Source organism: Mercenaria mercenaria, chromosome 11 (assembly GCF_021730395.1).
Source record: "Mercenaria mercenaria strain notata chromosome 11, MADL_Memer_1, whole genome shotgun sequence".
NCBI classification, from domain to species: Eukaryota; Metazoa; Mollusca; class Bivalvia; order Venerida; family Veneridae; genus Mercenaria; species Mercenaria mercenaria.
Window position 1 is genome coordinate 40,252,650 of NC_069371.1, and position 72,089 is coordinate 40,324,738.

The following is a 72,089-nucleotide window of genomic DNA, read 5'->3' on the forward strand; positions in this document are numbered from 1 at the left end:
GTAAAACAGTGTATAACTGACTTTCACAAAAATATTTAATCGACTTTTAAAGCTTACATGCCTTCCGAGTCCGGCAAAAAAATAGCTAACTTTTTCCGGTTTTTAGAAATTCGGGTCGTTTTTTTAGGGAATTAATTTTTATTTTAGCTAAAAACTTTAAAAAATACATTTTTAAATGTTTCAACTTACCCGTGTTGTTTAATAAAACAAGTTTGCCGTCAGCTGTGAGTGTTTTCTTTTATTCCTTTGGGGTAAATTTTTTAAAATTTCCCTTTTCACTTTTTTGAAGCGGAAAAAAAATGACCTTACGGAAATTTTTGAAAACGACTCATCTGAGAGAGTCGTTTGGGAAATGTGTTTTATTTCCATGGTAAAATTAAAACCCCTAGTGCTTTCCCCCGTTTAAACTAATACTTTAGTTTTTTTTTTTCCCCAATTTTGTTCACGTTCTTATCTAATTACTTATTGATTAGGCAAATTAATACTTGGGTTCAGGCTTTTTAAAGACGTTTCTCTTTCCCGTTTGAAAAAGAAGTTTTTTCTGCGAAACCCCTGTAAACTTTCCAGGGGGTTTTGAATGGCGACAATAATTCGGTATTACAGTTTCGATTCTTTTTTACGATACTTTTTTTTAAAAATCTTTTTCTTTTCGCTTTTTTTTATACTCGTTTTTCCATTTATTTTTTAAGTCTTTTTTGCATTTTCGTTTGTTTTTTTTTTGGGTTTTTTTTTATCTATTCAAAAATGAAAATAGTTTTGAAAAAAAAAAACAGATGAATTTTGTAACTCCTGCCCGTTCTTTTTCAATTCTTTTCAATTGGGGGGTTTTTTAAATATCTGAATCATTTTAGAAGAAAATTTTTTTTTGTTATTACTTCTTTTATTCTTTTTATTTTTATTGTTCATTTGTTTGCGTTTTTATTTTTTTTTTATACGCTTTTTCATCTAAAAATTGGGTTTTTAAAATAGTCACACTTATAATGTTTTTTAGAAAAAGACTGTAAAATTTTTTTGCCACAAAAGAACAAAATTTTTGTTATTAGACAAAGGAAAAAAAACCGGTTTTGGTAAATAAATAGTTTTGGGTGTTTAGTTCCCATAAAAGTTTTGGGTGTTGTTCTTTCGTCTAAAAAAGTTAAAAAACTTTGACTGCAAGGTGTTTTAAATTTTTAAATATTTAAAAGTACAAATTTTTCATGCTTTTAAATTTTTTCTTTAAATATCCTTTCGTAAAATATAGATTAAATTATATGCATTCAGTAAAGGGTATATTACATGTAAATTACATATTTAAACTTCGTATAGTGTATGCAAACATATACATTGTAATTAACAAGTTTAAAGTATTTACAGTTTTTGATTAGGTTTAAAATGCACCGTATAAATGTTTTGGGCACTGAAAATTTTGTACTCCCCACAAAAAAAATGGATTTTTGTTTTAACACCGCTGTTCTGCTGCTGTAGTCTGATGCAAAAATTTTAAAAATAGAGTTTTGTTAGTAAATTAAATGTAAATACATTTGATGCCATTTGATGAGAATTTTTTCATCAGAACCCTAATTTATGGAGTAAAATGGTATGTTAAACGGTTTAAACAATCAAAATTTTAGTTTTTTTTGTTAAACTTTTAAGTGTTCAGCGCGGTTTTTTTTTTCTACTAAAATGCTTTTTAAACGAAGTAAAAGTCGCGTTGTTTTAAGTTTACGGAATTTTTAAAGATAAAAATAAAAAGGTTAATTTATCTAAAAAAACTCTGTATAATTTTTCCCTGTTAAAAATCTACAGTTGGTTTAAAACAACCTTGTCATTTGTTTACGTAAATGAAAATGGATAATATACTTTTGTTTTTTAAATTTTGTCCTGTAACAAGTTTCGGATTGGGGTTTAACGTTTTTTTCAGAGATAATACAAAAACTTTTAAAAAAACAAATCAGTCCCCTTGTAGTGAAGCAAGATTTTTTTTTTTTGGGGATAAAATTTCTAGAAAGGAGGTAAAAAATTTACGTGTCATGTTTTAATTTTTTCGGTTTTTGGGAAAATTTCATCATTTGTATTTTTTTTTAAAAAGCCTCTTGAAAAACTTTTTAGGTTTTCAGGACCTTACAAAATTTTCAAATTAAAAGTTAGATAGCATCATTTTTAAAATATAAAAATGTTGAAAAATTTCAATATGTTAAGCTAGTGTTAATTAATAGAATAAAAAATTTTACGTTGTTCATTTGAAACCCAATACCGAGTTCTGACGTTGTAGAAAAATTTTTGAAAAAAAGAATATGAATAAAAATATGCCTAGCTTTGTGAATTTTTTTTGTTAGATTTCCTATTGCGATATTACGGGCAAAGCAATTTATTTTTTTAAACCCAATTCCCAGGGGCCCGAAAGCAGAGCAGGTAAACAATGATAGTATGTTTCCCTTTTTACACACATTACAAACGAAACAAATATATACGAATTTGAAAATTTTTTTCTCCCCAGATTTCGTATTTTCTCTGAATGCAAAAAAAGTAAAGGAAAAATTTTACGAGGGTTAAAGTTACCCTGTTTTTTAGGGTTGGTTTTTCGCTTTAAATTGGTCTGCGGGCCAAAATACGGCGCTAGAGCTAAAACATCGGGTTAAACCCATTGATTGCTGATTATAAATTATTACGTTCTGTAGATTGATGGTCGATAAGTTAAAATCGTCGTTGTGAGCATTTATAGGGCTCTGAGCTATAACATCGGTTACTTTAAAAATATTTTGGTCTGCTGAGCATGCCGGCTCTAAAACAAAAACCATTCGTAAGTTTAAAATAGTGGGTTTCCCCTTAGCACTTTTTTTATTTGTTTTTTAACACTTTTAAATTTTTTCTTTTAGACATGTTTTATAAATTAAACCCACGTTTTACCCTTTATCCGTTGCAAGAATTTTGTTCCGTTGCAGGATTCATTTTTTTTTTCCGAATATGACGTTACGTAATGAAAAACGGACTCCCAAAGTACGACCTCCCCTTTATAAGGTTGTTGGCACTTTCTTAAAAAAATTTTTTATTGGTACTTTTTGCCCCATGAACCAAAAGATGTTAATTTTTTTTTGGGGGAGTGGGGTGGGTTTTGTTTTTTTCAATGAAAAATTGTTAGTTTTCTGTTTTAAAGGGTGGTGTGTGACATCGGTTCTACAAACCCCAAAAACACCCTTTCTCAGTGGATACAGAAACAGGGTTTTGTGGAAGAATTATTTGACGGAATCAATTTTGTTTATGAAACGCCTCTTGGTGATAAGTTTGATTAGCAACGGTTACACTGCATTGTGCAGGAAACAAAGCAACTTTAAGGAAAAGTTTCCTATTTAGGGTTTAGTTAGCTTTAATTAAATTTAAAGAAAATGATCATCCTTTTTATTTTTTTTTTTATTGACAGTAATTTTTCAAAATATTTAAATATGATAATGGAGAAAAAAAAACTTAATGGCTATGGACCAGCTGGCCCGACCAGCCTGCGAACCGCATTTCACAGTATATGTATCTTTTCAATCCCAGGTAAGTGTGGATGTTGTTTGGTCCCCGTTGTATTGATTTCCGTTGCTATGATACGGGGGTTTATTGGGGCCCTCAGATTCCTTTTGTGAGGCATACGATGAGAAAAGCCAGATACAGGTAAAATGTTTTGGGGTGCAATGGGACTAAGTCGAACAAGTGGGAAAGCCATGTTGTGTGTTCTTAATTTTTTAGAAATTCTTTGTTGGAATTGAAGAGACAAAACAAGAGAAGAGTGAAACCAGTTGCATCCTGATATATCGTCGGAAAACTTTTCCATCTTATTCAGATCTTCATCAAATCGATTAAATTATAGCAATTATATTGAAACATTTTTTCAAGGGTATTTCTATTTTTGAAAAATTATTCTTTTCTCTGGTATGTAAAACGTAACTGTCAATACCTTTATGTACTCATCCGGGGGGGAATAATGCCGGATTTTTAGAACTGACATAAATTAAATATGTAGGATACATTTACAAAAGAATGTGCTTGATGTTCGCGACTTTTTTGTTGTTTTGCCCCCATTCAGTACGTTTGAGTTAGAATTTTTAAAGGGAAGAAACGAGAAACCCCAAGTATCTTTAAAACCTTTCTGCAAAAACCCTTTTAAATGAATTGTCAATTTAATTTAAAATTTCCCATTAACTTTAAAAGGGTGCTTACCAAAAACATCGTGAATAGCGAACGTATGACCTTATAGCTGCACGGAAGTGCAGGTGACTGATTTACCCGGGTCCCAAAGGTAAAACCAAATCTTTCCCGGGGTGGAAAGGGGTTTTTAAACAAATTTTGTTATTTTTTTTGGTCTGAGAAAAGTTTTGGAAATTGGTTTAGCAAGCTTTGCAAATAATGATCATTTTTTATCATCAAAGAGTACTTTTTTGTTCCCTTTTTTTGTTAATCAAACACTTTTAAAAGTAAGTTCGGCCAAAAATGAATTTATATAAATTATTTTTTAAAGTAGGCGTGCAAAATTTTTTAGACAGGGGATATCTTCAGACAAACCTTTCTTGGTGTCCCAGGGTAGGATTTACCCCTGTTGTCTCTGACTCAGGTAAAAAAATTTCGAATTCCAATTATTGACAAGAAACCCTTTTTCAGAATTTACGCATGTTATAACCTTTTCCCGATTTTTTTATTTATCATATTTTAAAAAATTTTGTGCAAAAATCGGATTGCTTTAAAAGGGAAAAACGAATAAACAAATTTTTTTTTAAAACTAAATGTATACAAAAAAAAATGCCAGAAAAAAAAAAATGCTGGAATATTGTTAAAACCTCTAAATTTCAAAGACCGGTCATACTTGTTGGTGCGCACCTCCGTTGAACCGGGCCTGGAATTTTCCCCGGATTGAAACAAACACCCGTTACTGGGGATATAAAAAAAAGGGCTAAATGTGTGATAGTTTAAAACTGGAATTTCGGGCCCCTGGGTTTTAACGATGTTAGAAAAATTCTCTGGGTCGAATCGAGCCCCCAGAGCAAGTCTTTTAAAATAACCCTGAGTATCTATTTTGATACGTGCAGAAAAAATCGTTTTTTAATTAAAAATGAACGTATTTTAAAATTGAGAGATATCCCCAACTGGCCCACCGTTTTCCCTTACTCATTATTGTGAGCAGAGGAACTTCATCTTTTAAATACTTCTGGGGTTTTTCCTGGAAAATCATTTTTTTTCACTAGCCTAAATTTTTGTCTGCGGAAACTAAATGTGTTTTTTGTGTCTTTTGTTAGATGGGTTAAAATTTAAACACTCAACAATTATTGTATTTTTTTTGTGGTGCTTGTTGTATTCCCCTCCCTGTCTTTTTTCTTTTTGCATGTTTTGATTTTTAAGAACAATGGGATTGCTTTTAAATTTTTATTTTCCAGGCGATTTTGTTAGCTTTTCATTTTTTTCAAGGACAACAAGTGTTATTGAGAAGGTCCCCAATTCCTTGGGTAAACTGTAGTGTTCGCGGTCGGAGTCAATACTCTTTATATCATAAACTTTAAAAAAAGTTACATCAGGTTTAAAAATTTGAAAAACCCCAAAATGACGCCTTTCTTCAATATCGGGTATTCAATTTTTCCCCGAAAGTACTAATAAAAACACTGAAAAATGCAATTATTATATGGCTGCTTTTTAAAAATCGTAAGGGATGTCATGTTGTTGCTTTATGAATTTTGTAAACAAATGAAAAAATATCAAGTTAAACGACTGATTTCAATTTTAAATATTGTAAACTGGTTTTTTCTTGGCCTTTTTTGAAAAATAAATGTTTTTTCAATTTATGATTCACGGGGGAACAATGATCAAAATAATAAAAACCAAAATAAATATATGAATAATAGGGAAATAAATTGAGAAACTTTTCCCAAAAAACAAAAATTTTAAGCCCATCATATGACAACATAAATGTTTCCAAAAGTACTTTGTTTCGGCAAATCACCTTCGATTATCGGGAACACTTAAAGAAACTGAAACTTTTTTTTTTCCTTGTGTTTGTTTTTTCAGGATTTCTTTTTTTCTTTTTCAAGTTATGAAATTTTAAAAATTTTCATTAAAATGTTTTAGGCTATGTTTAAAATTCATTTCTTTTGGTGGAAAAATCTATTCGTTTTCTTAAAAAATGTCTTTGGTTTGGAGTCTTTTGATATGTGTTCCCAGCAGTGGATTACACGGGTTTAAAAAATTTTGAAAAATTCGGCGTTTACAAGGGTTTTTTTGTCAACTTTTTCCTTTTGCTTCGTATGTAATAAAAAATTTAAAAAAGAACTTTATCAAGTTGTTGTTCAGTTGTAAAAATTGGATGGTTCCCTGAACCAAATCCGTGTGTGTGTTGGTTTTTTCGTTTTTTTAACTTTTTTAGTCTTAACGACGGTGTCTACTTTAGCAGTGGCAAAATGCCAAAATTTATCTCATGGAATATCACCCCGTTACACGTGGATGATTCCCCCAGTCACATTTTAAAACCGGGTGACCGTCCTAGCACTTTCCCCTTATGGAGCGCCAGCGAAGAAGCTGCTGTCCCTTTTTTTTCTTTTGGTATGCGCGGGGGGGGTGGACTCACGCCTCCCCACTCTAGCGGACGTTTTGCTGGCCCCGAGGGGGTTTGCCCGGGTTTTTAAAGACATTTATTAAAATGTTGGCACCAAAAAAACAAGCATATTGAAATTTAGATGTTAATCGCTTCGTTTGGTTGTTTGTTTTAAAACCTGATTTTTATATTAAAAGAGCTTTACAAATTTTAAATTTTTGTGTCATGCTCATCCTTTTAGGTTGAGTAATTTTCTTTCACCTTGGTCTAGCGAAATTTTAATTTTACAAATGCAACGCGAGGTTGTATTAAAAACGCAAAAAAATATTTGCAAAAGCAATAATTTTATATTTAACGTTGAAACTTTTCGGGTGTCAGTCGTCGATACGATATCCCCCAAAGCTTGACCTTTAAATATAACTTCGCTGTTGACAAGAACTTACGTGGCGTCGGGATGGGGAAACCCGGAGTGGGTGAAATATACAACCCCGCAAGGTGATATTTGGCTGTGAAAAAAGTGGGGCATCCGGATACAAAAAATTTTAAATTTTGTTGAAAATATGTCGTAAATATTTAACATTAAATTTGAAAAAACAGATGATATTATGCAAAAGGGGATTTTTTGGGTTTTTTTATTTTTACCCTTTAGTAAAACAAACTTGATTGATTAAATCACCTTTCGTTGTATAACCAGAAAAATATAGTTTTAAAAATGGCTGATATGCAATTTTCTTCTTTTCTGTTTCCCGTGCTGAAAATCATTTTTGATAATTTTAATTTGAGAAATTAAAAAAAATGTAAAATATGTTTTCAGGTCATGAAAAAACTGTTTTTTGTTTTTTAATGTGAAAAAACATATTTATCTATTTTGTTGAAAAAAAAGGTCTGTTTTTTTTACAAGCAAAATCTATTTTAAAAGTAATTACATACTTAAATGGTAGTTCTTTTATAAGGAAACACAGTATTGTGCTTAAAGGAGACTAATTTTTTAAAAGTTTTGATATTTCGCGGTGCTATAAAATGAAAAAAAAGTCGAGTTTTAAACGGTAAAGAAAAAAAATATATTTCCCAAACGGCCGAGGATTTTTATTGTTCGTAAAAAAACAAAAAAACTCGTTTTTTTCTAGATAAATCAATTTGGGAATTTAGTTTTCGATTAACCAAAATTTTTTTTTCAAAAGTTAGAAAAAATTTTTTTAACTATTTTGTACGACCGTGCTGCAGTGGATCGGATGACTTTCATTGCACGGAGTGGTTTTCCAGAAAAAAACCCGAAAATTTTTGCTTCATTTTTGTAGGTTTTTTGCGGTCATGTGAATGAAAAAAAGGAATTCGAACTGGGGTAAAAATTTAAAGGTTTTTCTTTTGAGGGTAATGTTATAAACGAAATGAAAAAAAAATTTGTAATGTATTCTTTTTTTCAGTGAGGTAAAACTATAAAATGCCCCCTTTTTAAAAAAAAGAAAATACCGATGAAAAATATAGTTAAGGAGTTGACCTATTCCGTTTTTTTTCATTTTATTGCAAAAAAAAACGGGTTAAAGAAAATTTTTTGGGATGAGCCCCACTTTTTTAAACTAACACTGTAAAAAAACTTTTAAATTTGGTAACAGACAAATAAATTTACCAAAGTTTTTATAGCTTCTAAAGACACAAATGCTATAACTTAGATATACATTCCAATTTAGAACATGTCTACATTCCAATTTAGAACATGCATAGAGTTTATAACTCCTCATGTCAGAAGTGAGAGCAGTGTAAATTTTTATATAAAAACCCCCAAAACTTCAAATGCCCTTCTATGAACGTCATATCGCAAGAGGAAAAAATAATACTTTCCTTAAATTTTTTTTGAAAAAAAAAAAAAAAAAAGATTTTTTTTTATTTATTATTTTTTTTTTTTTTTTTTTTTTAAAAATTTTATAGATTGAAAAAAGTTTTTTGGGCTACCTTTATAAAAAAAAGTTCAAACTTAGTCCTGCGTTGCGCGAGGTTGCAGATATATCTTAAGATGTTGTTTTTTTTGTTGTTGTTGTTTTTCATACTATAAGATTCCTTCGCTGGTGGTAGGTGCAGATCGGAATATCCGGCTCGAGGGGAAAATGTTTTGGCGGTAAGGGTTAAAACCCCCCAAAATTTAGATTCAAAATTCTTTCGCTGGTGGTAGGTTTGATTTGGGTATCCGGCCCGGGGTTTCTGTTTTTGGGGGAACGGGCTCACCGAGTACACCGAGTTCCCTTAAACAGTTATCGAGAGCCGGATTTCCCACTGCACTACCCATGATTAAATCTTTTCATGCGTAAACAGGAAAGTAATTTTTCGTTAAAGACTAAAAAAAATGTAAAAGTTAGGTTTTGTTTTTCATCGCAGGGAAAGTTATGTTTTTTTTCTGTAAAAGGGGTTTTTTTTAATTGGAAAAAATTTTATGGAACAAGGGAAATTGTCGGTATTTGATTTTTTTTTTCCTTTTTTGTAAAATATTTTTATTCCAAAAATTTTTTTTTCGATTTGTTAAAACACGTTTGCGCACCAAATTTTAAATTTTCCTAATGCATTTTTTTTAAATGGTTTTGTGTAGCCGGGAGATTGATCATTTTAGGGCGTGCGGAAGTCCCAAAACTTAATAAAAAAAAATGTAATCCCATGCTTTAAGTATAAAAAAATAAAAATTCCCAAAAAGTATTACGAAGGAGGGCCCTTTTCAAAAAAGAAAAAAACCATTCTTGTATGAATGAACAATGCAAACAAAAACCGCTGTTTTTTTAATGATTGGTATAATTAAGAATAAAGTTACAATACATACTACTACATACATCGGTAGAGTTTTTTTTTTTTTTTTTTTTTTTTTTTTTCAGGCTGTTCCTACGGCTGTTTCTTGTTTTTTTTAAAAAAAAAACGATACATTCTATTGTATTTTTTTCGCAAAATTATTAAATCCTCACTTTTTTTCGTTTTGACTTTTTAGTAAGAAATTTAATTCAGTGTGTAGAATGTTTTAAAAAGTAAAACATCAGGTAACGAAGAAAAGTTAAAAGAGAGATCTAATTAAAAAAAATTTTTATATACAAATCATGTGTTTAAATTTCCAGCGGTGGAAAGATAGGGATCCAAAAATGATTTTGTTGCTCTTGCGGACAAAAGTGAGTGAAATTAAAAAATTTTCCAGTATCTTAAGTGTGGATGAAATGGAGGCAAGGTTTTTTATCATTTCTGTATAGTTCGTGTCTTGGACTGGCGTTAACTTTATTTTTCCCAAAAATGGGGAAGAAAATAACGAGACGAATCGTGTCCTTTCAGTGAAAAAAGTTTTGTAAAGGATTTAAAAGAACATTAGGGGAAAGGGGGTAAGAATATTTCATCCCCCCATAAAATTTTTTTTTAATAAAAACCACTTTGCGTCAAAAAAAGTTTTTTGATTGGCTTTGTGCGGAAGCTAAAATGCTTTTCCCGCACGAGAACTTGTAGCTTCAATTTTTTTTTATGGATTATGAAAGGATAAAAGACACATTGGAAAGGGGGTAAGAAATTTCATCCCTCATAAACTTTTTTTTTAAAATTTAAAAAACCCCTTTTCGTCAAAAGTTTTGTTTTGGCTTTGTGCAGGTATGATAAACTGCTTAATTAAAACCAGAAACATTTGTAGTTTTAAATTTTTTTTTTTGGTTATGGGTTTTTTTGTTGATTTTTATTAGTTTTTGTTCGCAAATCATTGCTGGTAATTTTTTATAAAAAAAACCCTTTTTTGGACCAAAAAAAACAATATCTCATGGCGTTTTAAGTTTGGGTTTGGTGGCTGCAAGTTCAATTAAAAATTTTCTAAGAGAAAATTGATTTTTGAAAATAGTACAAAAAAGTACTTTTTTTGTAATATTTTTAATGGTTTTTTAATATATATTTTGAAAGTTAAATCCCAAAAGGTTGTCAAAAATTCAAAAGTTTTGGGAAATGATTTGACGAAAAGTTTGCCGTTGAAACATCATGTGTTTTTTGGATTTCATTTTCGTCAAATTTAATTTTTTTAAGTTTTTCAAAAATCACAGTGCCTTTTTTTAGGTTTATTTTCTAAGTATATTTAAAAAAAGACTTTTAAATTGTTGGCGCCCAAAAATTTTTTTCAAAATTTAACATTTTGAAGAATCTGTGTTCCATTAATAATAAATACAGTAGTTAAAACTTCATGATTCCTAATCTCATAATGTCCAAATTTTTAAAATTTTTCCTTGTCCCTTTGCGTGTCAGTCTAGAAACCCCCTCACGGGGGTTTAATCCCCTGTTATTTTTTTAGTTGGAATACTGAGGATCAAAACTACGAGAAAACGAAGTCTGCTTCAAATTTATTGTTAAACGCATCTTTTTTTCTTTCTGTTTTTGATTCAAATACCGGGTGGTCGCCAGCTTCCAACCCCAAAAGTTCTGCAGTCAACAAGGAGACTTGATAAAAGGTAAGTAATGTACTTCTTTTTTCTTGAAAAGTTTATGCATTTTTTAAGTAAAAGGGTAAATGCCCAAAGATTGCCTGACGTTTGAAAATTAAGTACGGTCTGATTTTTTTAATGGACGATCCACAGAGGTTTAAAGTGAATTTTAATAAACAAAATTACCTTTATGTATGGCTGCATTTGAACAATATAACTTAAAATTGCTTTTATTTTAAACATCATAAAATATATTTCTTTATTCCTTATCTCGGCTTTAAGTCGTTGGGTTTTGTTAAAAGTCACAAATACGCCCCTCAAACACACGATGAAAAAAGTACTTATTTCGATAGTTAAAAGTTTTTTTTTTTGTACCCCGACAACAAAGTTTTAAGGGGGGATATAGGTTTCAGGTTGTCGTCCGCCCGAATTTTTTCCAATTGTATTTTGTTTTTTTTTTTTTAAAAAAAAGCGGTTGACTTGAACCAAATGTTTTTATAAGCAACTAAAACAAATGGATTTTACACTGATGTTAAATGACTTAGATATTGGCACACCATTCTAAATCATTAAGCAGCATTCTGAGGACTGTTTTTTGTACTTCAGATATTTGTGTTTTCTGTAAACGCAAAAAAAAAAAAAGATGGAAAATTTTCAACGGGTTTAAAGTTCCCGTTGTTTGGTGGGTATTTTGACTAAACGGTCTGCTGGGAAAAATATGGTGCTAGGCTATGTCATTTGGTTTTTAAAAGTTTTAAAAAAATGTTTAATCTCTGAATTCGTTGTTTAAAAATAAATTTTTAACTCGGTGTTTTTCCCATTTTTCCGGATTTTAAAAGTAAAGGGGGACCTTTTTTCGGAAGCTTGTTTTCTCCCTTGCACAATTCCTTCCCCTTTTGTTTTTTAGAAAAATTTTGCCTTTTACACTCCTTTTTGCCTTTTGAACGTTCTTCGCTTTCCCGCCTTAAATTTCGTTTTGGGTTTTGTTGTTTTCCGTGCGAATTTTTATAAAAAAGAAAAACGGCAAATTGCTGAAGGGGTTTTTGTTTGTTAAACTGTGTTTGTTCTGTTTGTTTAAAAATTTACTTTTCTTGTGTAAGACGACAACATTGAACTTGACTTTTTATGAACCCCAGAGTCATATGATGGAATTCAAGGGGGTCTTTTCTTCATTTTTTCTTTCAAATTTAAAGGTGGTTATCGACGTCAGTTTTTCCAAAAAAAAAAGTCGCTCAAATGGTTTAAAACAAACGTTGGTTTTTTTGGAAAAGAATTTTCTTGTGGGAATTTAATTTTTATTGAAAAAGGCTTTTAACCGAAGGATCAAAAAAAACTAGTAATGGATCATGTTGGTCAAGGAAACGGGGGGCCCTTAGGGGAAATTTTCCCCGTATGGTATCTGTTTTGTTTTTAGTCACATTGTAACTTTTAAGATTTAATTATCGTAACAATTTCCACAAAGGGGTTTTGTATTTTTTAATAAACTAAAAGTGATTTCCTTACTTATTTAACTTTTTTTTCTGAATTTCTGATACAAGTACAATAAAAAAGATACCTTTTATTTTTTTTGTTAATTCAAGTGTCTAAATCAAAAACGCAACAAATGCATTAAAACAGTTAATTTATATATAGTCAATTTAAAATTAGTAATAACTTATAGAAGTTTTTTTTCTAAAAAAAAGATAGCGTGGATGTCGTTGGTCGCCGACTGTAAAAATAAAAATTGCCGACTATGGGGATTATCCAAAGCCTCCGTTCCCCTTTGTAATGTCATATGATCAGCAAAAACGAGCCAGGGAGAAAGTATCGCTGGTTGCATAGCGGCAGGTGAAAAGGTAGGTAAGTAAAAAAATTTTAAACTAAAAGTCATCAATTGTCAGTTTACCTTTCTTCAGCAGTGGAAGTGCCCCTGAAGAAAATGCACGTAAAATTAAACCTTTTCTGCTTTCTATAAAAATATGGGCTTAACGGGAAATTTTACTAACCAAAACAACTATTTCTCACCGAAAGCAAAAACGGTAAATGCGAAAATATGTACGAAAAGTGGTCATTTTCTTCTCGTGACCGTACTTGTATAAATATTTCAAACAGGGGACACGTGGCTTTTCTTTTAGTCTTTTGCATGGGTTATTGTGGTATGGCGATTTTTAAAAAATTTTTAGGGTTTGGTAGACCGTGTCTTGACCCGTCTGCTCGTCAAGTAAAAGGGTTAATTTTCAATGTTTTGTTGTGGAATGTAGGTCGATAAAACATGTAAAAAATTCATATTTTAATTCATTTAAACTAAGATCATGTAAAACATTGCTAAATCATGTTTTTTTTTGCAAAACAAAAATTTTTATTTTGCGGGGAATCTGATTTGCACATGGGGGTTTAAAAATTGAGCAAACGTGTTTTTTAAAATTTTTAGACGCTTTTACATGTACCCGCAAACCCGCAAAAAAAAATACTTACTGTCTGAACCAAGCGCTTTTATAGAGCGGTCTAAAATGTTTTATTGCGTTGCCTGTCTCTTTTTTTAAAACCCAAGGACACTTTTACGTTTTTGTAATGATGTACATGTTTTTCTTGTAAACGAGATGAAAGAAAGGCGGAGCGAAATTCGCGAAACAGTTGCCTGTTCCCTGAACTTTGCTGTCATTTAACCTCGCTTTCTGTTTCCTTTTTTTTTCCTTTTTTTTCACCATCAAAGTCAAGACATAAAAAAAATTTAATGAAATTTTAGGTATACGGAAAAAAAATTTTTTCTTTGGAAAAATTTTTTTCAGACAAAAACTCGTCTCGGGTTTTCCATGGTATGGAATTGTATGTTGTGTGTCACTGACCCGTTTGTTTTGTTCTTCTTTAAGAAAAATTCACTGTCATTTAGTCATGCGCTGAGTAACCATTTTAACTTTCATTTGGGCTAAAAAAAATTTACTTTATTTTTACATTGGGCTACATATACATATTATGTATTTCCACATTGTTTTAAATTTTTTTCTTATTTTTTTATCCTATTGTAAAATAATATGTTTGTTGTAATTTAAGTTTTGAATGTGAAATAATTTTTTATAGTAAAACCTACGTTTTATTTTTGTTTAAGGAAATAATTGTGTCCTGAAGAAAGACGGTGTAAAATGCACCGAGGATTTGGCCCCTCAGCTTGCTTTCGTCTTTATACAGCTAGAGAAAATCAAGTTTGGACGTATACTTGAAAATAACTATGAACCGTTCTTCAAATTTTTTTGGTATAGTCTAATTGCTTTCCCCCCTTTCATAAAAAAAAAAAAATTTCGTTACGTTTATATTTTGAGCATCTTTGGAAAAAAAAATTTTTTGTTTTAAGTTTTTTGTTATATGTTCTATAGAAAATCAATTGCTAAAAGTTTTATATTAAGTCAAAACGGTACTAGTATGATCCTGTTATTTGGGATCTTACTTTTCTTGGAAATAAGATAGTTTTTCCCTACGTTATTTTTTTCATTAAAAAAAAAAAACATTAACAAACTGGAATTTTTCAAAAATAAACATTGTTTTTAATTTCGAAAAAAGTTGACAAAAAAAACTGTAACCCCGGGGGTAGAGGGGTAGACGGTGTAGCTTTTCCCTTACGTCTGAAAAGGTCAATCAAACCGAACCGAAATTTTTGTGTGTCGTGTTGACGCCCTGTGAAGTTTCACTTTTTCTTTATTTTTTTGGTGGCTGAGGAATTACAAGACAAAGGTCAAAGATTTTTCCATAGCAGACATGAAAACTTTTTTATCCCCGAAAAAAAAACTTTTTCCAAAAAAAAACACAAGTTTTTTATGTCAGTTTTTTCCCGTGATTTTATTTTTTTTTCTTTAACATAGGGGGTTATATTGTAAAACAAAAACCCATTTAACGGTAAAATGATTTTAGCAATATTTATTTTAAAGATTTTGAGTCACCCCTCTTTAAAATTAGTTTGTTTACCAGCGTAAGGCCATAAAATTTGCAAAAAGCTGCTGTACACAAACTTTAATGGTAAGTCATTTAAGTGGTATTTCTTTTGGGTTTTGACAGGTTTTAAAAAACCTTATTAAACGTGATCTGTGGCTAATAAAAAAATTTTTCGGACCTTACTGTGTAGTAAGAATTTTTAGCTTTGTCTGCTTTCGACTTTATGTCCTATTTAAAGGATGCCTTTTTTTTGAAAATCGATAGCCTTTTTATTTTCGATTGTCTTTAATTAAAATATTTGAAATACTGGGTGCAAACCCCTTTTCCCAAATGGGCGACGAATTTATACTGTGGTAAAAATTTTCTTTATGTTAAAAGTTTTTCACTCATGTGCCGGTAATGGGTACATACGTTTCGAAAAAAAGGGGTTTTTCGAAAAATTAGTGATAAAAAAAAATTTCCTGATTTATAAACATATGTCCCAGTCTAAATACATTTTTTTTTTATTTTCGGGAAAATTTTAGGTATTTACTCGATGAGTATGTGACCGCAAAATTTGTCTTTAAAATAAAGTTTTCTGTTTACCGAACTTACGGGAGTTGGTTGTGGGCGCCGATTGTGTAAAAATTAGGTCATACTGAAGAATGTGGCTGTGATCGAATGTGGGGGGTGCCTTCCCGATTACAAAAATGTGAATTACCTCTCTAAAATGTGCCAAAATTCGAAAAAATTCTAAAAATTTTGTTTAATTAAATTTTTGTTTACATTATAAATCCAAAACAACATGTTTTGTGTTTTTTTTTAGTTAAATGCATTAATCGGACATTGTTTTTTTGGGGGACTTTTGTAATCGTGTGACAAGTTGTATAAAATTTGTTACGAGAGGTAAGTGAAGATATCAAAAAAATTCTAAATTTTGTTGATTCTGTTAAATATTGAAAACATTTGTAATTTTTTAATGAAAGTTGGGGAATGTGATATGAAATTCATGTTTTTTAAAGGGTTTGGCTAAAATAAGGGGCTGGGTTTACATTTAAGCAAGTGGCCCCTTTTTTGTTTTTGTCAAAGATTGGTGCCCTCCCAGTGTCACATGACAATCGGCTATAGTCAAGGATATAAATTACAGTTTAAAAATTAATAAAACCCTATTTGAAAAATATTTTATTATGAACAAACTAGGTTGGGGCTTTTTTTAACTCTAAACAAGTTAAGTTTCTTTCCGTTATCGTTTTTTTTTTGGACAAGAGCAGTGTTTTCAATTCTTTTAGATACTCCCCTGCGAACCTTTGATTTCTTAAATGTTATATTTGAGTACTGTTTGGACTTTTTATCCGAAATCTGTTTTCCTTGTTCAATTGAAACAGGCCAGATTTTGACACTTGTAAAACCCCAAAACCCTCATGTTTTTTTTAAAAAAGGGTATTTTTAACCATTTCAAAAACATTTTACTTTTTTGAGGCAATAGAATTTTCCTTTGTCTACAATACGGGCTTTGAAATAAATTTTAGCAATTTTAGATCTTGACTTATCTAATCATTTTTGGGATATGCCCAAATGTCTTTTTGGCATACAAAGAAGGGGTATAGTAGAAATTTTTTTTTTTACCCGTTGGGGGGCAATGGGTTACTTTTTGAATTTTGTGCTTCTGGGATCCCATTAAATTTTTTTAAATTCCAAACAAAAAGTCTTTTTAAAAGCCATTTGCGGCTGTAAAAAATTTTTCCGTATTTGGGCTCAGTGTTGTTCAAATTTTTTTGTGTTTTGGATTTGGTTTTTTTAGACTGCAAGCAAGTAAATAGGTAATGGACTTTTTTCGTTTTATTTGAGTGCTTTTTTTGTTTTTAAGAATTTCTTTTTGAGAAATTCGTTGTTGTTTAATTTTCCGGGTTTTCATATTTAACTTTTTAATTTTATTTTTAGCTAAAAATATAAAATCACTTTTTTTAAAATGAGTTGAAACACAAACAAATATTTTCCGTTAATACGACTTCCAAATTCTGCTCATGTTTGTAACCGGGATGGGGTATGGGGGGGGCTAAACCCCAAATGTTGCAATAATTGGGGTAAAACCCTTTTTTCTTTTTTAACATTAAATTTTAAAGAATGCGTCTTATCCCGAATGGTTTGGTTTACTATGCTGCTTGTTGGTTTTTATTGAAATGTTTATAAAAAGTAAAAAAATGATGACATAAACACAAACGTGAACGAAAAATTCCAAAAAATATAAAGAAAAATCCCCAGCTGCAAAATCGTTTATTTTTGATAAAAAGGGATCTGTTTGTTCTTTTTAGATTTATAAATGAATATTTTAGCATCTCAAATACCTCACCATGCACAACTTCTTTATAATGTCTGAGTATTACGTTTGCAAAAACGAAGGTTTTTATAGAAGATTTCAGCCCGTTCCACTGCCGGTGAACTTACCTTGTTTTTATGTAAGTTTATCCATAATGGTCATCGGTATCCCCTTTTGTGGCGCTCCCAGGAATTTTTTGTTAGTGGGGGGGAATTTTTACTTAAAGTGGAAAACCAAAGGTGCCCAACACGACGTAAAATGGAAATGTCACGGCTCTGTTTGTTTTAGCCTATTTTTTAAAGGGCGATGTGGAAAAAAAATCTACCCCTCCAAGCCCTCTAGCCCGGGTTAAAATAACTTTTACAAGTAAAAGTAGCCCAAAAAAAAATTTAAAAAACCCCGGGGTATTCATACGGGGGTACATTTAACCTCAATATACACAGAATTCCCTGAAAAGCGGCGTTATTTCCCAGTTAAAAAAATGGATTTGCCATAAAAAGAAAAAAAGTGGGCGAAATTAACAAATGTGATTTAGGAGGGGATTGAGGTTATGGGGCCTGCATATCACGAAAAAGCAAAAAGACAAATTAAAAAAGAGGCACATAGCCTGGGGGAATAAAATACCCAAGCTTTTAAAACCGGTATTGGAACCCCCAGCCGAAAAAAATTAAAACTAAAATAAACAGTACACTTACATAAATAAAGTGTATGATAGATTGAAAGCGCTCCAATTCAAAGGGTTCCCTGGGTTTTTTTGGCGTGCTAGGTGTAAAGATATTAACGGAACTTTTATCCTAAGTCAGTAATTTTTAGTTGGAGAAAAAGGGGGGCGGAACTCACGCCCTGGTTTTCGTAGTCGACGTGTTACCATTTAACCTGGTTCGCTCTTTATTTTATCTGGAGGGATTTGAAAATAACAAGGGGAATAACTGAGTCTTTGAACAGTTTACGTTTGTTATCATTTAAAAATAAATGGTTTTTAAACGTTTTTAAACGCTAAACGGTTGCCCGACCATTGAATGCAAATTCGAGCTCTAGGTCCGGTCCCCGGAGCCGTAGCCAGTATCTTAAATGTATTTGATCAGTATGTCACGGTAGGTGTAATAATCTAGTATCATTATACCTAAATTTTAAGTATCGGGTATCCATATCAGATTGGGTAAGGTCGCTGATTTCGAATCATTGCCGCTCACTGCTGTGGGTTCGAAACCTCTCTTGGGGTATAAAATTATTTCATGTAAGGAAACCATTCAGCTGGCTTGTGGAAGGTCGGTGGTTCTAACCAGGTGCCCGACCGCGATAAAGTAATGCACGGAGGGACACCTTGGGTCTTTCTCCGCCATCAGAGCTGGAAGGTCACCACATGGCCTAAAATGAGAGGTTAAACCCGGCAGAAACAAAACAAAAATATTCCAGTTGATATGTTCCTAAAGATGATAATAGTTAAGGGTAGATTTCTTGGAAGCACAGAGCACCTCAAACACAGCCTCAGAGCCCTAAAGCCCTAAAGGACACATGTGCCCCAACAATATTCCCACCACAAGTCGAACCGCAGGCCTTCAGAATGCGTATTTCTAATAAGTATCACAAATCAACGCCAAAGGAAAGTATGGAATCTAATACTAGAATACTGTAAATATTATAGTAAATACTTTTCTCATAATACTTGTAGATAAACTGATTATCATGGGGTATATACATTTTACAATTCTGAGACCGTGCATGACAGTTTTTACTCGCCAAGTATTATATCATAATTTCACATTATTGCATAATAAAATGTTTTTAAAGAACACCTAAAGTCTTGTATTACTAATATAAATATTTTCTCAGTGGATAAATGACCTCAGTCACAAGGATGGGTCATTTTCAATTTTAAGGCGTAAGAAACTTTCTTTGTTTGCTTTCAGTTTAGCGCCGTTTTTCAACAGCATTTCAGTTATGTAACGGCCAGCAGTTACCATAACCAGTTTTCCTTGATTTTAATTTAGTTCTCATCAAATCACTGCCAACTTCCCCTCATGAATCAGAGGAGGAGGACGAGTGATTTCGGACACAATGTTTTTAAAAATCACCACAGAGAACTTACGCCTCGCCCAGTGATCGAACTCCTGAATCCGAGATCCGTAGTTTTACGACCTATCTGTTGAGCTAAGCGGGCGGACTAAAATACCTTGGTAATAGGTAGGTGACTGGACAACGTCTTGGAAATATCAACATTTGTATTAATGTACAATACGTATCATAATAGTCGGACCTAGCTAGTCAGAAACAAGGATAGGTTAAAGGGAGATAAATCTACTGCCCATATCGATATGACGCTCATACAAGGCTGCTCGAGTTATGCGTTAATCCCTCATCGTAAACATCGCCAATCGATACTTTGATGACACAGTGCATCAACGTAGCGAATTTGTACACTCAAAACAAAAAGTTGAGTCAGTTCTTTCAGGTATAAATATAATACAGAATAGATAGGATTCATCATATAGTCCAGTTGACAAATTATTCAACCCTGGATAAAAGCTAGATGTTTTTGTCAAATGTAAGCATTATTTGTCAAGTCAAACAACTGTAAAGATGATGAAAGATTATACCACAAAATTAACACTGGTAAAATAATTTACAACATGTTATCATGTATCTGTTATCCGTCATTGAAGGTTAAGAAGTCGGTAAATTACCTCGCTTTGTATTAAAACAACAACGATCTACGATAATGAATATCGCCAGAAGTTAGTTAACTTGGTTTAATGGAAGTACATGTATCAACATTTGTATTAATGTAAAATACGTATCATAACAGTCGGACCTAAGTAGTCAGGAACAAGGATAGGTAAAAGGGAGAACAAAATACTGATGTCTGTGTAAACTATGTCTATCATATTATCTATAATAAACTATTTTCCATTCGTCAAAACCGCTCAGTTTCACACTGTATATGCATTACATTCAATCCTTAGGGTATATCTGTGGTAAATAAGGTCTAAGAATAGAATTGTGACTTTCCTGTCAATCTAGGAAATACTTGATGTGACATTCACCAGAAGAAAGTTATATTGACTTCGACTATCGCCTTCTTCCGGTGAATTTCACATCATATCAAATGACTCAAGAGTCAATAATTGTATGGTATGCAATGATACCATATACCTATGGGTCGTTACATGAGAAAACCTTATATGTTAAACAAATCAAAATAAAGACAACAAAATAATTATGAGGAACTTACCTACCTTTTAATTCTGAAAATTTGAAGTTATTATCTTCACTATATCAAGAGCTATAATGCTTTTTAAGTAAGCCACCGAAGGCATTTTGAGACTTAACGTTTTGAAAGCAGTATGGCGTCGTCGTGTATGGCTTTTTTTTGTTTAAGTCATTAATCCGACAAATTATGCATATCACTTACTAAACATCATACATTTGAATATTTAGGAACAGTTGTATTTTTTTTTTTGGAGGGTGGGGGATAGCGTTGCACCGACACAATTATATATCATATGGTGACCTTCCAGCTTTAATGGTGGAGGAAGACCCCAGGTGCCCCTCCGTGCATTTAAATGATTTTACTGAAGAATAACTTAACCGTATATGTTTGGTTTTATCACGGACCTTTTATCTATACATCTTTATTTTCATGATGCATGGGTGCTTTGGAATTTTCGTTGCCATAACAAAACAGATATTTACTTGTAAAATATGAGAGAATTTGATTTGCCTTAGATAACTGTAAAACAATATACTTGTTTCTAGTTTCTGCATGAAAATAAGAAAAACAATGATTTTCCAGAATTTTAATTTACCTATTATGCAATATTTATATCATGTCGCTAATACAAGTTTTCTCATGGAACGGCCCGTATATATGATATAACATGCAACAATGCAAAATGTCTGGATGTGTATTTGCTTGTCTGACGACTATCGTTAATTGCTTTTAATTATTAATTGATTTATAAGATCTTTTTAATACAATATCAATCTTCAGTTAGTGAATACATATGGTACATCGTCTTCTTATGGAAATTGTTTATGCTATGTCATTTTAACATCAAGTGACGGACTGGACGAAAGAAATGACGTAAAACACTTGTTCCCTAAGTGTAGTCTTGACTCTCGAGCTAGGTATCTCCGTGTAGCATGCGATCTATTGCATGGTTATTATGGTTTGTGTTTGTGACAAGTTATTGAAATATCAGTCCTGCATCTTGACCTTGACCATTGACATACTTGTCTTGGTTTTGAGCGTGACACATCACCTCTTTATGGAAATTATTTGCGACAAGTTATATCGAAAATTCTTGATTGGTTACAGAGTTAATGAGCAGAGACAAAACTTGTACTGTTAACTTTTGACCTCCAAATGTGATCTTGATACTGAGTGTTTCATGCGAAATATTCTTTCAAAAAAAGTAATAGCAGGCTCGGTTTGACCGAGTCCGTTCACGAGAGGAAATTAAATGCATAATACCCCTCAATCTCCGTAGCAGCAACAGCTTATTTCTGTGAAATCAATAATATTCGTTGGGGACTAATTTTCATGGATTTCGTGGTTGAGTCAATCTACGAAATTTATTTCCAACGAACATGTAAAATTCCAATTCATTTTATGTTCGAAAGTTGAAATCAACGAATTCATATCCCCACGAAATTGCCGTTTTGACCAAAACCACGAAATTTCATGACCGCGAAATTAAATGATTTTACAGTATATAATAAGCGGAATGTTATTATACATGAACATTTAGTACACTCCATGATCCAAAGAAACAAACCATTACAGCAGAATTGAATCCAAATAACGGGGGTCTTCTTACAATCGCCGCGTGGCACTTTAAGAAATTGTTTTAAATTTGTGAGTTTATAAATATAAGAAGATCATTTGGAAGCATTGAACGCAACCAAGCAAAATAGCACACTCGGTTTCATGAGAGTTAATATTATGTGCAACACTCCTTGGCACCTACTTAAGCGATTCTTTATTAAAAAATAAGTTGAATGAACTGCGTTGATTCTGAAAGGATGCAAAACAATAATCGCACCGAGCCTAAGAACGGGGCAAAACCATGTTAGAATTAGTTTTATCACACCAAAATTTATCTAAATTTCCACTGGTCTAACCACAGTCACATGACTATATATATGTAAAGTGATAATGGCTCAGGATGGAGCCTTATTCACATATTATTGACTTCAACTAAAAAACAATAAGACTTCGAACATAGCTCAAAATCATAACACTGGAAAATAATAACCGCTACTAATTTCAAAAGTAGCTTCGAGTTTCTAGATTGAACAATAAATCAATGTTGCCTTTAAGTTTCGGTCCTCGGTCGGTATGATTTATCAGGCAGATAAGTCCTATACGACTCGTAAATACTGTTTATCTCATCTGACGATTTCTGATCACATGAAGATCAATAGAACGTGATTACACCGGTATTCTTATAAACAAAGTTAGATGAACAACTGTATATAAATCAGCTAAACACCAGCCAGTTGTATCTAGTTTCCATAAACGCGCTATCAAGGGGGCCTCCGCGGCCGAGTGGTTATGACTTCAAATCACTTGCTCCTCATCGATATGGGTTCGAGCCTCACTCGGGGCATTGAATTATTCATGTGAGGAAGCCATCCAAAAGGCTTACGGAAGGTCGGTGGTTCTACCCAAATGTCCCCTCATGATGAAAATTTGAAATAATGCAAGGAGGGGCACCTGAAGTCTTCCTCCAACATCAAAGCTGGAAAGTCGCCACATGACCTATAATTGTTTCGGTCCGACGTTAAACCCAACAAAATAAATAAACGCGATATCCAATCAGTAAACTCGTAATGTTTAGATAAAACTGTTTATTGACCTTCAAAAATTATTATCTTATGAACAACCTAACTTAGATATTAACTATACTGATCTTTTCTTAAGTGTAGTCCTAAAATAAAACACATACTGTATGATAATGACCTGAACAAGGTGATATTCACCTATCAGCATGCAATAACTGTTTAATACTGGCCTCATCAAAAGACAAATATATATATTACTAAATTCAAAAACTCCATATTTAAAGTCATTTTCACCATTCTAAACATTGTCATATTAATCGTGCTGAGGCGTCTTATTATATATAACTTTAAACCCTGTAGTCTGATGGCTTTTTTTAACAAAATCGGTTTAATAATATACAGTTATTGACTTATGTTGACAGGTCCGTATAAAACATATTGACCGAAACATAAGTCTATAATTGTTATATTATATGCCCTTCTCAAATGCACTCATTTGACTGGCCCATATTTCATACATATAAAAAGTGATATCGACCAGAATATTACCTTTATTGGTCACAATTAACTACTGAGTCACAAATTATCAACAAAATATAGCAACAAAAAACTTTGACAGAATTTCTCCTTTTCACATTTATAGTTTCTGACATTTAATCTACTCATTCGTGACAATCACAAGAGTCATTATCACTTTTGCGGGTCAATATCACTTTTTGCGGACCCGCGCGTGCACACCTTTCGACCAATCAAATTAGCGCATTTGAGAAGTATATATAATATAATGAAATATTGACTTCATATTTCTTATCATATGACTATTGACTCCTAAAATACGAACCATTGACCACTTATCCAGTTGGATTCGAAGATAATCTAGGAAAATTTATCATTTCATTGTTCTGCCAACTTGTTCGTTGCATAAACACTTTAAGAAATGGAGGCTGCGTATATGTAAACGTCTGTGAATTTGTTTAAATATTTGATACGAATTAGTAAATTCACAACAAGAGGGCCATGATGGCCCTATATCGCTCACCTGTTATCATTGCACTTGAGGACAAGAAGGTCCTCAGTAAAAATATTTAAGTCCAAAGGACAGGAACAACAAAGGGAAGAAATTTAAACAAAAAGAAAAAACAATTCTTACAAGGTACAGATATGTCAAAATGCACCTAAAAATTGGAGGTACCATCCATGTTGTACCACAGAAAAGTGGTCTCGGTTTTTCCCTACGGCCAATAATAAAAAGTTACTAAAAATAAGCTATTTATAGTAACGTAAAAGGGAAGTAATTAAAAAAAAATATTGTAAGTGAACAAAAGAAGGCTCTGCCAAATAAATCTGTTGACATAAACGAAATTTCAGATCAGTTTCTTCATTAGTTACGGAGATATACCCATTTTAATTTGAAATAAAGGGAGGTAATTTGACATAAAATCAGTCCATAGTTATCTACCCTGATTGTCTCAGTCCAACGAATGACAATAATGAAATTTCAAATAAGTCCTATAAGTACTTACTGATATAAATCCATTTTGATTACAATCAAGGGAGGTAATCAGATATAAAATAACTCTGGAACCTACGATTGGATCTGATTTGTCATGGAATCTAAGATTTATTGTTGTTGAAAATATTTTGGAAGTTTGTATCAAATAAAACCATAAATGAAGTCTCTATATGGCTGCAAAAGCAAAAAAATAGCCAATTTTGGACCTTTAAGGGGCCATAACTCTGGAACCCATGATGGAATTTGGCCAGTTCAAGAAAGGAACCAAGACCTTGTGGTGATACAAGTTGTGTGCAAGTTTGGTTAAAATCAAATCATAAATGAAGCTGCTATTGTGCAGACAAGGTCAAAATGGCCAATTTTTGCCCTTTCAGGGGCCATAACTCTGGAACCCATTATGGGATCTAGCCGGTTCAAGAAAGGAACTGAGATCTTATGGTGACACAAGTTTTGTGCAAGTTTGATTAAATTCAAATCATAAATGAAGCTGCTATTGTGCAGACAAGGTCAAAATAGCTAATTTTGACCATTTCAGGGGCCATAACTTTAGAACCCATAAAGGAATCTCACCAGTTCAAGAAAGGAACCAAGATCTTATGGTGATACAAGTTGTGTGCAAATTTGGTTAAAATAAAATCATAAATGAAGCTGCTATTGTGCAGACAAGGTCAAAATATCTAATTCTGGCCCTTTCAGATCTTATGGTGATACAAGTTGTGTGCAAGTTTGGTTAAAATAAAATCATAAACGAAACCACTATCGTGCAGACAAGAAATTGTTGACGCACGGACGGACGCACGGACGCACAGACGACGGACGACGGACGAAGGGTGATCACAAAAGCTCACCTTGTCACTATGTGACAGGTGAGCTAAAAAGGTGTACTAACAAATCCTCATAAGCAACGATTAACCAGCAGCTGTTTCCTTTAAGGTTCTGTGGAAATGCAGATTTGTCGACTTGAGAGAAATATTGATCTCGAGCTACACACTCGGCTATTAAACCACTTTTTTCAGGACCATAAATACAATTATTGCATTTGAGTGTCGTCGATATAAGGATTCATCGACCTGAAAAAAGTCATATCTAACGAGCCTTATAGGCAATAATTATTAATTATAACATGTATCTAATTGAACAACTGGAACGTTACATATAGCAATTTTTGCAGCGCTCGGGAAGTTTTTCTACTGTTATGGGCTTACATTGTTTACGACGTCACATTTTATGACGTCATTGCTGCTGGTCAATTTCCACCTTCGAGCCAATATTTATAGGTTATTACCTTTGTATCGGGAAATATACACGAGTTCTTCAGCGGAAATAGTGCGCGACTTTAGGAGCGCAATATTCTTCCGATGAAGAACGAGTCAAATTTCCCGATGCAAAGATAATAACCTTTTTATTACATACGCATCTACACGTATAAATATAATGTAAATATCATAAATTTGCTCAATAGCCTGAATAGGATTGACAATACTGAACTAAATAGAAGAAAAGATAGTGCAACAACACACACTGAGTTACGTCACGCGCCCGATATGTAATTCAGGCTTCAGTGTATGGAAAAATATTGACGTTTCCGGTACCAGTGTAACTTAACGAGGAATTGAAACGAGTATGTAATAAGACTTTTTATTATAAATCTCCTGACTGTGTTTAAGCCAGCAGAAATAACCATCTGTAAAGATTTAATATTTTAACACTTCATTCTTACAAAACAGAAAAACACAAGTACGTCCTGTAACTCTCTACAAAAAAGTGTTTTTCTAAATCACAAGTGACAAACATGAACAATTAAAATAGTAAAAAGTAAGAAGGAATTAATCTATCAAATATATATCAAATTTGTTATGCTCGAATTTCATATTAAGAATTGCTCTACAGTGTCTATAAAAGCATAAAATTAACAATACATTAATTGAAATAATAACCACAATCACAGATTTGAACTATACTTTCAGAGAACATACATGTATCTGACTGCTAAAATCATAGTCCCCACGAGAGGTCATGTGACTTTGCTTTGATTTGGACAGAAAACCATGTCTAATCCCCGAATTCCTTAAATGCCACTCTAGCATCAATACGCGGAATGATACATGGCCTGTATTGAGGACGGCCGCCAAACTTGATCTTGACGCAATTGAAAAGCAGTGATTTATTAGTCAAGAAACTCAAAAATTGAAGTTAATATGGACTACGTTTATAAAACAAAAAAGAATTGATGAGCAGATAAGCTTTATCAGAAAATGTAATTTATGTAATAAATTTAGATAGTATTTATAAGGCATAGTATGTTATTATTTTCAATAATTCTTTACTGGTGTTGACTTTATACAAGTATCAATAAAATAAAATAGTTAACTGCAGATCACTACAAATATAAAATTTATGAAAATATAAGTGGTACATGAAAAATGTTATTTACGCTGCCAACTTGAGTAGACAAATATTACACAGATTTTTGCATATGTGCAAGCAATTCTATAATAGTCATACAAATATAGCTAGTATTGAATTAAGATGAAACAAATTTAAGTGCTATTTACCCATAATATTTTGGAAAAGCGGAATTAAGAAAAAGTTTCCAGAGCCATGTATTATTGTGCTCCGACTGCTGTCCCTGAAACTAAACCTACATCTGTTTTTATTTTGTACATCGTGGACATAAATGTATATTTTAAAAAATACATAAGTAAAATGGCACCATTAGAGGAGGAAATACACCCGAAATACCGCTTTGTAAGAACACACCACGGGTAAAGTTTCTAAAATGACAAGATAACTTAAAATAAGTGAGAGACCAATATACGTTGCTGTTGTGACTACCCAAATTTGATGGTGGGATCACCAAATAATCCCAGTAGCCTTGCCCTTTATCAATAGACTATATGAAACTAAATTATTAAACAAAAACTAGAAGGGATATTGATGCCTTTAGAAAAATATGTTAAGTACATTTACACTTTAAAGTGATCATACGATATAAAGTTTCCTGTGAATGCCGTTAAATTGTGAAAAAAAAATGCGGACAACGTTCGCATAACGGACAGACTAACCGATTGGCCTATCGGCACACCAACCATAAGATGAATCCTATATACCCTCGCGAGTAAAACAAATAAATTTTTATGACCAATTACTATACAGTGTCTATGTAAACATGTAAACATAAAACAAACATGACTGTGTACGTGCGTGCGTGCGTGCGTGCGTGCGTGCGTGCGCGTGCAGAAAGTACTCTGTGTTAGGTTTAAAGTACACACTAATAAATGTATAAGTAAACCTAAACTCTGCATATGGATTAAGTTAATGACACTCGAATTCAAAGACACTGTATAAAATGTTTCCGATTTTAATACATGTATAAGCGCGCACACTCTCATTTCTATTTATTGTTACCCGTGGTACAAACATAAAAATGACTTGAATGTCGAATGTACTATGGCTTCTATATTCAAAGTAAAAATGAGCAAAGTACGTACGCTCCAATGATGGCATGTCGGAGGCATAATTTTTAGTCTGTGAAATATGTTGTGAATTTGATTATTGACCTTAATGATCATAGGCAATCGTTTGTAGATAGTAGGACCAATATAGATCAAGATTTGGTAGGAATCCATTTCAGTCTCAGGATCAGTTTGACCATTACCTTTGATACATTGGCCTATAAATCAAAAGGGGTCATTTAGGGACCACATGAAATAACCAAGTGTTGTTTGTCGGAAATGGGACCAAGCCTTATTAAATGGGATCAGAAATCGTTTTTCATTCTCGAAGTCATTGTGAGTCTTTGGCTAACAGGCCACCAAAAATAGGGGCCGCCTCCTGAAAGTATGAATCTTTAAGGCAATATGCCGAAATGCTTTTAGCAACTGACCACTTGCAATGTAGTTTGCCATTAACGGGACAAAGTTTGCTTTAAGTCTGTGAGATCGTGACTATTAAATACTGACAGAAAAAGTCATGGAAATCATTAAGTGACAAACAATAATCTTATGAAATTTGATAAATTATTGAAAACCAAATGTCCTACAGACGAATCGAGCGACAGACAAACCAACTGTCTGACATGAGCGAAACAGGAAAATCGGATGGCTTAATCTTCAGTGTCAAATGCCGTATGTCGAGTTAACTTTAAAAAGAAAAAGAACTATTTCGATATTTAAAGAAGTGTTACAAAAATGATAAAAGACATTGTGTCTCAAATCATTCGTTCTCCACCTCTGGTAATTCATGTGGGGAAGTTGGCAGTTACCTGCGGAGAACAGATTTGTACTGGTACAGAATCCAGGAACACTGGTTAGGTTAACCGCCAGCCGTTACATGAAAAACCATTTATTAAACAAAATCAAAATTCACATTTTAGTGTTAAATTTCCTATATCAAGCTCCCTTGTGGAAAAACTTTTATTGCCGAGTCGCTTTCCCAGAACCCAACCCAAAGTGTTACACTTGTACTTAGCATAAAGAACTGAAACAAAATACAAATTAGATGGACTATTTTAAGTTCTTATCCTAAACAAATATACTAGTAGTCTGTCATTCATTAGTAGTTTTTTTCTTTTTTTTTTTTTTTTTTTTTTTTTCTTTGTTTTTTTTTTCTGGTAAACAGTTAATATCCCCACAACGTATGTGATTGTTATGATGGTAAATATGGTTAGGGATTGCCTCATATTGACGAGGTATGTTACTGTTTTGATTAATTTGGGACAGGAATTTACCAGGCATCTCTTCCATTGATTCCTTCATCTGTAGCATCTGGTCGCGATTTTTGTTTGCGTGTCATTCACCTTCTACTCTAAACTTGTCATTGATCGATCAATATTTGTCTGGAGTTTCATTATAATATCATACTCAATTGATTTTCGTTTATTTCTGTCTTTAGATTTAATAATTTCTGGTCAACTTTTATATGTAACTCTTCTTTTATCTCTTTTGCCTGTTTTGCACCTTCTTGTGAAAGAGCTTGATCCATATAATCGAAACTTCCGTTTAGGTCTTTTGTACGATATGACTGTGGTGTCACACTTTCTGTCGCTGTGGCAACGGACCAGCCTACTGGAATAGTAATATTAGTGCTACCTAGCACAAAAGTACTCCGTCTAAAAAAGATTATCTAGTCAGTAGCCAGACTACTGTAAAATATATCATACAAATGCACCCCTACACCCCTCAACTAAACGACGACCACCACCAACCTGAGCCTCCGCCGGCTTAAATGAAACTACAAAACACTTGAAGGACTTCATGATCCTAAAGGAGTGTGTGTATTAGTGTTAGGGTTTAACGTCTTTTTCAACAATTTTTCAGTCATATAAACGACGGTGTCTACTTGTAGCAGTGAGCACAATGCCCAACTTTATAGTGCTGCCACACTGGAATATCACGCCGTAGACACGTGACATGATACCCCACACAGTCACATTATACTGACACCGGGCTGACCAGTCCTAGCACTACCCTCGTAATGCTGAGTTCCAAGCGAGGAAGCTACTAGTATCATTTTTTACGTCTTCGGTATGACGCGGCCGAGGATCGAACCCACGACCTCCCGCACTCGAAGCGGACGCTCTACCACTAGGCTACCGAGGCGGTATCCCAGGAACCGGAAAATATAACTACACTGATCTCACATTTCAGTTTATTATTGAAAATGATGTTTTTTATAGTATAACTTTCTCCTTCCTCTACATAAACAACAGTACATTCGAAATTCATCGTGCAACGAAAGAAATCAAGGTGTTAAATCTGTCCTATACAAGATCTTTGTCATAGTTATATAGACAGAATATAAAAAAGTCGAGATATACTGTGATAATTACGGAAATTCGGTGAGAAAAGAATGAGAAAAAATAGACACTAACACAGTGTACAAACTACCCGTGTGATGTTTTAAAGGCTTCTGTGAAATCGTCTGACGTCATTCTTTCACCACCATCAGCGGAGTGGTTAAGTTGTAAAGCACATGCACATGAGACAGTAATGGTACAGTATCGAGGTTAACTATTGGTTTTAATCAGAACATATAAAGACCATGCAACCACTTTCCAGTGCGTGGTATCTTAATTTCTGTGCAAATCATTCATTTTCTATGTTACAAATCTATTGACCTCGAAAGTACACATAAACAATCGATGTGATTCCGATAAAGTTAACTCTTGTATGCCTTAAATTTTATTTAAATTTGATAACTATATCAAATCCGATTTTTTGTATATATGTTTGCGTGTATGCAAAGTACCAAGAATTGCCAGCGAGGGCTTCATAGCCAGATGCCACCTGACATGCCATCTCGCCGCAGCTCGTATCAGATTGTCTGCAAGGAAAGGAAAAATCCAGAGCTTTATCTAGTAATGAAACAAAGGCGAGGCGGACAAGTCACTGGGTGTAATATCTTATAATGATTACTTTACACAAAAGGTTTTCTAATTAGGAAATGCTTTCAAAGTTTACATTCTAAGTTCCAAGAATAGAAAAACACATATATTCTGTTTTAAACACGCTTTACTTTTGCATTGAAGTAAACAGATAATACAGTAATGAAAATAATAGCAGATAAACGTCAATATAAGACATCAGATATAAAATAATAAGCATCATTTTAACAATTACAAAACGATTACTAATTCAGACTATTCATCTCAAAACTCAGAGGATGTTCCCCATTTCAAACCTGGTAAAATAATATTTTCTAATCCCAGTTAATATGCTTGATATAATTAATTACCTATCCGAATATGTGGATAAATCTACACTTTATGGGCGTTTCAATTATGAGCAGAAAAGGGGAAAGGTATATCACATACTTATCGAATAGCATCCGAAGCAAACTAGATATTGCGGGGTCAGAACAAATAATTTATTTGTAGCATTGGACTTACAAGAATTAAGAAATTTAAAATGCACTCTTATTTCTGTTCATTGTTAATGAAGCTGTGATATTATAACTGCATAAAATTTGGACATTGCATATCTCTAGTAGACCCGTAATGACACTCGGAAATCTCCTAATTACGTATCATGGATGTACATAGTTTTAATAAAACGCGGAAAATGCCGAAATTACATATGTAATTTACCGATTGTCGTAGCAGGTCCACTACGTTAAGTGTCTTAAAAGTACAATTGCAAAATTAGTCAATAATATAACACAACTAACTATTCACCAATAAACAAAAATAACAAATATACAATTATTGACTCTTGAGCCATTAAATATGATGTGATATTCACCGGAAGATTGCAATTAAAGATGCATATTGCTCTCCTCTGGTGAATATCACATCATGTCATCCAATGACTCAAGAGTAAATAACTTTTATTATATGAAATAAGTAACAAATATTTAATGTTTGGAAGTAACAATACATAACGTCCATTCTATTTTAAGAAAGTAATGTTTAATGCGGAAAACACACTAACCATTTAATATGAAACATAGTTTGAAATATGATGCGCGGTTTCGGCCAATGAAATTTAGGTTATTTTAAGATAATGGTATTTATTGCTTGATCCAGTTTACACGTAACAGGATGTTTCGTGAGTTACAGGTTTATTTATGTGAGATCCAGAAATATAGTACACTCCGTGTAAAAGTCCCAAATAGTGGCAGTGGGATCTTTTTTTAACTTTTAAACAACCACTAACAATGTTGCTTTTATGGCCAACGATGCAATTTCAAATTGTACAAGTCGGTCAAAAATTTTCAACTTGGAAAAACAGTTTTACAAAATGTTTCTTTGGAAGTATTGTTTTCATGTTTTCATGCTAACCACTATATATCCACGACAGAAATAAAACTGATTTTTTTTAAATAATGTCTAAATGGCTTAAGTTTATGAATGGAAAAACAAAAATGTAGACACGTTTTTGCTTTATTCAGATAAAAGAAACAGGGACAAGGATCTACTAGGATTAGCCGCGTTCTTAGCATGCAGTTTCCCGTAACAAGAGGTCATTTATGATTGCAATTCTCATGTGAATGAACAGCAATCGGATGGTAAAAAGTATCATTGCATAGGATTTTTAACGATGGCTGATAGTTTCTGTCAGATCGTTTTTTATCTACTATGGTATACAAAGGTAAACTGATAACATGAAAATAACAATATGGCGGAGTGAAGTCTAACGGCTCAAAGTATTTGCAATACGCAATTGATAGTAATTATTCTTTCCAAATTTTAGGTAATTATAAGTGCGTTTATTCATGAAGCAAAGGTTACTTATAGACTGTAGAAATGATGAATAGGAATCAAAATGGATTTAAATCTAATAACATTTTTATGTACATATACCAATAAATACGACAACATTACTTTTAAAAAATATATTAGCAGATATAAAGATGTGAACTTTAAAGATATTTATCCTTCACGTTCAGAAATTCTGTTGTATTAATGAAATATCATAGAAGTTTACCTAATGTATGTTTAGGTTATATATCATAATGACATTCTAGAGAAAATGAGTTTGCCGAACAGGAGCAGAGCGCTTAATTCATTAGCATATCAATAAGTGATCTACAACCGACTTATAGTTAAACCGCCCCGTTCCATGGCACTGCCTGGTTCAGTCAACAACATCTCCGTCTTATGTAAGCTAAACCTCACAGGGGTTACCTTAATTCAGTAGATATTTTTCTGATAATTGGCTATTTTGTACATATTTGTGACTTTTTATAACATTCTATTCAAAAATCTGATTCTGTTTTATTTTGCAAAGGTGACTTTGAAAACAAAATGTTAAGTCTTTCAGGATGAAATTTGAATTTGAATTTCCCTTGGTGATGTGGCCAAGGGCTGATAAATTCACTGTTTGTAAACAAAATCATATGAATGCGCTGACGACTCGCTTATTGAGTAGTTTGTTACATTCTTATTTAATAAAAATATAGTATGCAGGTTTAGCTCAAAATAATCTTACTATTATATTTAAACCTTATAATACTCAAGAAACTAATAAGAAATAAAACAAGACAAAGTAATAACCACTGTCGGCGCACTTTGACAGGGATGCAAAATTACAGAGAATAAATCTCTCGCTGGTAAACCAGCGAACATTCCTCTTTTTAAAGAACAGGAAAGTGATGAAAATAGAAAATTGGGATGTAAATAGCAGCAATAAACCGAATGGATTTAGTGCACTTCTCAAAATTGTTGTCCTGGTCAATGCTGTATTAAAATCGTGGAGATAATACAAAGATTCAAAAATTCAGAAAGGTAAAACTTGAACTTGCATTAAAAAGAAGAAAAAGGCAATATCTTTCTTTTTGCTACACTTGGTCCGTTCTTTACATAGGGAGATTATTTATTGTGTGCAGTCCTTCATTTTGGCAGTTGCTCCGTCTCCCTGAATTTTGGAGATCCACAGTAGGAGGTCCTACTCATTAATTTTGTACCATTAATTTTGATGAAGCTGATCTTTTTTTTTTAGTTAAGAAAATAAGTTGGTCACTTTTTTGAAAACGACAAAAAGATACCTCAAAACAATAATAAAAGAAGAGTTATTGTGCCTGCACATTGTGCGTCCTTACATGGTCCTCTGTAACCGTGTTTGTATTTAAATAATCCCTATCAAAACGTCTTAAATGAATTAAATAAAGGGAGACAATTCAGAAAGTAAGCAAATCGGGGTTGTATTTTTGTACTCTACACTATCTCTTAATGGTTTCCATCTAAGTGTATAATTTGAATAAAAATCTACCAGCACTTATGAGTTATGCAGCAGACAAGTAAATTAAATAAAGGGAGACGATAAAAGATATTCAGAGAAAGCACAGAAAAAGCCATACGTCTACCTTGCTTACTAAACCTAAGCAAAATTGAGTTATAGTCGACTTTGTAAATTTTAGCATGCTTACTTTTGGAGTTATGGTTCTTATACACTGCACTTCCTCTCAACATTCTCAGGCATTCTTTGAAGGTATAACTAATTCCTGTTTAAAGGTGTTTGTGTTGTTTCGCTCCAGACAGAAGTGATATGAGTATAACAAATAAATTCAGGAAAGGCAAAACGTAATCTTTTACATTTCACTTTTCACTGTATCACCCATCGCCCTTTTAAGAATCGGTTTGACTTGAGTGGCAGCTATCGTGTAAAATAGCAGGTGAAATACATCGCCCTCCTCATGATTTATAATAGTTAAAAATTCTTACATATCCATATTTCAATCCGTTGGGGACTTTACGTAATATGAGATATACAGCGTCACTGGGTTTTAGTACTACACATTACACCATTATTTATTATGTAAATGAAACATATACTTTACGTGATCATCAGAGGGAAAAGAACGATGTTAAGTCCAGTGTTTGGATTGTACTGATGATAGAATTGTTTGTGACTGTCAATAACATTCACGCTCACTGGCAGTAGAAACTATCTATTATGTTTTTTAAAGTATCCAATTTCACCGCTGGTGACGAAATATCATCGAGTGCCTTTACCAATACGTCCAACGTTGCCCTATCTCTATCTTTCGCATCCCATTCTAAAAGCATTTCATATATTCGATCTTTCGTGTTCTGATTGTCCATCTCAATATGGCTTATCCTAACTTCGCTTATCTCCAATTGTCGGGCAAGCATTTTCCACTCGCTTCCTATACAGTCACACGATAGTTTAACATATTCTTTTTCGGACAATTTGCGTTGGGGTATTTTTCTTTTAGTTGATAGTGTTTCTTCCTCTTGGAAGAACCATTGCTGAAATATTTGTTCAATGCGTATACCTTCATGAAATACATTATCTGGACAGGACACCGAATTAGCAGACAGTAGTTTCAGATCATCAAGGTAGTAAATTTCCTTGCTGCCCGTATACTCATGAGTTTTATGGAAGCATCTTATACCCGTCTGAAACGGATTTGTTCCAAGATCATCTCCGTTCGTTTGCAATTTTCCAAATTCAGTCCCTATTACATATTCTACAAACCGGCGAAAATAATCCGGCTTGTCTCCGAATACATTTTCTCCGAGACTTAAATGAGCCATAGACAGTTCTATCATTTTTCTTTGTCGTAGTATGATCCCGGCATATGAAAGATCAAGTTTGAAAGCACATGCGTTCTCAAACAGCAAACTTCTATCAGAACTTTTCACGATCGGCCACGTTCCAATAGATGACGCCAGAACTCTCTGGAAAATTGTGGGCACTATAGCTTCGTTTTCAAACGCGTACACAACAGAGACAGTTGTACATGTCCGTTCTTTTAGGAATGTCACAATCTCACCATCATCTGCTTTTCTTAGAAAACTTGGAACTATATAATAGCCAAGAGGAACTAGTGAGTCCGACTCCATATCAAACATCTGAGCCTCTGCAATGATCCTTAGTTTTTGTAAAAATAACAAGAGAACATCCTTAAATTTGCGGAAACGATTTTCTGTTCCATTGCCCCATACATACTGTATAAGTTCTGGTCGAAGAATCGCATCTGTTGTAAGCTGCTGCCATAAAGGTCGCAATGTGCCGTCAGTTATACAAAATTCTCTTGACGTGATTATACATTTAAAGGAATCTACAATGTACGGAGGATTCAGTACGACAAATTGTGCCAGCTTGCTATCATCAAAGTAAAGGATTGTCCCCTTCGTATGATGAAATTCCAAAAAGAACTTTAGATGTTCCTCTTTGTTGATTGGATATTTTAAAGATCCATCTATTTCTTGTAGCCGTTTGAGATGTATTATGTTTTCATCTCGTATCTCTGTTAGTGCCTTCTCAAGCGGTATCCATCTTGCTGGTATGTTTTGGATGTTTGCCCTCCCGATGTCAAAAATAGTTTCACGGAGAGGTTGTATCGCTTTGTCTGTTAGATCCGTTCCCGACATTTCAAAGGTTTTAGGGTGCAAATGCATTCGTAAAGTACTTCCATCAAACAATCGTCTGACAGCTTCAAAATATTCTTGTGCCTCTTTCTTGACATCTTTGAGTTTATCTGTATGTGTACCAACTAGTACAATTTGCGGTTGTTTCCCATCTTTACTCGACACAAAAGAGTGCACGGAATTCACCCAAAATTCAATGTAATCCTTCATGGATTTTGTGGCTGATTTTGCACAATCTGGGTGTTCATCATCTTTTACAAGGTGGTCCAAAGGCTTGCTTAAGTCAAAAACTAAAAGGTACACAGCATGTCTTGAATGGAACAGTTGGTGTGTAGCATAGAAAACAAACTGTCCACCAAAGTCCCACAAATGTATAGTTTCTTTTACATTTTCATTTTCTTCCATAGCAAGTAAAACTTTTTTTAATGGGAAAGGATCTCCAGAATGCCCATTCATTTCCTTCTGCTGATGTATTCTATGGTCTTGGATTGGTTCCATCGCATCCACTGTCTCTGGCTTGTCGGATCTGAATACTTCTGGACTTTGTGCCTGGCTTTCAATTGCCTTGTCGGATCTGAATACTTCTGGACTTTGTACCTGGCTTTCAGTTGCCTGTGTACTTTCTGCTTTACATTCATCAAAATCTACCTCACCAATTACGTCATCTTCAATATCTAAATCATTTTGATCGGAATTAGAATGTGACATCATCACCTTGGCAATTCTTTTAATCTTTTCATCTTCATCGTTTTCTGTGTTTTGTTTCTGCCATATTCCATTGGCTGTGTTAGCACATTTATGAATATCTATTCCATTTGTGCTTTCGATGTCTTCGATTGATTGTCCCTGTAGCCGCCTTACTAATGTAGTTTTCCCCTGATTGTAGCAGCCGATTACCATAACTCGTATCGATTGGTCGGTTTCCATGCCATATTTAATAGCATCCTCAAAAAGTTTTCTTCTACGTGGATCATCATCGGCTGTGAAAAGAATAAGGTTTTTAATACTTACAGCTTATGGGGGAGTTCATTATGCTAAGAGGCGTGCGTGGTGTTGCATATTTCATTATCCTTTTTAAACAGATGCAAACAAACTGGGTCTCCTAATGTTTTTATATTGGTGTTAAATGTTTCCAAAGGACCCTCTTATAGACCTAGTTTATGCACTCTGTACATTGTCTCATTAACTCCTACCTATATGCCAAGATTGAAGTCAATAACTATAATGGTTATTACGTTATGATCAGAACACGAAACTAGAGGACAAATTTTACAAATCAGCTCCATTTGTGCCCTTGACCATAGACCTACCGACCAAGTTCATGTGCTGCAAATTTTCTCATCGCAAATTACCGGTATGACAAGTTTAATGTCAAAACCTTTAAATAGTTATTAAGTTATGCTCCGGACACGAAATATGAGGGTCAAATGTGAGCTTTGAGTTCCATGTTTCACCTTTGACCTACCGACCTAGTTTATGTACTCTACACATTGTCTCATCGTCTACCAATAAGGCATATATATAGTCAGTTCATTGAATGTTTATTGAGTTATGCTCCAGACATGTAACTTGATGGACGCACGGACAGACGCAGGCGCCATCACATAATATGTGCGCTTTATTCAAACGCTAGGTCTGATAGAGTCTATGAAGTGAAATCTTCATTATTAGGAAACCACCACGGGCGGTCTTTACTCTCTCTCTCTCTCTCTCTCTCTGTATATATATATATATATATATATATATATATATATATTAAAGAGAATTTATACGAACTAAATCACCACCACAATACACCAGACCAATTACGGCAAAGTGCCTAGCAGTACAAACGAACACGCACATGCCGCAGCAAGTCCACTAACCCAATAAGATTAGTTTCGATGCTGCTTTATATACGAGCCCGAATTGTACTACACGTTCGTACTGGTTCAACATTTGCATATATATACTCAAATCTCTGTTTTCATGTCTCACAAATCAGTAACGACAGTTTAGTATTTTTAACTGATTGGGACCAGAGAAGCTATATTTTCTCTTCCTGAAAATTAACTGGATCTCGAGGATACATTGAATATATAGAGATAGTTTTGCATTTAGAGATATAATTATATCCACAACAGCTGACTTTCCCATACGTGAGATCCGCATATATATATCTCATCAAGAGGAAATTTCTACCCATAAGCACTATCCCAGCCCACACCCTAACAGCCAGCAATTGTTATGTAACTGACGCTCTTTCTAATAATAATACTGACTTCAACGTACATTAAAGGTGGTTGATCAAACTTTAGTCAATTTATGGACTTGTTCAAAACTCATTGATCATTTAAACTTATTTTTTCATCAAAATATTAGTACACGTCAGATTATCACTAGGAGTTTTTTGGGGTTTTTTTAATTTGATTTTCCTGTCCTTGTTGACCAACAAAGGTAGCTATGTTTTAGCATATAAATCAAATAAACATATTTGCCTATGGAAATATATCAATATAAGAACTATTGTATTAAGAGTTGTCAACGATTTGCATTGACAAGTACATATTTTGCCACACTTAATTAGAAATGCAACATAATAGAATTATTATTACCTTTTATGTCTATCTCGGTTGCATAACCAAGAAAACCGAAAATAGATGAATTCTGATTCTGCACGCTATTTTAAAACTTGCGTTTTGTTTCATGTAGTTGATAATTATATTGCAATACATTGTATTTATTAAATGCAAATGTAAAATTGGAAATTATATTGAAATCAGCAGATTCTAAAGTAGATCACTATTAAGATATTTTTATATTGACGGAAGGTAATTCAAAAATTTCACAAAAAGTAATAAAACATACAGTCTCTAACAGAATATGTGAAAACTAAAAAAAATGTCATAAAATGTTGCCCAAATGTAACGACACAATCCTAATGTTTCATTTAACAAATAATCAAGGCCTTCGAGTGGTTTATCGTCTGATTTACCACGGTTCAGAGTTCAGATGCGTAGGAATTGAACCACGAGGGCGTCAGCCCGATTGGTTTTAAAAATACTGAAGCATCTGAACGATGAACCGTGGTAAATAAGACGATAAATTACAAGAAGGCCTTGATTGTTTTCATTCTGGCATGCCCATTGTTATATTTTAATAAATTTTATGTTGGACTTCATTTACCCGAGGGGTAATGTATCGGACGTCATGTGGCAATTTGACGTCATATTTTGACGTTACAATGCTATCTTTCCGGTCCGCGCGTCAACCGTTGTTTATCGCAGAACATACACAGCTTGATTTCCTTCTTTGTTTAACTGGAAATCATGTTAGAATGCTGTATTGTAGGATATATTCGGACGTTATTTGTCAATCATCTGTTGCTAGATCTGTAAAATGTCTATGATATATATCAAATCAGATATCAGATTTTTAAATATATTATATCAATTTAATCATAACGTTGAAGGTTTCAAGTCATCAAACCATACACTAAATTTAACGATTTTACGCCCATCATTTTAAACTTTGCACTGAGGTGTATCCATTAAAAATATTACGATAAGTAGTACATATAGCCGCTTGATACAGTTGTTTTATTTTAAGAAAACATTGTGTGATGTTCATTGTAATCTCTTTATAATATAAGCGAGATTTCAACAGAACTTGTCTATACAAAAATGTTCTTGTAGTCTTGTTTGAATAAAACACCTAAAATTTGAAGAAGTAGATTTTTTTCTTTTCTTGACAAGTATGTGGCTATAGAAACTGCTTAAACATAAATAAAATTTCATTCATAGAAAATTGTATTGTTTATCATATTTTAGAAGTCCGATGCCAAATGTTACTAGGGTAAAAAAAACGAAAGATCGCAGGTATTTAAATGCCATTAGTTTAACCCTGTTAGATTTTGATTATCTATATAAATTTTTAAACCCAGGATTGTATACCGTCCCTTCTTTCAGATTTATTGCATATACTGGTTGGGATCCATTTTCCGGACAGGACCAGTTTCCGGACACATATAATATCCGCTTTATTTTGTTGTTATTCATGTAATTGTTTCATCTATATCATTTAGATGTTTGTTATTCATGTCTACAACAAACCACTATATTATAAGGCTGTATAATGTTTTGGGTTTTTGAGGATAACCCACCTGCGTTTACAAAACAACTTTCTGTCTTAACGGGACATAAAGATAGCACTGCGCATGCGCAGTAGTTCACACTTGCTGAGGTATTAAGTGGAAAAGAAATAATTAAACTACATAATGGTTGTCTGCTGTTAACATGTACTACTTTTAATTTCACGGTCAAAGTTACGTAAGATGCAGGGCTGTCGATTTTTGCACTAATTTTACTAATATCTATATCTGTTGGAATTATCAAGAATTCATGTTAGACGAAATTCGATTTTTTTATAGTCGACCTCGGTTTGCTTTCGTAGCTGCTATTGAACGTCGGGTTATGTTTCGTGTGCAATTTTGAAGAGATGAATGATAAAGGAATGTGTAGAAATAGTTTAATTACTTATTTTGATTACAAATTAACAGCAAAACACCGTCAAAATATTTGTCCGGCTACTGGTTTACCTGACGGGGAAAATAACTTCATTTACTGACCCCATTTGAGGCCCCATTGAACCCATATTTTACGTCACAAGGCGATGCTGATTATAACACCGGGTGCGGAAGGAGCTGATATTTGTGCAGTGTGGGCTTCATTTATGTCAAATAATTTTTTAGGGAATAATGGAGACGAAATATGAAAATGTGTCCGGAAAATGGTTCCCAACCAGTATGCCTAAGCACGTTTACGTATTTAGTATTGAAGAAAAGGAATATTTAGTTATATACATTTTAATCGTATATGTGCATTTTGATAAGCAATAGAGATAAGATATATAGAATCGTAAGATCTCATTATACTGACAAAGAAGTTTACACAGAACCTAGACTGAAAGATCTGTAGTTATTACCTCAATTTGGACAGTAACTGCATTCAAAGTCAATAAACTCCTAGTCCAAATTGATAAAAGCAATGAAAAGAATAGATATCTGTGATAAAAGTCTTAGTTTTGATTTAAATTGTTTTCTTCGAAAAGTGTTTTTCCTATAAGTTTAACAGATCTAGCCTGACTGAGCTTTACATTTCAATATCAATGCCGTAAGGATTAGATTAATACAGATATATAGGACATGCAACGTAGTCTTACATTGATAGCAAGCGACACTCATTAAGATGGAGTATCTATCAACTAAAAGCGACAGGTAAGCTATTTGTTAGTTTTCCATTACTGCTTATTGCACAGACAGCATTTTATCAAATACTCCGCCGTACTCGAAATCTTCCGTCTTTTTCATTGCTTTTTAACAATACTCTTATTGTAATATGGACCCGAATCAAAAATAGGCGATGAAACTTCATTTTAAAGGACTTTTATATATCAGTAAACACGAATAGTCATGTTCCTTTAAGAATTAATCTTAAGATACTCTTTAACTGTTTGCAAAAATCAATGGTTGCATCATATTGTTCGCGGAGTATATCAATCCGAATCAATAATATCACTGATATGATTTCGCGTAATTACTTAACAATAAAATATGTGCATACTGATATTTCTGTTGCGGATCAAATAAAATCGTCCGAACAGAATATTTCATCATTCAGTCTAGGAACCGTGTTAAACTTTTCTGTCTTTACTCAGTATGCTAACCGAGACTGAAATATATATGGCTATTAGCTTAATTTGAACAGTAATCGCATTCAAAATCGATAAAATCCTGGCCCAAAATAATAAAACTTCTTGACTCAGTTTTGTTATATTTTCTGGTCCTTTTGGATTATGGAGTACACACAATTATACTGAAATAGAATTCCGTTCAAACCGGTGTTAGGGGCGTGCGGAGTGTCTTTTTCATTACCTCAGTCAAACCGAGTCTGCTATTAATTTTCATGGTTGCATTCTGTGCTTTCAAAGGATCTTCTAAAGGATTCTATTAATTATAGGTATTTGTTATGTTTTTTTCCTACCAGTATAAATATTTTTCTTTTGTATTTTAACAATAAGGGAAAATCAAGCTTTCATTTTCGAATACCAAACTTTGGTGGTATACTAACCGTTAAAGGTCAATGTTACACTTGATGCGGCATCGCCAAAGTCAACTGCGTATTCACCATTATCTTCCAACTTGGCATTCCTGATGGTCAGCTTGTGTTCTAGTTCCTGCACCGATACATGATGTCTTCTGCTTTGTTTAATTTCTCTGCCGTTATGTCGCCAGACAACTTTATTCGCGGGTATATTGACCACACAAATCAGATCAATGTTTAAATTCTCCCTGACATCTGTCTCTTTTGTAGCTACATGTAAAGACTTCTCTATCATTAAAAGTTTTCCTTTTCCGAGACTTTTATCTAAAACTGTCAGGGAAGCGGCTGTTGAAGAGCTGCCATATGCACAAGAATAAAGTCCTGCATCTGAAAACTTTGCACGAGCAATTACTAGCCAGTGGAAGCATTTGTCGTTTAATACGTTTATGTTGTCTGTAATTTGTACTGGTTTGTTATCATGTTGCCATGTGACTGCCTTTTCGGGAATATTGAGTCTGCACGTTAGAACGACTGATTCACCGGGATAAACACATTTATCCTTAAGCATTTCTGTAAATACTGGATAGTCTGTAACATATAAAACATCATATTTCATACAATGAGCTCAACACACGTGTGTGTTTTTTTTAATCTGTATTTTAAGCCAAAAATCGAATCATTCAACTCTATGGAATATTTACTACATCTGGTATAAAAATGTTTGTTAAAGCGTTAGTAGAAGTTTTTACTTCTATTACAGATTTGAAAGTATAACTATTTCATTCTCATTATTTTTCTGTTTGTGTGTTGTTGTTGTTGTTGTTGTTGTTGTTGTTTGTTTGTTTTTTTGTTGTTTTTTTTTGTTGTTGTTGTTTTTTCTGTTTTGTTTATCATACTTTAGAAGTTCGATGTCGAATATTACAAGTATAGAAACGACAGATCTCAGATATGCCATTAGTTTTAACCTAAAAGATTTTGATTGTTCTATATAAAATATGAACGTTGATCTACAAATTATAAACAAATTGTCATGAAGACTTTGGATCAACCACTTGTCGGTTGACTGTGTGAGGTGAGACTAATGCGAGCTATACAAAGTATAAATCAAAGACCGTCTCATTATTGGTAGGTGGATGTGCTATATTTAAACCCACGATTGTATACCGTCCCTTTTCTCAGATTTATTGCATGTATGCCTACGCATGTTTACGTATTTAGTATTGAAGCAAAGAATATTTAGTTAAAATACATATATACATTTTAATCGTATATGTACTTTTCGATAAGCAATACAGATACAGATATCTAGAAAAGTAACATCTCCATATACTGACAAAAACGATAACACAGCCAGTCAGCGGACAATTTAGTATGCCACATTATTGAGGTTTGCCACATTTTTTAGGAGGCAGCGAGCCTTGACTAAATAGCCTACAGACTACCAAATCGATACGGACAATTAAAAGGTACACTCGATAGCGTTCCAGGCATAGAAGACCCGCGCAATTATGACGTACCGTTTGGGTCAAAAGTCTGAAAGCGCTCGAGCGGTACCATAATACACGGTAAGCGTGTAAATTTACCCGGTGAGTGTGTAAATTTATACGTTAAGCGTGTTTTTTTACACGCTTAGCGTATAAATTACACGCTAAGCGCGTAAATTTACACGCTCACCGTGTAAATTTACACGCTCAACGTGTATTTTCGTTGCCCCGATTCTAAATTCAGAATTCGAGCGAATAGACCAATCAAAATTTAATTTAGAACTGCAAAAATGACTGCATTCACCGCGGACCAGTAGTATGATCGTCTTCTGTATCCATATGAAAAAATGCAGACAGCAGTAGTTTCTTAAACGAGTGTATATTATTAAATGGGTAATAATTCATAACTACAACCAAATGGAGAATAATTTTATTGAAGAAATGGATAATATTTATTTTCGGGTAGCCAACGACCAGCTGCGCGAGGTCCCAGTAATGTATATGATGCGTACCTGTAACTAACAAACTTATACTGAAATGGATAATAATTTATAACTACAGCGAAATGGAGAATTATTTCATTGGCGAAATGGATAATATTTATTTCTGGGTAGCCAACGACTGGCTGCGCGAATTCCCGGTAATATATATGATGCGTACCTGTTACTAACAAACTTACAAATGAAATTGATAATAATTTATAACTACAACGAAATGGCGAATAATTTCATTGACGAAATGGATAATATTTATTTCTGGGTAGCCGACGACCGGCCGCGCGAAGCCCCTGTAATATTTATCATGCGTACCTGTAACTAACAAAGTTGTTACTGAATTGAATAATAATTTATAACTACAACGAAATGCAGAATAATTTCATTCACAAAATGGATAATATTTATTATTTCTTGGTAGCCGACGATCGGTCGCGCGAAGCCTAGGAAATGTATATTATACGTACATGTAACTTCGAGTTTAATCATATTTTATCGCTTATTACTGTTTACATTTATACTAACAAACATCAAAAATGTACATGTAGAGCCGAGAAAATAAGCAAATGGGTCGGACCACAAGTACATGTAACTAACACTCTTATTACTAAAATGGATAATAGCTACAACGAAATGGAGAATATTATTTCATAGCCGAAATGGCTAAAATTTGTATTACTTAAATGGAAAATAATTATATATGGAAATTTAAAGATCAATTATTTAATATTGTCCTATCGGTTCACGCGACGCGCATAAATTTAAACGTAAATAATACGTTCATTGTTTCGCTTAAAGGATCGAGATAAGTCACTGTTGCACGGACGTTTGCTACATTAGATCGGTCATTTTAGGGCATTCGAATATTTCTCTGATATATATTATACACCCTTATAGCTTTTACTAATAAAGTTTAGGTCCATTGTGAAAAAACTTAATCACTCTCGACACTTCACTCTCATAGTCAAGAGGGTTTCTCTTCTCTCATACCCTTTTAACGATGAGAGTGAAGTGTCGAGAGTGAGTGAGTAATTAAAATTGTTTCACAATCGACCTAAACTTTATTAGTAAAAACTAAAGGGGTGTATAATATCTATCAGAGAATAATATGAATTGATAATTATTTTCCGCACCGCTTCGCTATTCAACCTAGAAGTAGTCGATCTCGCTCCTTTAAACCCCAGTCACACATACGGCGCGGATAGCTACGTCTAACCACGGATAAAAACGTAGTAATCCGTATCGATCCGTACCTGAGCCGTACCTTAAAGAAGTAACCCGTATCAATCCGTACCAATCCGTACGGCTCATGTACGGATTGATACGGATTACTATATGTTTCTGTCCGTAGCTATCCGCGCCGTATGTGTTACTGTTGTATAAAGCGAAACAATGAGCGTATTATTTACTCGAATCGATAGGACATTATTGCGTGGGTCTTCTATACCTGGAACGCAATCGAGCGCACCTTTTTATTGTCCGTATCGATTTGGTAGTCTGTAGGCTTGCTGTATCATCAAAAATGTTGCAATTCTCAATAATGTGTACTTCTTTTGAATCACTATATACTACTAATAAACTCAGGACCAAATTGATTAAACAATTTCGTTGATCTAGCCTGATAAACTTAGTGTCGAAACAGTTAGACTAATACAAATGTATTGGACATGTAACATGGCCTTACATTGATAGCAAGCGACATTCATTTAGACAAAGTTTCAACTTGCTTAAAGAGACAGTTTAGCTTTGTCAGTTTTCCAATTGCTTATTGCACAGAGAGCATTTTAGCGAATGTTCCACCGTACTAAGGATCCGAATAAAACAAAAATAGGTGATGAAACTGCATCTTCAAGGACTTTGATTTATCGGTAAACATGAATAGTCATATTTCTTTAAGAATTGACATACACATTTTCATTGTTTGCTTAAACTAATGGTTTAATTATATTATTCGCGGAGTATATCAGTCAGAAGCATTATGTCACTGATGTGATTTGGCGTAATTACTCAAATATAAAATATATGCATACTGACAAATAAAATCGTCCGAACAGAATATTTCTCGTTTAGTCTAAGAATCGTTTTAAACTTTTTAATCTTTACTCAGTATTCTAACCTAGACTGAAAGATATATAGCTATTACCTTAATTTGAACAGTAACCGCATTCAAAGTCAATAGTATCCTGGACTAAATTAATAAACATTCCTGACTCAGTTTTTTTTATATTTCTGCTCCTTTTGGATGATGGACTACACTCAATTATACTAAAATAAAATTCCGCGCTTAAGCCGGTGCTACGGGACGTGTGGAGTGTTGCATATTTCATTACCTCAGTCAAAGTCTGCTATTATTTTGCTTGATTGCATTCTGTGCTTTAAATGAATCTTCTTACAGATTTTATCATTTAAAGGTATATTTTTCTTTCTTACCAGTATAAATATTTTTCTTGTGTATTTTAACAATAAGGAAAAATCAAGGTTTTATTTTCGAATACCAAATTTTCGGTTGGTATACTAACCTTTAAAGACCAATGCTAAACTTGATGCGGCATCGCCATTTACTTACGGATTTGTTTCATATTTGAAAAGAAAAATAGTTTGCAGACTGCTTCTAAAACTTTTTTGTTTCTTTTTCTTTTTTATTTTATGCCGATGGTATAATTTATTTTGCGACAATTTGTATTCGTATACACCAAAGTGAATAATTTGTTGAAAGAAGGTCTTAAGTGCAGTGTTCAAGTATGTAATACTGAAAGGAAACCTAGTGTTAATAATTCAAAACCAGGGGTAATTATTGCTACTATGTACCCATACGAAGATAGGCAAAAAGTGTTGAAATCAAAACCTAATCTCCGTGATAGTAGCAAGTACTCAGATGTATTTATTCACTGTGACCAGACACGCGAGAAACGTCTGATGATGAATAACTTCAGAACTGTAGTAGGTGCATTGAAATCTAGTGGAATCAGTGTACGCGGTAATAAAGTGATACATAAATCAAACATTCGTGGTGACCATTATAATGATACTAATGTTAATAGCTTTAATAACAAAAGTAATTCAAACAATGGTTCCCATAGTCAGGGTAATCCACCTTGGCGTGGTGGAGCTAGTAACAGGCGTGGGCGTGGCGGTAACGGACGTGGTAGTGGAGGTAATAATCAGGGATGGCAACAGCAAGGAAGTCAGAGGAGGGGCGGTGCTCGGGGATGGAAGGGACATCAGATAAGAACAGGCTTTTGGAATGTGCACGGTTGGAGCAGTAATAGCTCAAGTGATAATTTTATCCTTAGAGAGGAAACATTGTTATCTTTGAATCTTGACATTATTGGCATTGCAGAATCACATTTATTAAATTCTGACTGTATTGATGTACCTAATTTTACATGGTTTGGTAACAACCGTAAGAAAATTCATGTAAATGCTAGAAAGGGATCTGGAGGAGTTGGCTTTTTAATACGAAATTCTATTTTAAATGATTTTATTGTATCTGTATTGAATGACTCATGTGAAGATATATTATGGTTAAAGCTCACACATAAATCTGACAATATTTGTCTTTTGCCTTGTGTATGTTATCTTCCCCCCGAAAACTCTTCAAGGCCTACGTATTTTATGACACTTTGTTGTTACACTTATACGAGTACCAAAGTCTAGGACTACCATTTATTAGCGGTGACTTTTTTTTTTCTTTTTTTTTTTGTTGGATTTAACGTCGCACCGACACATGATAGGTCATATGGCGACTTTCCAGCTTTAATGGTGGAGGAAGACCCCAGGTGCCCCTCCGTGCATTATTTCATCACGAGCGGGCACCTGGGTAGAACCACCGACCTTCCGTAAGCCAGCTGGATGGCTTCCTCACATGAAGAATTCAACGCCCCGAGTGAGGCTCGAACCCACATCGATGAGGGGCAAGTGATTTGAAGTCAGCGACCTTAACCACTCGGCCACGGAGGCCCCAGCGGTGACTTTAACAGCCGTTGTGGGGATATGGAAGATTACATAGCAGGTGTAGACAATATTACTGAGAGAGAGTTTGTTGATTTTAAAACAAATAAGTATGGTGAATTACTAATAGATTTTTTAATAAATAGTAATTTTTGCATTTTGAATGGTCGGAATACTATTTGTAATGATTTTACATCTATATCAACAAAGGGGTGCGCAGTTGTAGATTATTGTATTATACCCCATGAAAATTTGTCATTGTTCAACCAATTCTATGTACATAGAATATTAGATGTTATGAATAGTTCTGTTGTATCTAATAATATCAGTCCTTCAAACATTTCTGATCATTCGATTTTGAGTTGGGAAATACATATGGGTGCCAGATCCTCAGATAATGATATAAATCTAAGCTGTCCCACAGTAGACAAGTTTGACTGTTCAAATGTACCCGATAGTTTTTTGCTGGGTGAAGAGGTAGATTGGCAAATTAACAATTGTATCTCTGAATTAGAGCAAGGATATCGAACCCAAACTGATATTAATACAGCTTTTGAAGATTAGTGTAATATTGTTCACCAGAAAATGTATGAAAAGATTCCTTTTAGACTAGTAATTTTTGATTCTAGTATGAGGAAGAAACGGACTGGTAAGCCTTGGTGGAGTAATACCTTGACCAACTTATGGTCAGATATGTGTATGAAAGAAAGGCAATGGTTAAAATGTAATGGTAAGGCTGATAAAGTCCGTTTAAAATCTGCTTTGTTAACTCTAGAAAAATATTTGACAGAGAGGTTCAAAGAGCCAAGAGATTCCATTGGTTTTCTACTCAGACAAAGCTTACAAATTTGGCTAAAGAAAATGATGTAGAATTTTGGAAAATAATTGGTACTGTTGGGGTTGGCCAAGAACGTAAGAAGAGTATACCTGTGGAGGTGGTGCTGGACGATGGGAGGGTTTCTTCCAAATTACAAGATGTTTTAGAAAGGTGGAAAGGTGACTTCTCAAATCTCTTGAATCAGACGAGTAATGGTTCCTACTCTAATCAGTCATTATTGGGAGAAGATAGTCATGTGTCAGACCCTGAGTTGGATAGTCACATTTCAATTTTTGAAGTGAAAGCGGCAATTGATAAAGCAAAATTAAATAAGGCCTCTGGCATTGACCGCATTTCTAACGAGGTTCTGAAAAATGATATGGCCGTCACTTTTTTGCACTCATTATTTTGTGTATGTTTTGAGACCGGAATGGTACCGTCTCTTTGGGGAAAGACCATTATTAACCCAATCCCAAAGTCCAGCACCATTGATACAAGAGACCCTCTCCAATATCGGGGCATTAGCCTGGCCTCTAGTATGTATAAACTTTATGCAAGTGTTCTTAATAATAGATTATCCCGCTGGTCAGAGTTAAATGCTAAAATTGTGGATGAACAGAATGATTTTCGGAAGCGACGTAGTACAATAGATCATATTTCTACACTTACAAATATCATTGAAGTTCGTAAAAAGTTACGTAAATCAACATTCTGTTCCTTCGTTGATTTTAGGCGAGCATATGATGGTATTGATAGAGCGTTATTGTGGAAGAGGTTGAACAGCATTGGTGTATCTTCTAAAATGTTGTCGGCAGTACAGTCTTTATACAATTCAGTATCTGCATGTGTACGGATAAATGGCTTTTGTACAGCCTGGTTCTCGGTTAGTTCCGGCTTACGTCAGGGATGCTCGATGTCGCCATTGCTTTTCAACCTGTTCTTAAATGACTTAGCATTGCAGATCAAGGCTGTAGGTAAAGGTATTATTATTGATAATGAGCAGGTTTGCATTCTGTGTTATGCTGATGATTTAGTATTGATTGCTAAGAATGAGGAGGACTTACAATCCATGTTACATGTTCTTAACAATTGATGTACATTGAATAGTATGGTTATCAATTGTAATAAGAGTAACATTGTTCATTTCAGACCACAATCCTTGTCAAGGTCAGATTTTGTGTTTAAATGTGGAGATAATATATTAGAATATACTACTAAATATACATACTTAGGAATGCTACTCACTGAGCATTTAGACTATAATCTAACAGTCAAATCTGTGGCTCAAAGTGCCAGTAGAGCTCTTGGTCTACTTATAGCCAAATATAAGGTGGTATGTCCTTTTCAGTTTTTAGTAAATTGTATAATTCAACTGTGTGGCCTGTCATCTCGTATGCATCTGCCATTTGGGGTACTCGGTCTTACTCAAGTATTAATGCAGTAGAGAACAGAGCATTACGATTCTTTCTTGGCGTTGGAAAATACACACCGACTGCCGCTGTGGCTGGTGATATGGGATGGCTACCACCTTTAGTTAAACAATATAAAACAGTGTGTAATTGGTGGTATAGACTAATTACAATGGATAACAGTCGTATCAATAGAAGAATTTTTCTCTGGACTAGAGATAATGCAAAGCCTAGTTGTAAGAATTCGGTTTTAGTGTAAAACAAACTTTTATAGAGTTAGATTTAGATATGTTTTGTAATGGTCATTTGACTGTATCAAAAAGAAAAATTTGTGATAAGGTTTCTAGTACTATGTTTGAAAAATACAAAATGACTGGAAAAATACTGTAACCAGAACAAATGCTGGTAGAAACAAACTAAGAACTTATTGTATTTTCAAAAAAAGAGAACTGTACTGAAGAATACTGTAATGTGGTTTTACCTCGTACTCATAGGTCAGCATTTGCCAAGTTCAGATGTGGTGTAGCCCCACTTACGTTAGAAACTGGTAGATACATGCATTTGTCTCCTGAGAACCGTGTTTGCCCTTTTTGTATCGGGTGTGTGGAAGATGAGAGTCATGTTACTTACAATGCCCTATGTATTCAAATATTAGAAATGTTCTGTTTGCTAAGTGCCAAAAGGTAACAAATTTTAACTTGCAGTCTGATGCTGAAAAAATGGTTACTTTATTCTCCAACAATAGGTTAATTAGATGCTATGCCAAAGCCTGCTATGATATTTTGCAATTAAGAAACTCACATTTGTATAGATAATGTTATTTCACCACTAATAAGCTGTTTTATACTGTAGAAATAAGTCTTTTTAATATTGTAGAAAACTGGAATGTTTTATCCTTGTAGTTGATGTACATGTATATATATACACATGTAGGTCCCTGACAATGATACGTACTGTATGTTAATTAGGAAACCTAGGATTTAGATGTAACATCTTTTCTTTTTTTTATACTCAAAACTAAGTTTTATTCATGGGTCTTAAATTTTATGTTTTAAGTTTTCTTTTAATCTATCAAAGCTACATTTTTGAATATGTTGAAAACTTGCAACACTTGTTAAAATTTCTTGGTCAAGTTTTTGCCTCTAGGTAAACTTTTCTCCATTTCGCCAAAGCTATTGTTTTAAACTTGGAACAGTTATTCACTATTAAAAACTGATTCTGTACAGTAAATACTGTAACTCTACATTGCTCTGATTGAATTATGGGCCCTTTTGGACTTTTAATATTCAAGTATAGGATAATATTTATATTTAACAGAGACGTCTGCACCTGCAAGACGCATGCTCCTGTTTTAAAATGTGAATGACCGGTATATAGTGATAGTAGAGTAGTTAGATATCCTTTCTAAATTAATTCCATTTGGCAAACGAATGAATAAACTCGGTACTTTTTTTTCTGCCTGTAGTAAATGTATAATTTTAAATCCTATTATATAATATAGCTTTGGCCACACTATCAGTAACATTTTGTGTAATAGTTATTACGTACCAAATCCCGCTTTTTATTGTAATTCCGAGGTAATGTATAAATACATAAGTCTGTATTCATGCATGTATTGATGTATACATATATGCATATATACCGTAAGTTAAGTGAATTTTAATTTGAATCACTGTTATTTTAAATGTGTAATAATTATTGTAAACTGTGATAGTATTATGTTTTTAGTAGTCTCTTATAACTCTACTAAAGAGTGGCGGCAAAGTACATGTATATATAGAATTTTATCATGTCTTTAATATTGATTTGTGTACTTTGATGAGACTTTAATAAACAATAAAATCTATATTGCTAAAATTGAAGTTTATTATATGGATTTGCCGAGGATTGTTCTCAGTCAAAACTTGTATTAAATTAATTTATCACATGTTTGAAAAAGTGGGAGTGAAACAAAGCGCTTACATAAATTTGATAATACACTAGGCTGAAAAAAAAAGTGTAATAAAGCTTTGACGTTTGAAGTCGATTATTTACAGGAAACTTTGGTCGAATTTACTGGTCTATAATAGATAAAGAAAGAAGAAATGGTGATGTTTCAACAGGAAAAGCTTACATGTGATAAAAAGAATATTACTTTTGTGTCTTTCCACATTGAATTTATTAAACTCATTGAATAAAACTGATAAAATGCTCTGCAAAGTCTCGCGTTTTATTATTTCATTCAACTCATTTAATAAATTCAATATGAAAAGACACTCATGTAATATCCTCTATATAAACCACACGTATGTTTATGCCTTTTTTTTTTCTCTGTGTGTATGTGTGTGTGTGTGTGTGTGTGTGTGGGTGAACTATTGTATTCGTTAGTCAAAGTGCACGTATGTTTATTTAAACGTAACCCTATTTCAAGGTGTGATGTTGTAAGGGTGACTGCGGTCTTTGACTGTCGCTTTTCCTGTTGCACTTCAAAGAAGACGTAATATGGGATAAAAATGCCCGAGACGGTAACGTCCGTATATTGTTATTTGTCTTTGTTGTCTGAATATACCGAGGCAATTTTTTCGATATCTTTCGGTTCCGTTTTATGTCTTTTCCGCAGACTGGTTGTCTGCACGAGAAACATAGCACCCAAAATCAGTTACAGAAATTTGTAAACCGTGCCAACATGTTTCTTTTATTCCTTTCATTAAAATCATGCAAGAAAGGTTTCCAGTTGCTTTTTTAAAAAATGATTATTTTCTATTAAAGATAAAAAAACATTGGACAGAAAACGGGAAAAATGTCTTTTATAATCATAAAGCCAGTACGAGAACGCGGCGAATAGGAAATGACGTCACCGTGACACCGGCTTTCCGTAAAATTTGCAAAGTATGACTATCGCTGTAACAAGTATGACGACACTAAATATAAACTTTTTGCAAGTGAATAGGTTCTCTCTTTTTAGTAGTGAATAGTTTCTTTGTAATATATATATTTTTAGCTGAAAACGATTTCATTGAGCTCGCTTTGAGGCTTTTTCTTATTTCATATAAACGATAAATCAACATTCTAGGCGGTTCTTGAATTTATATTAGCTGCACAGTAAAACATCAAAAGAAGTAATGTATCAAACAGTATTCTATAATAAAATTAGTCAATTAGCATTGATTGTATATTGTTTATGTAAAATGCGATCAAAATCAATTCTAACACGATCCGATTCATTTTCTTATGAAACAAAGAAGGCTGAAAACAGTGAATTATTTAAGAAATAATATATCTTATCCAGTGATTTGTCGTTGAATAAATCATTGTTTGAAGTTCAGATGCGAAGGAATTATATCACGAGGGCGCAGCCCGAGTGATATAATAATACGCATCTGAACGACAAACAATGATTTATTCAAGAGCAAATCACTAAATGAGATATATTATTTCGATTCTAACACGTTGTCAAGGATTTTTAAGTACATCCTTGACGACATTCATTAAATATTTGCCCGTTTTCAATCGGTTTCTTTTCTAGCGCGCCGCTATGCTGTTTTACGCCATGACGTAATAATTGTGACGTCAGAACAGTGATTTGTTGAATAATAATTCACTGTTTTCTGCCTTCTTTGTTTAATAGGAAAATGAATCGGATCGTGTTAGAATGAACATTTTCTGGTCATTTGGGATCATGGAGTTCATTCAACATATGTGTAATAGAGTTCTGCTTAAGCCGGTGCTAGGGGGGCGTGAGAGGTGTTGCACATTTCATTACCTCTCATGAACAGACTCAATCAAACCGAGTCTGCTATTATTCTTCTCGGTTGCATTCTTTGCTTCCAAAGGATCTTTTTAGATTTTATTATAAGTCATTGGTAACGTGTTAGAATCGAAATGATATATCTCATTTAGTGATTTGCTCTTGAATAAAATCATTGTTTGTCGTTCAGATGCGTATTATTATATCACTCGGGCTGCGCCCTCGTGATATAATTCCTTCGCATCTAAACTTCAAACAATCATTTATTCAGCGACAAATCACTAAATGAGAATATATTATTTCTTACATAACATGAAGGTTGCTCTCCGTTTGTTACAGTATATATCTCAAAATATTTTTTGTTTGTGGTAAAAACATAACATTACCCCACTTACGATACAGCTAAACCGAAACTTTGTTGTTGTGTGTAACTGAATTAACTTACCGCGCTTTGTTTAAATACGCTGCAGTAAGAATGAGTACCACAAATAGTATTTTGTTGGGCTTTTTTAATTCTAAAATTTGGTTGAATACGTTATGTAAGAAAATAATCTACCGCTGGGTGTTGATGCAAATGAGAATACCGTATAGTGGGTTATTTCTGCGGTCTAAATATTCTGCGTTTTGGCTCCAAAAATTGCTGAATAAATTTTTGCTTGTTTTATTTCTGCGTTTTCACATAAAAGGAAGAGAAAATTCTGCGTTTCCGATGCTAAGAAGGGGGTAATTCTACGCATAATGCGTCGTCGTGACAATGACTAGCGCATGAAAAACAATAAACTAATGAGTTCAGCAGAGTATATTCCAGTGCTAGCGCGGTCAGATGGTGTGTATGATGCATGTTTGTCCCTAGATTTAAGGGTCCTTGCAGTTCCAGAAGTTCCTGGGGAGGGCAGGGAAGTGATTACATTTCGTAATTTATCATTTACTTCCCGAAGCACACTATCGCCAGTCAAATCCTTTACCCGACTATCAATTCCAGTATTCATCGTAAGATAGTCATTCTACCGTTTTTAAGGCCTACAAAACTTGTACAAAATACAACTGCAAACTACGGTATATCCGGTATAAAGGTTATATAAAGGTTACTAAAGTATAGGAAGAAATATCTTCACAAGGCACTATTATGAACAATTTATGTGAAATTCACTCAGTTTATTTTATTCACGTTTTCTGTTGGATTAACAGTTAGCACTTTAATTGACCATCACACTCAATTATATCATTGTCGATAACTGATAGATGACGATAGATGGCGACGGTAATTTTCCATAATTAGATATTGTGAACTTCTGATTATATCTGGTAACAAAGTATGAACAAATGGTGAGAAAAATGCAGATTGTTATGCGGTTTAAATTTTTGCTTGGTAAATATTCTGCTGGTAATATTTTTGCGATTATACCGAGAGACCGCAGAATCGCAGAAATAACCCATCCGTAGAAATAACCCGCTATACGGTATCCGGCTCTCGGGAAACTGTTTTGGCGGTAACTCGGCAGAGCCTCGTTACTGCTTAAACAGCTACCATTGAACCGCATATTCCCACCTGCACTTTCAACAAGTGACAGATTATTATAATCACAATTTGTAGGTCTTGGTACTTGCGGATTCTATATACAATATTTGCTTTAGAAGATTCGCCTCTACAGAAATAATAATAGAATTATTGTTATAATTTCAACAAATGAGAATTAAAGCACAAACCATGGTCGTCTTCTTTGTCTTTGTCGCATGTTTCGTCCGTTTCGCCTTGTATCTTTGGAGCGACTTTGTCTTGTATGACCATCTGAAGGTGCAATGTGGCATTGTTTGTCTGTTTAATTCTTTTAATAAGATCTAAATTAACTCTAATATGTTCTGATTTAAACGCATGAATCATTCGTAAGCATTCGAATTTTTTTTTCTGGTCAGGAATACCTGTGCAAAGCTCTAGAAATGCCAAATGTAACGGAACCCATTTTTCCTCAAATGTTTTGTAGCTGATTGAAGCAGAGTGGGCATAGTAATCTAAGTCGTTCATTTGGTCTTTTATGACTGTTATTGCTTCAAGCTCAACAGTAGCTAAGTATGACTCAAACAGGACCAGTACTACAACACAAAGCATGAAGGTGTCCCAAGAATCAATATCTGTATTGACCTCATCACCTTTAAACAACTGACAAAATTCTGCATTGTGATACGTTTTGAATATGTCTTTGCGCTCAACTAATAGTTTGGCTAGGTTTTTACCGCGTTTACAGACTTCCCTTTCTATAATGGCCTTTAAGGATACAGGTGCAGCTTGGCCCAACAGCAAAAGATGTCTCAAATAAGGTTCATGGCCTCTTGTTATCTCTTCTTCGACGCTCTGTAAGAAATTTGCAGAAATGAATTCCTTTTTATAATTACAGGCTCAATGTTGAACTATTTCTATATCCCGCCTAAGAAAATAATTTGCGAAAAGGGCCCCTAAATAAAAACAAATAATTTATAATACTGAATAATACGCATATAAGTTTGAGGAGCTGTTTAGTTTCATTGCCTTCTGTTCCACAGTTTTCAAGGTAAGCTTCAAAAGAAGGGGAAATAAAAAAAAGAAGTAATTCGCGTAAGGGATTTAATTTCTGTATTCTACAATTTGTCGAAAAGACGCATGTATGAAACCATTGCTGTGGACTGAAAACTAATTCATAAGAGTTATAAAGATAACTAAGCGAAAAGCTAAACTATGTTAAAGACCACCACCACTATGAAAGTTCCTTGTTAAGTTTTCGCATCTCATTTAGCTAAAATAAGTATGAATTTACCTGTGTTGAGAGACAATGCCTATTTTTTATTTTTGTTTTTAAAAAATATTATAAAATGTTTTTGAAACATATTTCGTAATAAAATGCATTTGTAATTTGAGCACTATTGTTAATATTTTAAGCAGTAAATATTCTCTTCGTTATATTTTCTATTTGTATTTTTTTAAATGTCTTTCTCATCATTAAAATCATAAAAAAATAAACTTGAACGCGATGACAAAGATGCTATGCATAAATTACTTACCATTGCCATTGTTTTCCTCTGTAGACTATTTAGACTCACTGTTGTTAAGCTGCATCAGACTTTTCAGTGTCCTGCCGAATACATTCATATATATTAATAGAATATTGATATTATATATATTATTCTCTCTATATTAAAATCATGATGTTATTAACTTTTCGGTTAAAGATGCATACCAATCAGAGATAGCTGCAAATATTTACTAGTATATAGAAGATATTCAATCTTTCCCATGAAATGGCTTTTCAACGAATAGTTTGAATATGCAATGTTTTACATCAAGTGAAATAAAATATTTTTATAATAATTTGCAAACTCAATCAAAAGCTATTGGAGTAAATAAAATAAATTGACAACAACAAAAAATACAACAATTGCATTAAGTCTCAACAAGAAACTTAGATACAACTTTAAAGAAATTTTCCTTAGGGTCAGATATGAATACATGTATTTAAAATATTTGACAGAGCATGAGATTTTTGGTCCAAATGCGATTTTGGTCAAAAATGGGGTTTTGGGCTAATCTGACAGATTGACGTGTTCTGAGTAAAAATCTGAAGTTTGACAACAAATAACCAGCATTTGTTATGGAGAAATTACCATTTTTCAGACACCATGCTTTTGTCTAACTGTATCAAAATTGAGGTAGTATATCCTAATAATGACTCCATTTTTAAATAATATCAATATAGAATATATGATAAAGTAACAAAGGCAACATGCAATTAATAAAATGTATTATTTCTGTCGATTTCTTTAATGTAGTATCAAACCTTTTTGTTCTAAAAATCGTTTCCATTGCAACACTTGTTGTATAACCATTGTTTAATAGTCCATTGATGAATCTAGCAATAAATTACATCTACATCTAGAATGTGAAATAAATACACAATTAACTTTTTCTAGTGTGCAAATATAGTTTACAGTCAAATGTTTTATGTCCGAAGTTTTGTGACATTCTTTTAAACAAAATAGAGACTTTATTTGATATCAAGTTACTAATAAGACAACATCCCAAAAAAACTAGGACATTAATCTTATTGTTAAAGACACCTTTAAAAGTTACCTGTTAAAAAGTAAGAAGGAAAATCAAGTAAAAAGATATAATTATTTGACTGTTTTTATCAACTGTGAGAGTGCTAAACTTTCAGACTTAGTTATACTGATTATCATTACCATGGCAACAAGTTGGTATTTTCTTACAAAAAAAAGTTACATTTTTGTCAATTTCTTAGTAACAATTTGAATATTTAAAGTGTTTTTCCATATATTTACAGAAAAAGCTGCCTGCTTTCTTATTCAAAAGGAAGAGACATCAATCATTCAAATTATTGATATGATATTGTTTGAGAAATACATGATTTTCAGATACTTCTCTCTCAGTTACAACTCTTGCCATTTTAAGGTAGATATGTGTTGTAACATACATGTAGTGGTTTGCTGACGCAATTATAACAAATGAAAATATACTCACTAACATAATACAGCTTAACAAATACAACATATAAAAAGATGTTGTTTACATAACCAAAATAATTTAAAAGTTAAATAAACGCTACCATGGCAACAATGCACTATTTTCTTAGAATAGTAGTATTTTTGTAAATTTTCCAGAAAGTCTCAGAACATTCATTTAGCGTCGGTTCAGTATATATTTGTTTTACACAAAAACTGGTCAATTATGACCGAGTATAAAAAAAACAAACATCATTTCATGTAATATAACTTGGCTTTGAGAACTACATATTTTCCTAATATCCCTTTCTGCATTACAGCTCTGTCATTTTAATGCAGATTTTGTTGTAACATGTTTTGTTGATGCAATGATTACACATAAAAGATAGTTTCTTGCAGAGTATAATCTAATTAGCAGTATATAAACAAGAAACATGCTGTCTACATAATCGAACAAATCTAAATTTAAGTCGAATTTGTGTTCGCATGGCAACTCACAATATTTTGCAACAAAAATTAGCTATTTCTGCTAAGTTCATGTAAAAATATCTTTTTTAAAACAATCATAAAACATGGATTTGCATGATTAATTCTTGAAATAAATACGTTCCATTTAGCCAGTAAAACAAATATTTTCTGCAATATTGGTAGTTTTCTGTCATGGCCATTTCTGGAAAAATGTTTCCTAGACTGGCAAGGCATTTTTGATTGTAACAAGAGGGTCATGATGACCCTGGATCGCTCACCTGAGTAATATGAGCTACATGTTTCAAATGTCAAACTGATGATAAAATATTAAGAAAGTCAGAAGGTCACATTCATGGTCAATGAAATTCAGTTTTATGAGTTATGTGCAAAACTGTGTATGTCATCAAAATTTCAAGGCTGTATCTTAAAAAACAAGAAAATAGGTCAGTAGGTCAAGATCACAGTCAAGTGACATCATATTACTTGGGGTCATCAGGTAATTATAATTAAACAGTCTTGGAAATAGCATCAGATTATTTTTAAGTATATTTTTTTATATAACTCACATAATAACTAAGTGACCCCAGGTCGGGGACTCTTTTAACCCCAGGGGCATAACTTGAATAATTTTGGTAGAGGACTACTAGACAATGCATCATACCAAATATCAAAAGCCTAGGTCCTATGGTTTCAGACAAGAAAATTTTTTAAGTTTTTTCCTATATAAGTCTATATAAATCTTGGGACCACCTAGGGCAGGGCCTCTTTTCACCCCAGGAGTACAATTTGAACAATTTTGGCTGAGGACCATAAGACAATGCTACAAACCAAATATCAAAGGTCTATGTGTTGTGGTTTCAAACAAGAAGATTTTTTAACTTTTTTTCCTATATAAGTCTATGTAAAACTTGGGACCCCCGGGACTGGGCCATATTTGACCCTTGGGTAATAATTTAAACAATCTTGGTAGAGGACTATTAGATGATGTTACATACCAAATATCAAAGCCCTAGGCCGTGTGGTTTTGAACAAGACGATTTTCAAAGTTTTCCCTATATAAGTCTATATAAACAATGTGACCCCCGGGGTAGGGCCATATTTGACCATAAGGGAATAATTTGAGCAATCTTGGTAGAGGACCACTAGATGATGCTACATACCAAATATCAAAGCCCTAGGCCATGTGGTTTTGTACAAGAAGATTTTCAAAATTTTCCCTTTATAAATCTATATAAACCATGTGACCCCCGGGCGGGGCCATTTTTAATTCTAGGGACATAATTTGAACAATGTTAGTAGAGGACCACTAGTTGATGCTACCCACCAGATATTAAAGCCCTAGGCCCTGTGGTTTTGGACAAGAAGATTTTTAAAGTTTTTCCTTTCGGTTGCCATGGCAACCAGAGTTCTTAATAGAATTCAATTCTTTGAACAATTTTAAAAGGGGAACACACAAGGATCATTCCTGTGGAGTGTGGTGTAATTCTGCCGAGTGGTTTTCAAGAAGAAGAAATGGAAATGTTGACGGACGGACGACGCACGACGCACGACGGACGCCGGACATTGAGCGGTCACAAAAGATCACCATGAGACATGTCTTAGTATTTCATGCATGCTGTTTTAAAAAGTTATAAAGTTAAATTCTGTATTGTTAGAAAAATAGTAGTTTGATATGTAGTTTGAACAGAATGTTTATTATAACTTTTTAGGTCACGAGGGCAGGAAACATGACCTTATTTGTGCAATATGGAGTTGTTTGCCCGTTTCAGTATTTGTGACATGCACTCTATTCCATAGGCATGATTTCAGCTGGATGATCACTGGAACATATTAATTCGTTCTGTTTCATTCCCATTCATGTATTCATAAAGCACTTTTATTAAATTTCTTCCATCACTGTAAAACAAAAATTCAACAACATTAGAACTTCATTTAAAGATAAGTATAATGTTACAGAATATAAGACTGTAAACGTCTTTTTAAGTAAGTGAGTCTTTTTGTTAAAAGCTGAATGAAAACCGGATTGATAAGTATAAACCATCCAAGAATCTTACAGTTTTCAAGTAGAAAAGGTGACTTTTCAAGAAAACTTAAGCTAACTAAGATTCTGACATGCTACACACATAATTCATGCAAACAAGCTTAATGTAAACACAAATACTGTAAAAATAAATTCCTTAGGAAAATACATATATGATATATTTAATAATTACATAGCATTACTTATCCAACTCTTAATATACTATACATTGTTGAATGGATCTACAATTAAAATCATTTCTCTTAAAATGGTATGAAAGAATAATAAAATCATTTATGTTTATGTTATCTTAATAGCAGTACAATAACTGTAAAAATGTATGAAGAAAATTACAACCCCCCCCCCCCCCACCCATCATCATCTCCCCAAATCCAGCTTGTGGTGTATAGACCTTCCTCGAAAATCCCTTAACTGTTTAAGATCATTGCATCAAGCAAAAATTTCTTCAGTGGTTGCTCTGTGAAATGAAAAAAAACTGAAAAAGGTTGAAATGTAAGGTAAAAATGGCGTGGGCAGTTAGCTCAGTACATAGAGCACAAAGACTTCTATCAAAAGAACAATAGGTTTGAATCCCTGGCAAGACTTTCAAAACAAAATATAGCTAATGTTGAGAAGAACAGTGACTGACTGTTGTGTTTTTGTCTGGCACCAGAGACGCAAAGTCTGCTTGCATAGAATTTACTTGCCTTGCATACTGATTCTGCTAATAAGAGTCAAAACTGTTTAAAAACGTTTACTTCATGACACATTAAGTTGATAATATAGTCTACGAAATAGGGACAAAATATGCATTGTGCTACCTCCAAACAGTTATTAATGTCAAAAGTTCAATATCCGGGCTATTATGGAAAAAAATATTGGGCAAAACAGTCGATATGAATTAAACCCTACATAACTCTTTAATACTTACTTACCTGAAAATTCGCTATTTGCCATTGTTCATACCATTGCAATAAATTATCAAATCGGGTACAACTCGTTTAACAACCGTGTTGTTGCACTTGTAAAATAAACTGAGTTGGTCAGGGCGACGGATATGTATTGTATTTTGCCATCAAAATAAAATTCATTAAATGCTACTTCCCCTTCCGTTTGGATCTGTCCATGTTTACAAACACGTTTGTTTATTTTATGGACTTTATTTCCTTTTTCTCCACGACCTCCAAAGTTTACAAATGACGTGTCGATGCAAAGGGCGATAAATTATCAATCATTTAATTAAAGAAACGCGGAAACATTAAAATACAAACAAGTTTGATAAAATCTGTTTTCCATGTCATTTATTTCTTGTAGCAAGGTAGAGTATTATTGAAAACAAAATGCATTAATTGCCGCGAACATGTAGTAAAGTCAACTATTTTTGTGACGTAACTTTAATCGAGGTTTTCTCAATTGACGAAACGCCGAATTTGACCCAAAATATCACGGTGCGTCGCATATTGTGATATTATGCATTATTCTTAAATACAGTACTTTGGTAAGAAAACTAGTGGATTACAGTTAAGCAATTAAAAATCTGCCAAAAGAAACAGGTACCCGGAAACAATAACTTATTTAAAGCGAGAAGACGTCGAAAACGGTTTGCAGCGTGTGTCATGAAGTTTCTTGACATCGTCAAGCACGCACAAAATTCTTCAAATAAAGAATTTTATCTTCCATCATGTTTTAATCGCCCTTGATATAGTTCAGGCCTCGCTATTGACTGGGCAATATCCCTAAAGTTAAACACAAATCAAGTTTGAAGAGCTCAGAATAACTGTTCGAACAATTAGTCTCTAGGTAGGACTCAATATATCAATAATGTATCAATAATATACATAAATGATAAATTTGGTCAAGCATCAAAAATGTGAATTCAGTCAGAGGGGGGAATATTATGAGAACTTAACGTCAATAGTCTAACGTTTGACGAGATACATGTATATTCGCGTCGTACTGCGTATAGAAATTTTGTTTTTGTTTACATTCCTGAAACTTAACTATTCAGTAATTATAATAATCAGGAATAACTTACTTTGTACAAAAGAAACGTGCATTAACATTATAGAAAATTATAAGCCATGAAATTGCGTTTCAAATAAGAGGAACTTTTGCGTTAAGTAAAAGCAGGAGTTTTGCACATGACATCATTTTAAGAAGAGGATATCATTTCAAATGAGATCGCTATTTATCCGAAAAATTAATGTTTTATGTTGGCTTAATGAAGAGGTTTAGAAAGTAAGAACACTTAATTCAAAAACATTTGAACATCCATACACGAATTTTGTAAACCTTTTGTATCGGTTGATACAATGTAAAGTCATAGAAGGGCTTCAAAAACAATTCATTAGTCTAAGATTTAGGTGAAGTGAATTTAAACACAATTACGAGAGTTTATTTTCTCTTAATAAAGACACATTTCTGGTAGTAAATAGGAACTAAATCAAATAACTTGAGTTATCTTTGTTGAACCTTATTGGAGATTAAAATTATATACAGCTCGGTACCATCAACGGGTTTGTGAATGTTGTACAGTAATATACAATGTATGACAAGCGAAACATATAAAACCACTTTTAATTATACCCGCTGCTTGTATGTCATAAGCCGTTAATAGTCATTTCCTTCAAAATTACACCACTTTAGGAATACTGCTAATTGAAATTGTAAGGCAAAAGGTACTATATATCTGGTACGTAGCAATAACTAAATAAAATTGTTAAATTGATGTTATAATAATATTAAGTTGACTGAAAATAGGCAGAAGTAATCCGATGATATTATAAGTGCTGTTGAACAGAAAAGTTTTAAAGAATTTGTACGCGCATGTAAAATTAAGTAAATTTATGTTCTCTTATGAAATAAATTGTTTTAATTTTGGTGGGTATCGTCTTGCCTAACATAACTCCTCACTGCTAATCCGCACCTGTATTTGTATTTATAGCCGTATCAGTTCAAATACTAGTCTGACAAGTTTTAATCCCACGGGTTTTGCATGGGCAAATTTAGTGCAGTGACAAGTACATTCTTTATCGAAATCCGTAGAGGACAGATCGTTTACAAAAAATTCATAGCAGAAGAATACTGCGGAAAGCAGTGTTACTGTTTTTTGAGAATTCACAATTTAGATGTGTATATATAATATATTTTCTTTAGACGTCTGCGCTTATTATTTTGATTGATGAACTTTCTGTTTATACGGCATTTTCATGTATCCTCTGGAAAGGAATGGAGACACGTGTTTTATCGTACAGTCAGCAAGATATTAGTTATTTTGGTATTATTCAATCACTGACCGGATCAGTCTGAAGTGAGTTTTAGTTTAATAAAAAAAATAAACTGGTATAGTGAGCTGACAAACACTCACAGGTAAAACATTTTTGGTTGCATGTACATGCGCTAGAAAAATGCAGTACGTTAGTTACTATACATTGTTCTCAGTCATAATTATTTATGAACTTAAGGTTTCGATGGAGGCCTTGAGAAACAAAAATCAAACAACACCAAATCATAGAAAGAAAGAGTTGTTTGACATGAAAATTTAACAGCATGTAAAACATGTATATTACTTTATGAAACAAGTGTCAGTATACTGATATAAACATTGAATTCCGGAAAAGGGCTGCCTAAAGGGGCTCCACTTCCGGACAGTTAAACGCCTTTAAAAACTCACCATTTTCAAAGAACTGTTACACATGTTTGTTTTGATGCATTTGCAATAGCGTGCGAGTGGTGAAATTTCACGTAACAAGGTGGAACATAGTTTTCAGCAATTGTTTATCTTTTTCTTTACAAATGGCATTCATTTTCAAAGGGAGACAACTTTTTCTCAAAGATTACTTAAAATAATCGGAAAAAGTTGTTTCCCTTTGAAAATGAATGCCATTTGTACTTAAAATAATCGGGAACAGTTGTCTCCCTTTGATGTCATTTATTCTGTAAAAAGAAATATAATTGAAATATTTTTGTAGGACATCGTTTTGTACATCGATTTATAATTCGATGACAGCTCATGAACATTACCCGGTTTTTCGTGTTGTTTTTGTTCTGTTTGGCACATTTATTTTATCTACTAGAAACATTGATGATAGTAAATACTCGGAAAGCAGGGTTGGAGACAGCCTTTTCGCTGGTCAGAGCTTCGGATTCTCCCTACCTCCCATCTCTTATATAAAAATATCATAAAAATATAGAAAAGAGTTAGGGTTGGGGCAGCCGGCTCGCAGCATACGATTAACCTGTCTTTCTGGGTTGTTTTTAGATGAAACTAAAACAAAAATAATAATAATAATAATAATAATGCGTAAAGATTAAGATAATATGACAAGTATTTGTCATATTACATATGAATTGTCCATTCTGTATTCTGTCTAACTGCATATGTTCATAAATAGTCCGGTATATTTTATGTTTCTTTCGGCATATTGATTGCTTAAGTGCATGCATATTTGGAAAGAATTCTGGTGTTTCAGTCTATATATTTTTGAAGGCGTTCTATTGATGCATTGTGTTATTGGGATATTGATTTGTTATATGAACAGTAGTTAACCACCATCTTTGAAACCAGTTTAAGTTGCATTTATTATATGTACGTGTAGGTCCGTACATATTATTATAATTTGTAGATCACTTTGCTACAAACCTCTAACACGTGGATTATGTTGAAACAGACATGTAAATCCCCCCTGTTTTCTTACGTTTCCAGTCTGCCGGTCAGCTCAATCAATCGTTTGGATGGATTATATTATTATTGTAGCATAGTTTGCTATAACCATTCCCTCGCACCGGTCCGTTTGTTCATATATTACATGAAAACAAATTTTTCAACATTTTAATGTTTTTGTCGTTTGTTTGCTGAAGACTTTCTTGACTTACATCAGATTTTATTTTGATCTTGGTATTATGTTTCATTTCGTATTTACTTAATCTAGGAAGAATATTTTTGTTGATATATCATCTTATGTCATAGAGATCTCTGAGAGCATCTTTGTCTCGTTTCTCATTAGTGCAAAGTACTAGAACCTACAATTTCCTTTAGGTCTGGTATGTTCTGCGCTTATTTTCATAGTTTTCTGCACCTTCGCGCTGCTATGTTGCTTCCAGGCATTTTAGCTGGAGCTTTGTCTTTCATATTTTCTCATCATTTTCATATATACCATGCTATATATTTACAATATGCTATAATTTTCATTTGAAAATTCACAATAAAGTCACGGCCTTATCCCATATAATTGTGTGTTGTTTTTTTTTATATTACATATATTCTATACTATTCTATACTATATATTCCAAATACATACAAGTCAAATGGTTTATCGCGGCCAGAAATTTGTACAAACCGGACAGAAGTTGCGAAATTGTCATTTGTGCAGGAAAGAAGCGTTTACCATAATGTCCAGTACTGGACAGGTATAGTGACCATGCACGGACACAGCCAATTTTCTCAGAGGGGGTCCGATCCCCTGCCCCCCCCCCCCCTTCCACCATGGAAATTTTGAAATTTAGCACTTCATTTTTTGCATTCTGGGACAGTTTTATGGACTTACCTGTTAAATTTGGGAAAATGATAAAATCAAGCTTTCTTGAAGGTAAAGTTCTTAGTTTCTTTTAGATAAATAATATGAATTATGTCGGGGTCGTATGTACCAGCAGCCGCATATACTTTACATGCAGTCCTAATGTTGCCTTTTTCGAAAAACATTTTCTTTCCTTCTTGTCTTCTTTCCTTTTTTAAAGATTTTCCAGAGGGGGTCCGGACCCCCGGTCCCCCCCCCACCCCCCTCTGGATCCGCGCATGGTGACATATCATGCTTTCTGTTTATGCAGGTAAACTTGTGTTTGGTTAAATTTCAACAGAGCACAATTGTCTGAACAGTGTACAAACTCATTACTGTCTTTTTCAGGCAAGGGTGGAAAAAAAGTGGTAGACAATGAAAGCAGTAACATTTTTATTAAAAAGAATAAACAATGAGACAAACATTTCCAACATCTTCGGACGGTTCAAAAATCCCATGTTAAACATACGATAAAGCCCGAAACGTGTGAAAATGTTCCGAATGTAAATCGGGTGAAGTAAGCGCTCTATGTATAGAGTTAGATTATGCGTCTAGATTGATTAAACTGGGCGAGTCTACTTACTTATTACTTGAGGATGAAAAAAACGTGTTTTTTAAATGTTTCTCTTAAACAAGGGTGGCGGTTGAACTACTAAAAGTACAACAACAGTTAATTCACAACAAATCGTACGGTATGTTTTATAATCAGTAGAAGCTAGTCGTATTTACGCTTATGAGACCTGTTTCACCCACAAGTAAAGAATTCACAGGTCCATCATGAAATATTTTCCCCAGCGCGTATCAACTTGTCCTATTCATCGGCCGCGATCAATATCCTGCTTACTATGGTCATACGTCACCTGTCTTGCAAAAATATGTTTTACAAATACCAGCATTTTTCAGTCCCCAAGGAAGGTTCTGCAGCCGGGTTTGACTGTATATATATATATATATATATATATATACCCTAGCACCCACCAATAAATTAAGTATTCTTTAAACGTCCTTCAAAACCTGTAAAATTTACAAACTTGGAGATAACAGCGCTTTATCGCTTATCCAACATTGCATATACATTAGGGCGGCAAGTACAGCTGATAAATAGATTTAATATAATCGAATCGAATACAGCATGGACGGATCCAGCGGGGGGTCAGGGGTGTCAAGATCCCCCTAGAATTAGAATTTCAAAGTTAATGGTGAAAAATTTAGGGCTGCACTCTCACAGTTGAACAAACAGTTCAAAAATTATATTATAACGTATTCACTGCAGCTTCCAAACAATACTTGCTGAGTATAATACTACTAGTATTGTGAAATCAATTCAAGAATAAAAATTCGCTTCACTCTCACAGTTGAACAAATAGTACAAAACTCATATTATAATGTGCTGCGGTACCGAGAATCCAAATATAACTCAATTTAAGGGTAAATGAACTTGTCTGGGACGGTATACCCTAGGCCCTATACCTAACATAAAATAATTTTAAAAGAATAAATAAAAGTGGAAACCTCATCGTGGTTAGAACCGGTACATTTTTTATTGTAACATCTGAGATTAAACGGCAAACATCCGCATCGATAATGGCAATACATGATTTATATTATATTCTTAATAACCCTTTAGGAGACAGCAAGTCATTGGCAGGGTGGCTTAAACTTAATCAATGCTAATAATAATTTTTCATTATTGTTCGTCCGTACCGCCACTTTGCTCGTTTTCATATCATTGCAAACTATGTAAAATAATATTGGATTCCTTATTTTCGAAGTAATGATTACATTTTTAATGGGATTCAGATTCTTCGGGTGGGGCGTTTCTTTGTTGTTGTTGTTGTTTGTTTGGTGTTTTTTTTTTCGTCTTAAACGCTCGACATTCACTCTCCGTTGACCCCGAGAAACAAACTTTACCGGGGGAGGCACGCCGCATCCCCACCAGCAGGAAAGGGATACCCACTCTCGCACCTACACCCATTTGGACCTCCTTTTCACCGCCAGTCTGTACAATTCAATTTGACGCTCTTTATCTAACATTTAAAGCGACAAACCAAAATATCGTAGTGTCAGATTTAAAACAAAATCAAACGTTTGCTATATTCGCCTATACACTCACATCCATTTATAATCGGTCACCTATAATTTTCATATATTTCTTTAAGAATACGTTTAAAATAGAATAATAATATATACCATCAATTTGTTCAGTATCATAACAGCAATATGGCCAGTCTTATTTCGTTAGAATATTTGAGCTTTGGTAACAACAACAGCTTGAATAACAACGCTCACACCTTTCAATGTCACACTCTTTCTTTGTCAAATTAATATCAATGAGGTGTTTGCTCAAAAGAAGATTCGACGTTTGCCACAGCATTTGAATCCACATGATCTTGAAAATGATACCATTAACTATTGGTAGAATATCACACAAGGTGTCATTCAGAGATCTATCAGGCAGTTATTAATGCGAACAGCGGACATACGAGATATTGATTAAAAGTGTGACTTTGAAAAGTGTGGGTGTTGTTATTCAAACTGTTGTTGTTATCAAATCTCAAATGCCCGTCAGCAAACATCTTAAAATTATCAATAGAGCGTAGACGTATAGGTATCGCACACTATTGTGACGTTTTGAAATAAAAACAAACAAAACAATAGCATAAAACACTAAGTACGTTTTACAATGAGGTCAGTGATTTCACGTTGGCCTACAGCGGTTAAGGTATTCATATGATACTTTTTCGTCGAGAGTTAGATTCCAAGACCCGTTAAATTTTGTCTTTAATTTCTAACTAGAAGGCGATGGTACGATGGTGAAAATGAGATGGTACAGTGTTGAAAACGCGGTGGTACGATGGTAAAACCACGATGTTACATCGACATTGCACCATCATACCATCGCAATTTCATCATCATGCCATCGCGTTTTCACCATCGTACTATCGTTTCTTAATCATCATGCCATCGCGCCATTGCGTTTTCGTCTTCGTACCATCGTGCATCGCGGTTAAGTATTAATTGTCCAAACAGAACACCGTACGTAACCGCTCGGCCAAAGAAGAATCACTGACTAAAGCATTAACTTAGTGTACTGACTTTTATGTTATTGTTTTGTTTTCACTTCTAAACGCCATACTACTGTGCGCTACCTATAGTTCGGTTTTGAGGTGTACCTGTAATAATGGAACGGTCCGTTATTTAGGTAGTATTATTCAGTAAGATAGTGGTTCTTATCTATTATATAGTAAATAAGGCAAAGTAAATCATGCTGACTTCCCTAATCAGTAGAATGTATATATCGAACCATCAAACTACATTTCTGCCCACGTGATCATTATATATATCAATGTGTACAAAATAAAGCGTTGTTGCGATTTGTAAAAGTTCATGTCATGAGAAAAACTGCAAAAATCGAATATTCCCGTTATTCTGGAAAGTGTAAACAGGTCAATCATTATGTTTCATGTAAATATATGAAACAGTGGCGCCATTTTGCCTTTTGGTGATAAATAATCTTAAAAATTACAAATCACATTGTGTGGGTTAGTCGCTTTAAAATCATATTCATGGCACTACTTTCTTTGTTGTTAGTCATGAGTAGGAAAGAGAATAAAGGGATGCAGATCGCTTTGTTATAGTAAGATGGACGTCAAAGTGTTTGTGCCAAACTAAAATATATACTTTCTTCTTCAAATTATCATCTAAAACAATTTTCCTAGTCGTTTTTCTTTTTGTCTTTTTCATAGATGTTTGTTTAAATTCTCAAGATCATATGTATATATATCTACTTGAAGATAATTTTAGCCACATTTAGGATGTTTTAATAAAATTTTATAAACTGTAAAACACACGTGATGGAAATATAACATTATGAAAAAGCTTGCACTTTGATGGCGTTGAGTCAATATCATAACCAAGAAAAACGATTTATTTTGTTTCTACATAACTTTTTGATACTACGTACAGCCTGTCAAATTAAATGGGAAAACAACTGAACCTTGAAAATAATTTTGGCGTATATATTCAGTGCTTAGATAACTTTTTCATTGATCTGTTTATTTTTTTTTTTTTTTGAAATCTTAATCACAGGAACTATTTATGATATTTGTCTGTTGTATTCTCATAAATTTAAACTGAATTTGGGACAGGCAGTTTTGCTGTTGCAAAATAAGTTATCCAAACAATGTAATTTAAGTGATTTTGCAGTTTTTGTGAAAAAACTTTTCGACACAATAATATGTCCGCAAGAAGGATAAACGTCACTTTTACAATAACATTTGGGTTTTCTTTTATTGCTCCTACACACTATTCCTTGATCCCAGACTATAATATAATTTTTACATTATCATGATTCAATGTAGTGAATTCAGCTAGTCTATGCTAATTTTAGCAGTAGTCTTCCAAGAAAGTCAAATGACATTAGGAGAAACCAAAAAGGAGAATAAAATGTAGAAAAGTCTTTTATCATTAGCCTAGTAGCTTGTCTAAGTGTACCCACTCTTTGGTCCGTCTTTCGTGTAACAAAGGTTTTCCTTTATTACCCTTTAAAGGTAAGATAAAAAAGAACACCGAGGAGGGTAATATGACCTTATTTAAATATTCAAAATATCTCGATTAGTTTTGAATTTATCAACAAAAATCTACTTAGATTGGTTATTTCCATTGTAAATTCCAGCCAATATTTACTACAAAATGTTTCAAAATTCATTTGTACTTAGCATTTTTAAACTTTAAGGGCATCTTACGAGCATAAAAACAACATTTTCATACAAAAAAAATTGTAAAGTTACGGATTAGTTAGATCAAACAACATTATCTATATTTAGTACGGAATTTTATATAGGTGAAACCACAAGGACATATTGTCTACTTCTTAATATTTATCACTTACAATTAAGACTATTCTTTTTTTTTATTTTATACAATTTAAGACATCTAATCTGTTTAAATACACACATAATGTTTAGACTACAAAAAGCAAAATCATAACATGGTCAATATTTACTTTTTTTTTTGTTTTGAAGGCAGAAATCATCCCAGGTACTCAATACTTATCAAATGTAAACGTATTTCATTTTAACTGAAATGTTCTAATATGTTTAAGTCAATTTGTTTTGGACGAAACTGGATCCTTTTCAAGACTTTAAAGTTAAACAACTTCCTTTATGTAAAGAACTTGTATACTTTTGACGAAGTAAAATAAAATCAAACTTCCTTTTACAAGAAAATAATAGTATATATCTAAATTGAAATTAGGCAGTATAGTTAATTAACCAAATACCTTGCTTTTTTCATGAAATCCTTTTCCAAC

The 72,089-nt window shown here is 33.4% G+C and overlaps 1 protein-coding gene across 1 annotated transcript; it reads right to left on the minus strand.

Moving 5' to 3' along the window:
- Window positions 1–30,953: 30,953 nt before the first annotated feature.
- LOC128546534 (uncharacterized) lies at window positions 30,954–58,976 on the minus strand. The gene is made up of 4 exons (XM_053517213.1): window positions 57,281–58,976; window positions 55,955–56,597; window positions 42,393–42,953; window positions 30,954–37,265 (listed from the first exon to the last, which is right to left on the minus strand). Exons 1-4 carry the CDS (start codon window positions 57,287–57,289, stop codon window positions 34,819–34,821), a joined length of 3,660 nt encoding a protein of 1,219 aa, XP_053373188.1. The 5' UTR covers window positions 57,290–58,976; the 3' UTR covers window positions 30,954–34,818.
- Between the last annotated feature and the right edge of the window lie 13,113 nt (window positions 58,977–72,089).

Bases quoted from the DNA above. Each gene is read 5' to 3' on its own strand.
- LOC128546534 (XM_053517213.1), bottom strand. The intron at 42,954-55,954 runs GTTTGTGCTTTA...TATATGTTACAG, and splicing joins AGACAAAGAAGACGACCATG to ACTATCCAGTATTTACAGAA. The intron at 37,266-42,392 runs GTTAGTATACCA...TTCTTTTCACAG, and splicing joins TGTAACATTGACCTTTAACG to CCGATGATGATCCACGTAGA.